The following is a 72,089-nucleotide window of genomic DNA, read 5'->3' on the forward strand; positions in this document are numbered from 1 at the left end:
ACAAAGACATATTATTTAAAAACAAATCACTTTTCTATCAAACTTGGATTAATGAGGGGATTATTTTGGTAAAACAGTTGTTAAATTCTGAAGGGTATTTGCTTTCATACACTGAATTTCTTGAAAATTTCCAATTACCAGTTAAACCAAGAGCATTTGCTGTTGTTCTTGATGCAATTCCAAAGAGTGTTGTTTTTCTGTTAAAAAATTGTAATTCATTGCAAATTACTATGGATGACTTTTGTGGTAGTATATACATCGGTAATGTTAATATTTTGAAACCAAAATGTAGCAATAATATTATAAGAAATACCCTATGTGTCATGATTCTGCCCTCTTGTCCTTGTTTTAGTATTAAGCCCGGAATACACTGCACGATTTTTGCCCTCCTATAAGATCATTACTTTATCACACTGTGCGACATGGGTACGAGAGGCATGTAGACTGTACGATGATGACACGGAAGCTTCGGCGGCAGCGTCACACGTTGCGCAACGTCACCAGCATGCGCTCGTGGTAAACAAATACCGGTGCGCAGGTCGTAGCAGCACACACACTGTGCGTTGATCATGCTGAATTTCTGACACTGTCAGAAAACTATCGTAGGCTATCTTTGGACGCAAGACAGGGAAAACAGCCGTCTTTGAACCTCGCTCACTGTACGACATAGGACCACCGATGAAGAGCCACGATCACCGAAATCGCGAAGATTGTTTCATGATGGCAATCTTTCGTCTGGGACAGCCAATAATCGTACAGTGTATCCCGGGCTTTAGTCATGAGGCAGAATCATGACAGGCCCATGTTTTGTGTGAAAGCACTGGCCTTGTTAATTTCAGCCATGTGCTTTCTGTCTCATCTCCAGACCCCGCCCACTTGTTTCCTCATTAATTATCCCATTATTGTTTGATTCATGTCACCTGTTCCCCTCTTGATTTGCTCCCCTATTTAATGCCCTTGTGTTTGCTGTCTTGTGCTGATTCGTTTTGTTCTAGCCTGTACGTACATGTGTGTTTCAGAAGTCAAGAGTATTTGTCAAAGTTTATGATTCTATTTTACTGTTTATATCCCAGTCTTGTTCCAGTCCTTGTTTGTATAGCCTTGTTTAGTGATGGCCAAATGAAGCGTTTCGAAGCATTATTGCTTTCCGATACAATTGTGCCAAAAATGGTTCATTACTCAAAGCTTCATTCAAGCAGAAAATGCACACCACCATCTGCTGGTGAAGTAAATGTAATGCAACAAAGCTGACAATGCAAGTAGGCTAATGTTCCGCCCCATTTGGGCTGTCAGAGCTTTGACACTGTGTTCATGTTTCAAACCCTCAATAAAACATTGAACCTGAGATGTGTTTGTGTGTGAATATTTAGCTGTAGGATACAGCACTCTACAACTTACTAACTGGACATTTATTTATTTAAAAATGTATTTATAATGTGGCAGAGAGCAACTTGACAGGTCTTGGACAATGTGGAGGAGGGTATTCATTAAATGTTGTGGTTTTTATTCAGAAATATAATTTTATATTAATTATAATATATTTTTATATTTTTTAATAATTTTATAATAAAGCCTAATAGGCTATACATTTGGTGATGTGGGCGATTTCTTTTTTTTTTACAAATTCACCAGCTTTGGAGAATATTCTCTCGCACGAAACGGATGATGCTGGAGTACACAAAAATTGTTTAGAAAGCTTTTCTATGGTTTAGCTTCAGTTGGGTGAAAAATAAAGCTGCCAAGTTTCAAACCTGTCAACGCCGGATTGGGCTATCAAAGCAGTCGTGTGGTTCACTACAGAAATGAACCAGTGTGTTTGCTTCAGATTTCGTATTTCACGTGTCTAGTGACGTAACGATACAAGCTCCGAAACAGTGGTTTATTGCAAGGACTTTTCGAGTCTGAAGCAAGCATTGAAGCTTCGGTGTTAGACGTAACATCACTAGCCTTGTTCAACATTGTCTCAGTCATTGCCTTGTTTTACCCCCTCGTGGGTCTTTTGTTTTGTGTGTCTTGTTTATAATAAAAACTTTTGAGTTCATCTTCGCCTGCGCCTGGGTTCTCTCCCTCTCTCCTTTGGAGAATTCCTCACACTATGTTTTGTTTCCCTTCCTGCAGGAAGATTTTTTTGGTCTTCCTTATTTGATAATATATATACTGGGATAAAACATGGAAAATATTGAACGAGTTTTGTGTCAATAACAAAATGAAGGAGGTGTCTTACAAAGTTCTTCATAGAATTTATCCTGTTAAACATGTTTTGGAGAGATTTAAGCTTAATATTTCATATGCTTGTGAATTTTGTGGTCAGGAAAAAGAAACAATTTTGCATCTGTTTTATCATTGTATCTACTGAAGACTTTTCTGGAAAGATGTGGAAAATTATATTAGTAGAAAATTGGGTCGTGTGGTAGAAATTGGTGTGTTTGTGTTTTTTTTATTTTGAGAGAGATCATTTGGAAAGTAATGAACAATATATTATACAGCTATTTATTGTATTAGGAAAGTATACACAAAACAAAATGGGCCCTTTGTAAACCAAACCTGTCATATTTTATAAATGATTTCAAATTATACAGTACCCCTTTGGAAAAAGTTAAGAACAAAAAAGCTCAGAAAACATATAATATTTTAAAAATACTCAATTTTTTGTAAGTTTTTTTTTTCTTTTTCTATTTTCTTTCCTGATAACTTGTGAACAATGTGTGAGTAATACCTCATGTTCATGTGGCATTGAACAAAATGTGTTTTATACTTGTTGATGATATTCAATAAAAAAAAAAAAAAACGAGGTGTCTACGTCTATGCTTGCAAGTCCGACCTAAAGTACGCAGGTCCGAACTTGGCGTACTTGGTATTGAGAAACGGCTTTGTTATACACATCCTTGTTTTAACAAGTTCAGTCTCTCTACACTCCAACACAATAGGTGGCGGTATGCACCTATGAAGTTGGTTCGCAACCCGCCATAAAACCCTAAAGAAGAAGATGATGAACCGTTTTTTTCATAATGCATAAGAAATGAGGAAATGGAAATACGGAACAGTAGGTGGCGGTATGTGCTTAGTTCACCAGTCCGCCAGAAAACGAAAGAAGAAGAAGAAGAAGATGAACCGACAACAGTGAGCAGAGCAGGGAAATAAATCCACACACATATCGGTAATTATACTTTCACTCTTTATAATCATTTAACAACTGTCAATCAATGTTTTAATGCACATTCACATGAGGTCTGCGTGAGTATTTTAAGTGCCAAACATGAATGTATTTAGTTACTGTTGTTCACTCGGTGAGAAGAAGAGGAGATTAACTCTGTCTATAGTTTAAAACGAGGATGTGTACAAAAAAACCCGCAGCAGATTATCCTCATTTTCTGCTTTCTCATGTATATTTAAGTCTTTATGGACAAACAACTTTTAAGGTTTATTTGATAAACAATGCAGTGATATCTATGAAGTCCTCTGCACAGCTGACTGCATCTTTCATTGAGAAATGCTTTGCAATCTGACACAGACTGTTTGTATGTTTATCTGATATTTAAAACCAGTTTTAGTTATATTATTATGTATTTTTTTGACACAGTGATACCAAAATCATAGAATTTAAAGCATTCCATTAAAAGTTGGACTTTTTAAATGGCATTCACTGTCCTAGACAGTGTGCCTTAGTCACTGATAAATCAATTATAAAATCAGATATTAGTTATTATTTCAAAACGATAACACTTTATAATAGGTTGTATTTGTTGTTAACATGAGTTTAATGCATTAGCTTATGAACTAACAATGAACAATACTTCAACAACAATTATTAATCTTAATCTGTAAAATTATAGCATTTACTAATATTAAAACGAAAAGTTTTAACTGTTAACATAATAATGCACTATGAATGATAAAAAACTATTACTTAATATCAACAAATACAACCTTATGGTACAGTTTTGTCAAACAAAATAACAAACCATATTTAGCTAGCATTTCTGCCTCCACCTAAACTCTGCCCACAAAAAATGTCTCAATGTTTACTAACAGTAAAAGGGTTTATATAGTCTCAGCATCCGATGTCACGCCCATGGACGGTTGGCTGAATGTTTGATGCATATAGGGTATATGTTGAACATCACGTGACCAAAGCAGAACCCTGGGTTAATCATTTAACAGCATGTGCTATTATAGCTTGTTATTGTTGTTTGTAGTATTATTTAGGTATGATGACAACATTTTCAAAAAACCCAAAACTCAAAATGTATCACATGACTAGACAAAGCAGACATTTCCATTTACAAAGATACCTGGATTGTAAAAATTCGTAGAGAATTGAGAAAGTTATGATATTTTTTTATATTAGAAATCGGAGGAAAAGGTTATATTTGGATGTTAATGGAAGGTGTGTGACCGAAAATGCTGCTTATTCACATGGTTTTGCTTGTAACTTTCTAATTTAATCAGATATTTGCATGACATTTTATCAGAAAGTCGAAGTTTGTCAGTTCTTTCAAATGAAACCATTTACTGTTTTAGTTGGATAGGCCATTTAGTTGTAATTAGTTTGTCATATTCAGACTCAGACCCATGTTTTTTAGAACGATGCCTGCAGTTCTGAGGTTCTGACAGGACGTTCGCTAATCTACCACCACAAACCTGACTACCAAATTTCCAGGATTTATTTAAATACCTTCTCCTCAATAGGTTTCGAAGAAATTTCGTCAGTACCAAGATACAAGATATATATTTTGTCACACCAACCTTTCATTAGTGCCCCGGGTCTAGCGGAAGTAGATATTGCATGATAGGGATGGGCACGAGTACTCGATTGCTCGAGTAGTCGGACGTGGCATCGATGATCGATCACGAAAACGATGATCATGTGGGTTTATTTATTTATTTATTGCGGATATGTCAGCATTTGGTTGTCTGGTTAGCGTTACAATCGCCTGTAAGACTGGGTCTGGAGATGCGTGTTTGACGTCGTGTCGAGGCAGACCGGCATATGACATCAGTAACATACCATGCATGATTCAAAAACAAACAGATAATTCCGCGCACCCGCAACCCGCCGATCCGCGCAATTCGCAGCAAAGCGCCGATCCTACGAAGCCGACCACACCCACACCTAAAACAGGGCTTTAAGTCTAAAATACCGAACTTGTCCTTTAATGTTATGAAGCTTGTGCTTTGACTGGACGTGTTTAAGTGCGCACTGTTGATGGTGCACATCCACAACGGGAGATAAACTTTCTGTACATAACTTAGTTGAAAACTTAGTTGAAGTCTTGCATTTTATGCAGATAGATGCATGTTGTATAATCCATTTATGTTGTATAAAGGCTTGATATTATGTAGAGTGCGTCATATAGAAAGCGCTTCGGTTTGTGTTTATTAACCCTTTAGTTTCACTTAATAATAATTTATAATTCCTTACATTTATATAGCGCTTTTCTCAGTACTCAAAGCGCTTTACATATGAACGCGGGAATCTCCTCAACCACCACCAATGTGCAGCATCCACCTGGATGATGCGACGGCAGCCATATTGCGCCAGAACGCTCACCACACACCAGCTTATTAGTGGAGCGGAGACAGAGTGATATAGCCAATTAGTATGAGGGATGATTAGTAGGCCAATGGGCAAGTTTGGCCAGGATGCCGGGGCATACCCCTACTCTTTTTCGAAGGACATCCTGGGATTTTTAATGACCACAGAGAGTCAGGACCTCGGTTTAACGTCTCATCCGAAGGACTTCATCACGCAGCTTTTCCTGTTAGAGGTTTCTGTTAAAAAACATTTAATTAATTAATAATCTAGTATGTGTTCATTGTTCTGTCATAGTTTCTTCAAAATTAGGTTTTATTTAAGTGTTTTTAATAAAAATATTTTCATTTTCACCATGACGCGTATGCCCCGCCCCTTTGATTGCCCCGCCCCCAGTTAATCGAGTACTTGTTCTTCAGACCTATGGATTAATCGAAAGGAAAAAATTAGATAAATGCCCATCCCTATTGCATGACACGCATTTTAAAGTAACACACAGGTTGAAACAGATTTTTTGACAGAATTTTGATGCGTGTGGCCGCTATGTCAGCATTGCTATATTATTATGTTTTTATTTTAATATCTGAATGTTTGTGATAATGCCTTTGTCAAATGCTATAAAGTAAGTAAAGTAATAAGTAAATTTTCTTTTACTTAGGTTTTAGATGTTAACAAGCATATGCGCTGGACATCATCTTTGGTAGCTTTTGAGGGCTTTGTGAATGAAAACAGGGCCATGTCAGCAGCATAGAGCATACAGAACCGGAAGAGATGTACTATGTTCAACAGGAATCTAGAAGTAAGTTGTGCATAAACCCTATTGAACACTTTTCTGTAAACACTTCAGTGGATTTCTAAGTCATCCTCAGATTGGTTTAATTATACAGGATTTGCAGGAGATGTGTGTGTCACGATTTTTAACAGTCCGTCCAGAAAACAACACAAAGCCGTCCAGGGCTCCAGACTTACATCCCGAGCGTCACAGCAGTACACCAAAATTTAGGACAGCAACGTAATTGCTAATGAGTTTGTTTGTTCCCTGGCTGCATTTCGTAGAGGATTGCTTCACAAATAAGGCTCAGTTTGATGCCGGATTTTCCACTTGTTTACAACTGTTGGAGTGGTCAAAACTTAAAAGACCACGTTTAGGAGTCACAACCACAGGAGTAAGTAAATTAAAATCTTGTGTGTTTTGTTTGCAATCGTGCATATGTGCATGTTATGTAAACATAAAAAATAGCGGATAAACAAACAAGGATTAATTACCAGATAGAGACGTCCTTCTGTAATCGTTGCTGCTGTTGTTCCTGTTTGTCTATTACTGACTCAGTATCTGATTCTGGATCATATGTATAATGTAAGGCTGGTTATTTTAAAAAAATTAGGGCCGGGACCTTAACGCATTAATTAAGATTAATTAATTACACAAACAATAATGCGTTAAACATTTTTAAGGCATTTTAATCGCACTTATTTTTGCACCTTGGAACATTTCTCATTGGATGAGTTTCGGCGGACCGATTATACCGGAGCACCAACTAGCGTTCATGACTTCAGACAACAACAAACCACAGTGAACATGAACGAAGAAGCTGATGAGATCGCTTTGGTTGGCCCCGTGGATGGGAAATTCTTTTATAAAAAACAAACGGATGGACTCCGAGTACAACGACTTGGTTGAACAAAAATAAACAATATTTTGTTGCTTAAGCTTATGTATTCAGTCATTATTCATGGTATACTAAAAATCCATGTGAAAAAATAACTTCTCAATGTTCCCAGGTCAAATATTTATATGTGATTAAAATGTGATTAATTTCGATTAATTAATTACAAAGCCTCTAATTAATTAGATTAATTTTTTAATCGAGTCCCGGCCCTAAAAAATGTTTTAAAGTTTGATTTCCATTTATGTCGGCTGTGAATCCAAATGTAGTATCCAAAGCTGCACATACATGTAACTCTTCAGCTCCGCCCACCGCACACCTTCAAGTGTTCGACCTTTTCCGCCAAACATCGGAAAGCCTGTTCTTTCTTTTATAAATCTGACAACACAAAAGACTCTTTGGACATATGAATGATGAAATACTACTTTATAGGAAAGCAAAATTAACATTAGATTTGCAAAAACGTCTTGTTTTTTGTCAGCTTTAAGCAAAAATAATACATTTTCACAAAAAACACAAAAATAACATCTCAAGACCACTTGTTGGTGCTATTACAAATACTTTGCATGCAACCTCAAGTCATTACTGTGATTACAAGTTTCATCACGATACACTTTAGTTTTGGGAAGATACTGCTTTATGACCGTATGGTTTTGTTTAATTAAAACGCCCAAAAGTGTCTTAGGCATTGCCGATCAGCCAGTAAATTTCTCTGTTACTTAAATTTGATGTTAAGCCCAAGTCTGACAGACAGTAAAATGACCAATCATAATTCAATTTTTAACATGACATTTTGTTGTGTCACACACAACACCACACTAGTTAAACACACATATTCAAATAGTACTGTGTAGGGATGCTCATATCAGTTAATTTTCCCGACCGACAACCGTAGCTTCTGAACTGAACATTAACCGTTAACTTATAAGATTTTAATATGAAATTGTCATTGAGTAAAAATACAGTTGACGGTTGTCTGTGAACTAGTAAAAACAAAACATTTAATTTGAACTTGCAAACAGCAGCGACAGATCAACAACAGAACCAGGATTCATACATTATCAGATATTCACGCAACATTACCTTATCAAAGAGCACGCGATCAGTTCAGAGGATTAATATCCAAAAAGGGCAGATTGTCTCTGTTTCATCTACCACAGTGGTCATTTCTAAAACAGGACGCTTTTCAGAAAGTTTTGCTTTTGCATCGTCTTTCTCCGTTTGTGCAAAAAGAGAGATGTTTATGGTCAGGGTCAGAGGCCATCAGCGAACGTTTGTCCGCATGTGCGCGAGACGGAGACGGACCGCGTCATCTTGCGCGGATACGCGCGCGTCTCTGTTCAGCTTCCAAACCCACATACAAATGATTTCTCATACAAATGATTACTTTATCACACCATCAGGGCAGCAATAATTTGTGTCATTTACAGGACATTCACAAATTAAAGATAGATAAGTGGCGAAATGTCTGTCGGCTCATAACGACACGCACCATGCATTAACAATTTTTTTTTTTAAACTGATAACGTTAATCGGTCAAAAATTCTTACCTTCGGTTAACGGTTAAACGGTCAACGTGAACATCCCTAATACTGTGAGAAGTCAGATCCACTTTAATTACGTCTTGTAAATATGTTTTAAGTACTAACCTAACTAAAAACTTATATTTAAAAATGTTATGCATAACAAATGATATGCATGGGTTTGTTTTACCAATTGTCTGTTTGTCTCTTATTCACTTTAATAACATTTGTCTTATATCGGCCTCATATTGGCCAATCGGCCATACAGTTTCTTAATATCGGTATTGGCATCGGCCATAAAAAAACCATATTGGTCGACCACTAGTCATTGGTATACAACGAATTGGTTTATCGAAATTAATTGTTAAACTTGTGACGCTACAATAAAAAAAGTGAAGCGCTATTGCAGAAGAGTAATCTCAAAAGCAAGCACAAATGTTTTATATGCTGATGCTACTTTATCAGCTAACCTGAGCTGGTACAAAAGTTGATTTACTATAAAAGCCAAAATCTACCAGCAATGTTTTGTATGGATTGCCTGAATAAGATAGTATATTATAAGAATGATTGACAAAGATAATAAGTGTACAATTTCACTGTCCTTAGATTGAATCAAGTATGCTATGTACTACAGTATAAAGAGGGATGTATGACTGAAGAAATGTAGTGCCCTTAATGTGAGAGAGTGGTGTTGCGTACTACATGTGTTTTTGAATTATTCTTTCAAGTGAACAATTTCATGTTTTTAATATGCATTACCTCATACTTGTCGTTCACTGAATTCTCTCCTCATTGGCCACAAGTGATTGATGATTGAATAAATTAATACTGTCATTCATAGGCCAGTGTCCCCTGTCTGAATGTTAAAACAATGTAGGGTAAATTCAGGCATTGAGATGAATGTTAGAACATTCTGCTTTCTGACATTAGTTTAACGATTTAGTATTTCTGTTTTTCACCTTTACCATTTATATTGTATTTTTATTTACCCTAAATTAAATTTGATTGATTGTTTTAAAAAATGTTTTTGACAAATTTAATGTTTATTTTAGATAATGATGGAAGTAAAAGAGGAACCTCAGGAACTTGAAGTGGAGAAGATACAAGATGAACCTCATGATGTCATCACTGAAGAAAAATCTTCTGATTGTTTTGAAATATCAACTAAGAAAAGAAAAAACAAAAATTTGGTAATTGTACCTCAGTGTGGAGAGAGTTCAACAAATAAAGGACATCATAGCAATAACAATAAAGAGAGACGTCACACGTGCCAGCAGTGTGGAAGGAGTTTTACATGTACAGGTGCTCTTAATAGACATTTGAGGATTCACTCTGAAGAGAGGCCGTACAAATGCAGTCAGTGTGGAATGAGTTTTATACATTTAAGTCACTTTAAGGGACATTTAAGAACTCACACTGGAGAAAAGCCCTTCATCTGTATTCAATGTGGAAAGAGTTTCAGACAAAAATGGTCCCTTAAGGTTCACGAACGAATTCACACTGGAGAAAAGCCTTACATCTGCGCTCAATGTGGAATGAGTTTTTCAATGAGAAGGTATCTTAATAGTCACATAACATTACACACTGGAGTGAAACCTTACACCTGTCCTGAATGTGGAAAGGGTTTTACGCAGAAAGGAACCCTTAAGTTTCATGAACGAATTCACACTGGAGAGAAGCCGTACACCTGCCCTCAATGTGAAAAGAGTTTTACAATGAGAAGACACCTTAAGAGTCACATAACATTACACACTGGAGTGAAACCTTACACCTGTCCTCAGTGTGGAAAGAGTTTTACACAGAAAGCACATCTTAAGAGTCACATAACGATTCACACCGGTGACAGACCTTTTACTTGTCCTCAGTGTGGAAAGGGTTTCATAAGAAAAGGATTCCTGGAAGATCACTTGAGAATTCATACAGGAGAGAAACCTTTCACGTGTGCTCAGTGTGAAAAGTGTTTCACACATGCATTCAGTCTCAGAGTCCATGAGCGCAGCCATAATGAAGAGAACTTATTTAACTGTAATGATTGTGGGAAAACATTTGTTTCTGCATTGATCCTAAAAAGACACTTGAAAATTCATGTCAATGAAAAGCCCTACACATGTTCTGTTTGTGGAAAGAGTTTTGCACTGATTGAATATTTGAAAAAACACCAGATGAAACATACTGATGAGAAAACTCATGTCTGAGAAACTTTTTTGACTACCGAAGCCTTGAAAAAGCACCAAAGAGTTCATACTGGAGAAAAACCATACATGTGTTAACATTGTGGTAAGAAGTTCTCCTATCCATGTTACTGGAAAAGTCACGAGAGAATTCATACTGGAGAGAAGCCGTATCAATTCCCTCAATGTGGAAAGAGTTTCTACTCATCCGGTGGTCTCTGAAATCATGTTGCTGAAAGTCACCAAACTTATTGTCAATTTCAAAATTCTTAACTAAGCAGCAGTGCTACAGACTGAATTTTGTGGAAGTTTCTCTTTCGTTCTCATTGTAGCTCAGGTGAGCCATAAAATATAAATCATTCTTACTTTACTCGCTCTCAAATCATATATGAATATGAAAAGGGAAATATTTTGACAATATGCCATCCTTACGGGTTATTGAAGGTCTGAAAAACAAATACATTCATTTCAAAAGTAACCCCTTCAGTGGGTTAATAAATGTATGTCTTTTATAATGAAATGAATGGCGAAGGAAACCATTGTAAACTTATTTGGTTTAAGTTCACTGAATGCTCAAAATATCACTCATTTATTTCCCATGCATCTGACGATAAGACATTTATTGAACCAATGGAAAGGTTTGAATGATTTTAAATATGTTAACTTTTTGGAGCTTCAACATGTTGGAATGATGGTGGGTAAAATATAAGTAAACATTAATTTCCTTTATTACTTAAAGGGATAGGTCACCCAAAAATGAAAATTCTGTCATTTACTCACTCTCATGTTGTTACAAACCTGTATAAGTTTCTATATATGTATAAGAACACTATTTAAAGGTGACATAGAATGATTGAATGGGGTATTTATCCTTGTTCTGTGATATGACATGTAGACAAAAAATTTTTTGTTTGGGTCTGTATTGCCTTAGAAGTTTCCTAAAAACCTCTCTCAGATAGCGCTATTAGGGTGGGGGATGTTAAACAAGTGGTTTTGCACCTATTTGGCTCCCCCTACTGGCTTAACTTGCAATCTCATTACTGATTGGCTGACTTTGCTGCCCCTCAAAAGATGTAGCCAATTATTTTAAAGTGGCGGGGAAGTGAGATGCCTGTGATGTAATAAGCATCAGTTTTTCAGATTGACATTTCTAAAAGAGGAATTACTATGAGACTGAGATGTTTAGCATGTATAGCACTTTTTGTATGTTCGTGAATGCGGGTAGACTACCATTATTCAACAAAGACAAGGTAAAAATGTTTTTTCATTCTCTGTCCACTTTAAGATATTTTGAGGAATGTTGGTAATCAAACCATTATTGAGCCCTGTTCACTTCCATAGTATTATTTTTTTCTATGGTACTTTTGCAACTTGTTTTTGTGAAATAGGTGTTTTGATTATTATTCTTAAATAAATGACAAGGAAAACATGTTTATGACCACATTCATGTCAAGCTGATTTTAATTTTCCTTTATAAAAGACAGCAATCAGTCATCTTTAACCATCTTTTTAGATGTGATCTACAATAAGAAAATATTACTCGATGTGAAAGAAGTTCCCTTTCAATTCATCTTCAATTTTAGTTTTGTCTTCAGATTGTAAAGTACAATGTTATGCATGAAAAGTTTGCTTAGTAATTTGTATCTATTTTATTTTTAAAACAATATACAAATATGTTACCCTGTTCCTTTTCTGCATTAATAAATTAACTGCATGTCCATGTGACAAAAATGAAATGCCAAAAACCAATAAAGTTTTTCCCCCACATACTTTCACATATCTTTATCTTCTATACTACACTTTTTTGTGCAGACTCAGCAGATGCAGGACTTTCAGTTAATGTGGACTCTTGCTAATATTGCTGCATTCAGAAATCAGTTATATGAGAATAATGCAATTGAAGTAAACATTTTAGGCACTTGTATTGAACAAATGGCTATCAGAAACAATTGCACTTTATAATCTTTTGATGAAGCATAACATAAACATTCACTTACTGCACATCATACTTCATTTACCACATTCATGGGAAGTGCTGAAAGTGTTGGTGTATTAGCTACAACTGCACAAACGAGGGGAAAACACAATCTTATAATAAACTACAATTCAAAGTTCATTGATCAGTAATAAAAGTAGCTGCCTCCAGAGATAATCTGTACAATCAATCAATTTAGAAACATAACTCTTGCCAGGACATCTCATGAAGATGCAGGACCACCACCTGTTTTTTATTCTGATTTTTTGGTTGCTTTTTTGTATTTTAGGAGCATTACAGTTTGATTACAATCAATAAATCTCAATCTTTTACACAATCTTACTCAGTCGATATCAAAGATATCATGATTATATTTTTACAAAATATTTAACATTACGTAAGGAGATTTTATGTACAGTAGAAAACAAACAGTGAATCACAAAACAGCTTTAGCTGGGTTTATAAATTAGCATCATAAAAAATTCACAATAATCTTCAATCAATAGCTCACACATTGTGTTCTTGTGGTCGTTGGCCATTGTAACAACCAGCCAATCAGAGCGTTGCTGATCAGTGTTTCCCCCCATAAAGCAGCATTGTTGATTAAAAGGATTAACAGAATCACATCAACTGGCCCAAAGAAAAATGGAGCAACAATGTATGGGCTGATGAGTGAAAATGTTTTCTTTTTGGGTCAAGTGGTTATCGGCAGAACTTAAGGCCATTCCCTGGTACTAAATTCAAGCCACAGAACAGTGTAAAGACATTTTAACCATGGTATTGGGATGTTTTTCATAAAACCATGTTAGGCCTATTTATCCTATACAAAGGAAAATTGATCAGTTTGAATACATCAGAATACTTGAAGAGATTATGTTTTAACAAGACAACAACCCCAAACCAGGCCAGCTCAATCCCCTGATGTCTACCCCATTGAAAACGTGTGGGGTGACATAAAATGCAGTTTCTTGAGGCAAAACCTAAAAATTGACAGGAACTGTGGATCCTTGGCTGTTTTCGGTGCCAAAAGTTGATTGACTTGATTTGATTTGACACAGATGTGAAGCAGTTATCAACAACAATGGTTATGCAACTAAATATTAGTTATTTTAATTAAAGTGGAGTTAAATCTTAAGACATTTCTTGAGTTTAAGTGTCTACAGAGAAAAATGTTGACACTGCTATTTGAACAGCATTATATTCATTTTCTTTGAAAAAGATAAGAACAATACAGATTTGTAAACTTTGTTAATGCGTGCGTGTGTAGTGGTTCATGTAGGTTGACGTTGGATGAGTGAATGTGTGAATGTGAGGCAATATGTAAAGCGCTTTGGATGGCCATGGGTCTATGAAAGCACTATAAATGCCGCCCATTTCCATTTACCATTAATAAATTGAAAAATAATTAAAATAAACAATAATAGTAATAAAATCTAATTAATAATGAAAATAATAAACTTAAATTCCTTTTAAAATCAACCTTTTAATTTGTGAATCATTGCCAGTTTGAGGTATGAAAGGAAAGCCTTTCATGTAATAAAAAAAATGGTCCCAAGTCTTGTAAAAGGATTCAAGTGAATCGGAAAGGTGAAAGCAACAACTTTACGATCTCATGCCGTCAAATCAAGCATAGGAGAAACCTAAAACAAGGCTATAAATGGATCTATAAAATGTTTGTAAGCAGTACAAGCCTGTGTGATGTTTGCTGTGACAATTTTTAATAAAAGAGAAAAAATCTTTGACATCTAAAAGCAATAATATATTTATATACACATTATCTGTTGCTTCAGTAATTGAGAGTACTCATATGGTTTGGTGTATTTTTGAGTGTGCAGAAATAGCAAAAAAAATGCACAATGTTATCAAATAAGGTTGTTTGGCAAATGGTTACTTTGGTAAAGAACTTAAATAATATTTTTTCAGTCTTTAATAATTATTTACTAAATAACAATAATAATAATTTGATGCCAACCATCTATGCACCCTCTTCCCCCAGATAATCTCACTTCAAGCTAAACTCAAAAGTTGGCAGCTCTGTGTAGGACTTAAAAAGTTTATTTCAGAAAAAAGTTCACTTATCTCAACATAAGGATTTATCAGACATTGTAATGGCCAACAGCAGCACAGATTTATAAAGATACAGATACAGAGAATTTAGGTTACTTTTCTATCATATTTCTATCCACACTCCAATCCAGTAGGAGGCGTTAATGCACCATTTAAGTTTCCAACCGCCATTAAATACTAGAAGAAGAAGCATGACACTGCCGAGTCACTTGCGCTTCTCTAAACTGAATACAGCAGCGAGCAGAGTAGGAAAATAAATCCACACACGAATTGGTAACTATACTTTTACACTTTATTATCATTTAAATAACTGTCAATGTTTCACTGTACTTACACATGATGCACGCGCTTCTGCGCCAGTTTTTTTTTAATGACAACATTATCATGATGATGATGTCCATATCGATCCTGACTGAAACAATGCATACGAAAAAACAATACACACGGTATGTGCAGATCAGATATAAAGCTCAAGACAAAAATGAATGTATTTGCTGTTGATGTTATAGAGAAAAAGAAGACATTAATTCGTCTTTAGTTTAAAACAACGATGTTTACAACAAAGATTATCTTCTTCATCTGCTTTCTTATTTACATTTCACTCGTTTACACTTCAGATTTGTTTACTGCACTCACTTTCTGCTGCAGACCTATTTTTTAAAACTAGTTTTAATTTTTATTCTCTCTACCTCAAGTCTACAACATTTATGGTTTATTTTGTGAAGCAACAAAAGTTTAGTTAAATAAAGTTTAATTTATAAAATTAGTATATGTAAAAATATATTGGAAGTGTGTTGCTCTCCCCATAGACTCTTTTATAGCCCATGTTAGGGCTGTGCGATTTAGGGAAAAAAATCTAATTGCGCTTTTTCTGCCAGGAATTGCGATTGCGATTCGGTTTGCGATTAAATTTTGTAGCAGATGCAATGTGCATCTGCCTCTTTAGATCGTTAGATCTTACTGATACTGCTTATGGGTCTTGTGATTTAACTGTATTCTTATGTTTTTTTGTGAAAATAAGGAAACAAAAACAAAGAAATTAAGAATATAATTAACACTTCTTATTGTATGAAATGTAAAATGATCTTTAGCTTGGACTAACACTGTAACAGTATTTAAATAAGTGGGTTCATTATAGCTGCAACTTTAACAACAATTTAAAATATTTAAATGGGTGACTGAGTTTTACTGAAAAGATTTGAATGCATGTGTGTTTGTTTTTGTAAACAAAGAACTGTAATACTCAACTTCATAACTATCAAAATATTAAAAAGCTACATTTGGGATTTTTAAAATGAATATAAAATCCAAATGCGTTCAATGTCATGTCATTTCATTCAGGTGACATTAGCAACCCAGTTAAATGGTATTTTAGTTTGTTTTAAATAAGGAGCCAGGCTTGTAAGCATTGCTGGGCATGTGTGTGTGTAAAACGCATCATCCGTTTTGAGAGACGCGGGCGTGAAGTCTTGCGATGCAGACTTGCGGAGACAGGCGTGAGCAGGGGTTAAATTGGGATTTGTTATGTGGGGGGGCTCTGCGGGGAGGGGTACTTCAAGGGGTAACATGTTTAATACTGATGATAGCAAAGCCACTGGTGTGTTTCAATGACATTCTGGACCTCTGATAGGATTTGATAAGTTTCAGCTTTAAAGCTGTGCCAGAGGTTGACCCAAAATATTTTAAAAAGAGCATCTGAATTATAAATGATGCAAATCTATGAGTTTGACACCCTATATCCATTTGTTGTACATGTCATTATGCACAACTGATCAAACTTTAAAGGAAGTTAAAAGAATCAACCTCCTTGAATAATTCTAGGCATAAGATAGGCTACCCCAAAAGACTCAATTAACAAGAAAAGATACAACACACAGTACTGTATCGTCAACATGTCTTATAAATTAGCCATAGAGATTCCCTATGCTGGTCAGCAGCTAAAACAATCATATAGTTAGGTTTGATTTGTGTAATCAAAATACATTATTTTATTAAACTATACAATAGTTATATCCAGTGTTATCCTTAACATAATGTAATTAGATGAGTGACATACATACTTTAATCCTTTACACGTTTCTAGTCTTCTATGAAGTTTTCTCGATGTGGGCACCATTATTACCTCTCTCTCACTCTGTCTCTCTCTCTGTCTCTCTCGTCAAAAAAATGATCCTGCGTGAGAGCGCGTTCTTGAAGTTCTGAGTTTTTTTGCTTGAGTTGCATAACTTGCGCGAAGACGCATTTAAAGGGAAAAGCGCGTGTTTTCGCGGCAATTGCGGCGCCCAATTCGCGTCACTTTCATCGCCCCGTGCGAGGACGCGCCTGGTTGCGTCTTTGCATTGACTTTGTATGTAATCTGCTCGCGCAAATCGTTGAACTTGCATTGGTAAGTATGCCCCATAATGAATGAAAACACATTATTCCCTTCGCGTCAGTGCACACGCACCAGCGCAGCGAGTACACTGGCAAGAGCAGAGCGCGACCTTCAGCCTATGTGCCGGGGCTTAGCCCCGGACGGCCCCGGCCCAATTTAAACCCTGGGTGTGAGTATTAAATAAGCATAGAGACACAGGCTGTGCGTGTGCGTCAAGTTTAAACACCTTGTCTGTTGTGGAAGACGCGCACGAAAAGTCTTGCGAGGCGGACTTGCGGAGACAGGCGGGAGTTTTTAATAAGCATAGAGACACAGGCTGTGCGTGTGCGTTAAGTTTAAACTAGGGGTGCACCGAAATTTCGGTCGCCGAAAATTTCGGCCGAAAATGGCATTATCGGTTTCGGGCCGAAATAAAAAATCCAGCCGAAAATGTAAACCGAAAATGAATGTCAACCGCGCCCCTCCCATCTGTGCGCTAGCGCTTGGGTTTCACTCACGGTGATCAGTCGTCTCCCACCCCTTCCCTTTGTGCTCAAGCAGGTTTCACTCACGGTCGAGCTGTTTGCACGCGTCTGCAAAGATTAAGCATGTCTTGATGTGTAAACTTTAGAGAGAGTCGCGCTAATGTGTCTCATACTGTAATCCATTAACATACATTTGGCGAATAAAGCAATGAAACACAACGTAACGTTTTTATGTGGAGCGACTGTTGCGCTGTTTAGGATTCACCCTCGGTCTCTGTATGTGCATGCGTTTAAGTGCCCTCGGTAGTGCACATACGAGAGAAACGCGTTTAAAAAAAACAAGCAAACATAAAATCTCGCTGTTATTGACAGGGCACATATAAACAAAATTCTCTCCACAGTATTCTTTTTCTAATAAAAACATTTGTTTATGTCTTAAGTGTATGCATTACAGTCAGATTAACCTACTTAAGTCTGTGTCATTAATGTAAATCAAACAACCCATGACAAAGAGACAAATAGCTCTAAAAAAATAATTATATATTTAATTGATTGTGTTATGATTCATTTAATTTGATTTCTGTACCTAATGCTAATTTCAGACATTATTAATGTACAACTTTGTTCTCTTTTATAAATGTTTGCAATTTCTTTATTGTTTATTAGATTTTTCCCTTCGGCTTTTTGCTGATCCGAAAAATAATCTGATCTGTGCCTCAAAAACTGTAATGTGATCCGAACTGTGAGTTTTTTTATCCGTCACAAACCCCTAGTAAAGTTAGTACACAGTGATGGCCATAAATGCAATTGTACTAATAATTGGCATAATAATTTATTTCGGTGTTTCGGTTTCGGTTTTTCGGCCTTGGTTTCCTTTTTTCGGTTTTCGGTTTCGGCCAAGAATTTTCATTTCGGTGCATCACTAGTTTAAACACCTTGTCTGTTGTGGAAGACGCGCACGAAAAGTCTTGCAATAGGGAAACGGGCGCGAGTATTTAACATTGAGAGACACAGGCTGCGCGCATGCTTTAAATTGAAACCCCTCGTCAGTTTAGGAGAAGCGCTGTTTTGGTTGACGTGCCTCTCACGGAGAAAGCACAGCCATACTTGCGCTCGCTCAATTGGTTAGAATGTCACAAAGCCTCTCTGCATATTTCTCACATCGCATCCTTTCGCAATGTGCTAATCGCAACGTTGCACATCGCGATTGCGGTTCGATCTAGCCCATGTGATCAAAGAGTTGCGTGCGCATTCTGGCAATGGAGGTGGTGTTGTTCCCCAGTGGTTCTTACATGTTAGCAACTCAGAAAGTTTATCTAAACGGTTTCACATTAAAATGTCTGGTTGGTTTATTTACGGTTGCACTCATATTTGTATTTTTTTTATTATATATTTTATATTTATATTATATACTTGGCCATGTGGTAACATCTTTTATCCATTTCAATATAGTACACGGATCTGGTAGCCCGAAAATCGTCAGAGCAAACAATACAGTAAGCCTATATAAAAAAAAATGTATGTCCTCGTTGGCAAGTTGAATAGTGTGACTAGAAATGTATCATTCGCAAACTAGTAATGACTTATGTAAACAGATTCATTTAAAAGAAGTCCATCATATCATAAATTATCCAAATTATTGACAAAATGATTAATAAAAAATCTAATTAAATTTTAAACAAATCATGTGAGAATGTTATGAATTGTTTTAAAAAAAAGCTTAATTGTTTGATTTAACATGTGATGTGAGTTGTGAGGTTTCAGGCCTAGTTTTCAGAATTAGGCTACCATTATATTTCTTAACAATGCTTAATTTCTGCATGGGTATTTTAAAAAAGTGAAGTATACCATGTTGAAAAATGTAGTTATAAACGTAGGTTCGGGAGGAGCCTAAACATTCAGGCCTGTCAATCATCATTATGGGCGTATATAAGGCAGTATTCAGCCCTAACAAACGCATAGGTGATTCGCACAAAATTGGAAAAAATTCTAATTTTTAAAAGAAGTAAAACATCAATATATTTATTCAGTTACAGGAAAACATAAAATTATTTTACTCATGTTTGCAAGCGCCTGTACTAAATAACATTCAACACAAAAAACATGCAGTATTCAAAACAGTTTGCAATAATCACTGTTTTGTTACTGAGATGATTTCTAGCATATACAAATGTTTTACTGTGCCCTCAAGGTGACATGCATCTATGATTTTTGGTCAACTGCTGTAGTTTTTTTCCTTCTCATTTTGAGGTTGAGAACAAATTATACACATGATCATCTATTATACTATATAGTGTATAATTTGTAGGCCTATCTAAATATAGGGCCCTATAAAATCCCTTTTATTTTTTCCCAAATTCCGTTTTATTTTTTCCCAAATTCCGTTTTCTCCGATTAAATTTTTGCAAATTCCGTTTTATCCGTTTTAATTTTTGGCAATTATATTTTTTATTCTTTACTGTTATTTTAGTCATATAAAGAGTGTGCCTTTAATGTTAATGATTAAAATGTAAATGATTTGGGGAAAAACTGGATAACAGGATTACTTAATGGCTATAAAAGATGCATTTACACACGCGCGCACACACAACTCAATTCAATGCATTGTTTAGTGTTGTTGCAGGAGGCTATGACAAGGTGTCAAAGCAGTGGTGCCTTCAGAAGTGCTTAAACACATCAATCCAGCGAAACGCGATCCATATTTTATAGACAATCGCTTGAAATGCATATAACTTTAAAAACATACACAGGACAGTGATCTGACTTATGACAGCATGAGCATGCAGCTCTTTGCACGTGCGAGCGAAAGCGAGACAGAGAGCGGCGCCATGATGCAGATGATTATATTTTAAATGTGAGGGATAGTTAGTTTGTCTCAGCTCGCTTGAAATGCATAAAACTGAACAAATACATGAGGATTTGTGTTCCCACTTCGGGCAGATGCGTGAGCGCGTGCACGTGTGAGAGGTGCAGTGAGACAGACGTGGATGAGAGTGCATGTATCTTTGCACTCACCGTGAACAGAGTGTTGACAAAACTTACAACAGTTCTCCGGTCACATACAAGTCATGTGAGACCTGCTCGGAACTAAGTGCTTAGCGTTGAATTTCTTAATTTTTTCGCTGACGAAAGCAGAGTCGTGGAGAGCCGCTTCGCCATGGTTTCAGTGTTTTGGAGGGGGTCTTAAACGACGGGAGGGGGCGTGTCGCCCAGATTAACTTCCCCCGGTTTGCATTTTCCCCAGACATACGTTCGTCTCCCACACAAAAACATAATTTTATTCAAAATATGTAAAATTCCGCGAAATTCCGTGTTAATAATAGATTCCGTGTTAATTAGCCAATTCCGCGATTCCGTCCGTGATTCCGTGATCGCGGAAATTATAGGGCCCTATAAATATAGCTGTAAATTAAGGTAGTAAGGTAAAAATTGGTAAGGTGAAAGCACACAAAGATCTGTTATCATTAAACACTAGAGATGCACCAACTGCAATATTCTTCCGATTTTTAATTCTGTCCCGATTAGGTTAGCTGTGGCAGTTTTTTACCATCACGAGTGTGTGTGTGTGCGCGTGCACTCCCATTGATATATTGGTCTTATATACGTGTTTTTACCGCTCATTTGCACAACATGTCTCTTCTTTGTCACAATGCGCTCAGTCATCTATCGAAGGTCTGCGCAGCCCCGCATGAACTTGAAATCAAACACAGATTCAACCACAAGAAGATGCAGGGTTATTATACATGGCATAGATAGATGAGAGAGCGGGACAACTAGGGCTGCACGATAAATCGCATGTGTTTGTCACGCGCATCTCGTCAGTAATGCCGGTTCCTTGATTAGTAGTAAATCACCATCAGCTGTTTTCAGATGGAGCAGCTTTAACTGCACAGAGCCGTAGTTCACTGACAACCGGGGCAATTTCGCATTAATTATCGCGGACGCATCGCCTGCGATATGGCCCAGCTTGTCAGGAACTACGGCTCAGTGCAGTTAATGTCGCGCCATCTGAAAGCAGCTGTTGGCGATTTAATACTAATCAAGGAACCGGCATTACTGACGTGATGCGCGCGGTATCGCATGCGATTAATCGTGCAGCCCTAGGGACAACTTACAAATTAACACCAACATTACAGATAAAAAGGTATGTTGCTTTCTATTAAAGTTTGATCATTTGTGCATAATGACATATGAGATAAGTCTTTTTAATCAAAGTATTTGTCAGTAATGCAGATATTATGGGGGAAAAGTAAATAATTGCATTCATTGATATAAGGTGTTGTAAGATCAGGTCTCCACACCAGACGAAATAAAATACTTACGATTCATCATTTATGATGAATTCATACTTGTTAGATGAGGTTTGAACATTGAGACATGCAACTGAAATTGTCCATCAATAAAAATTCTGTTCCTATATTATCATCATAAACTTCGTCTCGTGTCCTGCTTGTGTTCTTTAGCTATGATCGATCAACCTCAGTTAAGTGGTTGATCAATCATAGCTAAAGAACACAAGCAGGACACGAGACGAAGTTTATGATGATAATATAGGAACAGTAAAAAATAGTAATTGATTTTCATTTTTGGTGTGTAAAGAACATTTCTGAGACAGAAAGCAGCAGGCTCCTGTCACATTAAGGTCTTAACGTGACAGGAGCCTGCTGCTTTCTGTATCAAGATAGCTTTAAGCCTGGACTGTTTCAATACACTGATAAACAATAGGGATGCACCAAAATGAAAATTCTTGGCCGAAAACCGAAAAAAAAGGAAACCAAGGCCGAAACACTAGTGGTGCACGATATATCGGCCGCCGATATAATATCGGCCGATATGGTCCTTTTTTTTACACATCGGCATCGTTCCGATGTCAAAATAAGGCCGATGTGAACAGGCCGATAATTATTCCAGTGTATTTCACGTGTGTGTAGGAGACGCGAGTGTGGGGCGAGTATGTTTATTTATGCACGAGCGCAAGTTACACATGTGCTGAAGCAGGTTCTGTCGTCTGCCTGGTCGTTCTTCAAAGTGTCTGAAGAAGATCCTCGCTATGCTGTGTGACAGGGGTGTCCAATACGTCGATTGCGATCGCAAAGGCAATGCAGGTAGATCGCATATAAGTTAAATGTGTATCCTCATGCTGCTCCATGCCTCCAAGAGTAATTGTGAAACACGTAAGTCTTTTTGAGTTGCTGTGCCTTTCTTCTCAAATGTGTTTTTATAAATCTTATGCCTGCCCGCTGCAGCTCAGTCGTGTAAACTTCCGAAATTTACCAGAATGCAATCGCATCGCATTCTTGCAGTCACTGATACACGCGCCCAGGGTTTGTGCCCGCGCGCTAGCGAACGAACGAGGGAGAGAGAGCGGCAGCGTTGTGCTGATTTATATGCTTCTAATACTAGTTTGTTTCACTAAACCGTATCTCCGCTATTTTAAATAGTACTCTACATGTATTCCAGGATTATTCTTAAACTCCTCAAAAAAATAGAGTAATGGTGACAGCCCTAAATCCAATGTGGAGATATATGCAGTATAGTCCACGCATTTAAAGTGTTTTTAGCATGTAAAACTTGTCGGCTAAAAGTCTGGACACCACTGTCTTAGAGTAATTGTGAAACGCATAAGTCTTTTTGAGTTGCTGTGCCTTTCTTCTCAAATGTGTTTTTATAAATTTTATGCCTGCCTGCTGCAGCTTAGTCGTGTAAACTTCCGAAATTTACCAGGATGCAATCTCATCCTTGCCTTCATGCAGCTGATGCACGTGCCCGGTGTGTGTGACGTGTGTGTGCGCGCGCGCGCGAAAGAGGGAGAGAGAGAGAGAGAGAGCGCGAGAGAGAGAGAGGCAGCACTGTGCTGATTAATATGCTTCTGATACTATTGTCATTTTCGTTGTACCAACTCTACTAAACCGTATCTCCGCTATTTTAAACAGTACTCGACATGAACTCCGGGATTTTTTTTAACTCCTCAAAAAATAGAGTAATGGTGACAGCCCTAAATCCAATGTAGAGATATATGCAGTGTGGTCCACTCATTTAAAGTGTTTTTTAGCATGTAGATCTTGTCGGCTTTATCATTTTAAAAGTAGATCACCACACAAAAAAAGTCTGGACACCCCTGCTGCTGTATGCAATTAGAGTGTGGGCCGGGTGATGCAAGGGGGAGTTCGGGCTAAATTGTTCAACACAACCAATTTGATCACCCACTTAAAAAATAAGCACCCCAAAGCTTACAAAGAATATGTGAAATCAGCTAATTGATGACATTTTGCACATGGGTAAAGGTGCCCAATCAGTCATTTCTGGAAATAAATTACAAAAGTAAAAAAAGTGTTTTGGAAAATAGCTCTTTATTTGATTATCATTAAAATGTGTTTTCTATACAGAGATACCGGCATCTGCAAATATCGGTATCGGCCATAACAGACAAGGGTCATATCGGTTATCGGTATCGGCCAAAATTTTCACATCCGTGCATCACTAGTCTTTATTGTATAAATTAAATATATTATTATTTTTAGAGCTATTTGTCTCTTTGTCATGAGTTGTTTGATTACCATTAATGACACAGACTTAAGTAGGTTAATCTGACTGTAATCTATACATACACTTAAGACATAAACAAATGTTTTTATTTGAAAAAGAATACTGTGGAGATAATGTTTTTTTATATGTGCCCTGTCAATAACAGAGAGATTTTATGTTTGCTTGGTTTTTTTACATTTGCGTCTCTCTCGTATCTGCACTATTGAGGGCACTTAAACGCGCGCACACACAGAGACAGGGTGAATCCCAAACAGCGCAACAGTCACTCCACATAAAAACTTTACGTTGTTTTTCATTGCTTTATTCGCCAAATGTATGTTAATGGATTACAGTATGAGACACATTAGCACGACTCTCTCTAAAGTTTACACATCAAGAGTTCTGATCTCGATTAACTCTATTCAAAAAATTCCTCGAGGCAAAAATTTAGAGACACATCATGTCTATGCCTGGTATTTAAATTCATCTCTTTTGTCAACTTTTGACTGCTTCTGTCCAGAATACTGCGAGGAGGTGGTCTGTCGAGATTGTAGGCGAGTCTCTCTGCTGTCATTTAAATGCGAGCGGGAGTAATGGCGAGTTTTTATGGACGCGAACTAGGGATCGATCTTCGATTAATTGTTGATAAGATTTAAATCAATTAAACTTAACGATTGTCAAAATAGCAAGCACGTTTGCGCGGCGCCTGCACAAAGCACATACAGCCGGTGAAAACAAGCTGTAGAAGTTAAACTAGCCATGATCACGTTCACAATGATGCTCGATGCCAAACACACACCTGGGCTTTTTAACATCATGCAAGACAAGGCTGGCTGCTAACGCAACGAAATGGCATCCTCAGTGGATCTAATAGGGTCCGATACATGGTATTCAAATACGGTTAGGATACTGAAAGCAAAGACGTTCTTCAGGCAAGCCTCCAAGATTACCATAGCAACGCTGCTATACACAGGGAAGGAGACCAGAAGCCGTTTTTAATTAACAGATTAAACAGTAATCTTAAATTCTGGCAAGAATCTAAAATGTAAACTGTAAATGGCTGTCGTTACACTCTGAACGCCCGCAACATATATAATTGATCATCATTATTGATTGGCTGAGGCGCTACACACTAAACACTGTTGCGGGTTTTCTAATGGAAGGTTGAAATCTTCATAATATAAGCATCTTTGCTGGAAGGCTTATTGCACTAGTATTTCACTGAACGAATATTTGATTGATTGATCGTTAATTTAAACGATAATCGAATATGGGAAATTGCATAAATTGACATCCCTAATGCAAACTAATATTATGTTAGAGTCCGCTGCTTGCGTTGTAAGTAAACATGCTACACGATGTTTTGTACATGTATATGTTAGAGCTTTCTATGAATTGTCAGTGCAATTGATGAAATAGGATGGTGCAACTTTCACACGCTTACAAAATGAAACTGCGGAGATCAGCCGCTTTAGTTTTATCAATGAAAGGCTAAAAATAGTGCTGTACGCCGTGTGTTCACGCCAGAAGTCAGAAAAGACATAAAACATTGTGTTTAGTACCTCAGATTAAATAAATGGACGGGGAGAAGGCAGTCTCCTGTGGCTGTTCGAACACATTCAACTATGAGTTTACACTACAAAAGCAATCCTATCGAAAGGGTTTTTGACTACCTCTGAATGTGGTTGAAAGTGGTCGAAAGTGGACGAGCTCAAAACATTTTTAACACCATTTACACCTGGCATTAACATCGTCCACTTGGGATCCGTTCAACGAAAACGCATGTTAATGCCAAGTGAAAACAGCCTCTTAGATTAGTTCTGTGAGCAAGCCAATAAAACTCATCTTTCCAATGATATAAAATGATCAAGTGATATTTGTTACTACACAAAAAAATAAATGTATCTCTTATCTCTGGTAAATGCATTGATATAATAAAAGAAATTATTATAAATTGCAGAAAGCAATACTTAATTTTGCTCAAAAATGCTCAATATGTGTTTAGTGTCAAGAGAGGTCACACTAAACACCAACAATGCCTAAAGAAGACATTAAGTCCTGAACATTTTATTTAATTTCCTGTATTTTCTGTTTGAACCTTAATAAAATAGATTGATAAATAAATACAGATGGACATTAAAACTTCTAAAACAATCAGTCTGGTTGTGGTGGCCTAAGACTTTTGCACAGTATTGTATGTCATCGTACTATTTTACTGTTTTTGAATTTTTCATTAAAGGCACACCATGGAACTTTTTGGCCACTAGGGGGTGTTAGACATGTATTTTTCACATCTAGCGCCCCCAGCACTGTCGCAAAGGAAAAGAAGACAACTCTTTAGGTCACAAAGTGTGCCTTCCAGCATGTCATATGAATATAATTTCATAGGTTTTATTTTTTTTAGGGCCGGGACTTTAACGCGTTAATTAAGATTAATTAATTACACAAAAAATAACGTGTTAAACATTTTTAAAACATAAAAAACGAACGGATGGAAGCGTCGATAAGAGCATGGTTTATGAGCAGGTCAAATATTTATATGTGATTAATTTCGATTCATTAATTACAAAGCCTCTAATTAATTAGATAAATTTTTTTAATCGAGTCCCGGCTCTAATTTCTTTCAAACGCCAAATGATTGCGTAGCTCACGTTTACAAGACAGTTGTAACGGTGGTCGCTTGGTTAAAGTTTATATTAAAAAAAATTGCCTTAAAGGAGAATCGAACCCAAGTCGCCCGCACCATAAGTCCATGAGGTTACCACGGTGCCACAGTGTCACACGATATAAGTCTCTCTCTACACTCTCCAAGTACCCTCCAGTGTTCGGGCGCCCGACAGGACTTATATGCAAGCAATATAACATTACTTACTAGCATGAAGGCCAAGTCAGCATCGGTCAGGAACCCCTCCTTCTCCTTTAGTTCACGCCAGCGAGCGAACCCTGGCCCAATATTGTTCCTCGTCGTTCTTTTTATTCTGTCAATCTCCCATTTTCTCTTTCTGGTCTCCTCCGACAAATCATTGTTTTTTTTTCTTAGTTGCTGCTTTGGCCATGACAAAAACATCAGGAAAATAAATAGTTGCGCTCTCACGTCCGAATTTGAGGAAGTGACGTAGGCCGTAAAGTAGGGCTGGGCGATTCGTCCCCATAAAAAATCTGAGATTTTTATAAAAAACTCGATTTACGATTCGATTCTATTTTTTTCCCCGACCCCATTTAAAACAAAATAATTGCAAACTGTATATATTTTTATATAAATATTTATTATATTTAATTAAAATGCATCAACAAAAAATTGGGAAGGAATGAAGATTTGGCAAATGCAAAATGTATGTAAGTGTTTCCCACAGATCTGAAATTTACTTGTGGTGGTAGCTGGTAAAAAGAGCAATCATTATAATCCACCGACAAAAAATGGTCTACTATACATGTGACACAGAACTAATAATGTGTGACACAACACAATACTTTGAATTATTGAACATTAATATTAATTTCACATTATAGTTCATTAATCTAACCACCCCAAACTTTCTTTGCCATGAACAAAGCTTACACTGTTTGTCAAAGCACCACAAAAACACTTTCTGTTTTTGCACTGATATAAGAAGCAATTTGATGACCCCTTTTATCAAACTCAATATAATACAATACTATGTACAGTATATTAATAGACAGTGCAGGTCTCTAGATTATAAATGTGACTGATGTTATAATGGTAATAATTTCTAGAGATAGGCACTTTTACTGCTTCTGCTTTCTATTTCTCTTTGCCGATTAAAAAAGCTTAATCCACCCATTATTTCAGATTTAAAAGTCTACTTGCTGTCTTGATGACAGACTTTACATTACAGCTTTGCGTTTTTATATCCTGAGTCAGCTTGAGCTTTGCTCGTTCAGTGCAATGGGCTTGACATTAGCACTGCTTTTTGCTACAATCTCTGTGCAAACTTTTTAGATTTTAGAAAATATATGGTCTATTAATAATAAGATTATAAAAAAATGGGTTAAAGAAAATGCAGCGCGTGGTCGCAACAAGAGCCAGTTGTTATATCACCATAGAAACCGGAAGCACGCTGAAGCTTCACTTGAGCTTTAGGTAGCGCTCACGGCCATTCTCCGGTCGAATCAGGTTTTACACACAATATTAATCATACTTGGGACCCAAAGTAATAAACTAGGACCGACCTGGACCAGACTGACCATTTCAAGTATAAACCCGGAACCGTACGGGTCCTCTCAGGGAAGAAAGACCTCTAATGGTAAAACTCTGCTCAAGTTCAGAAACATGAAAGGATACAATGTGACACTGAGCTTACTTCGCGTCGCACCCAATTCATTGAGAAACAAAGAGAACGTGAACGCACACTCAACAGAAGAGACACGACGTGCTTGCACGCAAAATGAAGCCAACTTGGATACTTTAAACCAGAGGTCCCCAACCACCGGGTCGCGACCCAGTACTGGGTCGTGGACAAGTTGCCACCGGGTCGCAAGAACGTCCCGAAAAAAATGTGTATAATAGCCACGTAATAGCTTAATCGGGTATTTTGTACGGTAAGAGCCGACTTCAAATAACATCAATCATTTCCACTTTTGAACAGAGCCGCGCTCTCTCTCTTTTTCTCCGCCTCTCTCTCTCTACCAGCGCATCAGCAATCACATTGCTGTCATTAGCATACAGTACTTCTAAAACACAATCGATCAAAGAATTGCGGAAGTATGACTTTATGAATCATTTGCAAATGTACGTCGCAATGATGTACATATACAGAGACGTTCAAATGTGTGACAGCCAGGGTTCCCGCGGGGTCTTAAAAAGCCTTAAAAGCATTGAATTTATGAATTTGGAAATAATACCTTAAAAAGACTTAAAAAAGTCTTAAATTTTGATGTCTGGGTCTTAAAAATTGTACTGTATGTAACTTCTCCATATTGTATTTTTCCTTAAAAGTTTCTTTGTCAACCACATTTTTATTAAATCAGGGATGCAAACACATCGCTTTTCGGCGCCTGCGGCTTTTTATTATTAATGGCATTTTGGTTGCGAGCACATCGTGTCTCTCCCGATGAGTCTGCTGTATGTTCACGTGCTCTCTGTTTCTCGATGAATTGGGTGCGACATGAAGCGAGTTCAGCGTCACATGTTTCTGAACTTGAGCAGAGTTGTATGCATAGAGATTTTCACGGAGGACCGGGTCCGATTAACATTATGTGTAAAACCCGAGGCGATTGGAAAATGGCCGTGATCAGAGTCAGTCAGCGCTAATGTTCACGTGCAGTTTCAAGCTGCGTGCCTCTGTTTCTATTGCAATAACAACTGGCTTGGTTTGAAAGTCACGACGACCACGCTTTGCAGTTTCTTTCTCCGTCCCTTTGTTTAATAATGTTATTATTAATGAACCATCTTTTTATATCTAAAAAGTTTGCTCAAAGATCACAGAGATGGTAGCAGAAAAGAAATGTGAATGTCAAGCCCATTGCACGAGCAAAGCTCAAGCTGACTCTAGATATAAAAAACGCAAAGCTCTAATATAAAGTCACCAGTCACTGGGACAGCAAGTAGACTTTTGAATCTAAAATAATAAGTGGATTAAGCTCTTTTAATCTGCAAGAGAGGAATTAAAAGAGGCACTTTTACTGCTTCTGCTCTATCTAAAAAAGGAAAGAAAAATACATAAACCATAACACACCAATTACATTTATAATCTCTAGACCTGCACTTTCTATCATTAATATACTACACATATTATTGTATTCAAAAGAGTTTGATAAAAGGGGTCATCTACACAAGTATTTCTTCATATGTCAGTGCAAAAACAGTAAAGTGTTTTGTGATGCTTTGACAAACATTGTCAGCTTTGTTCATTTATGGTTGGATTTATTAACTATAATGTGAAATTAATAAATGAATGCAGCCAGATCGAAGGCCCTGGATACATAGCAGGAGGTGGCCTGGAAGAAGAGGAAGAAGGAGTAAAGCAAGAAGAAATGCTAGATAGTTCAATAAGAGTTTTGGTTTAACATAAAAAATGAAATTGGATATTCCAAATTAATGTCTCCGTATTTTGATTTTCGAATTTCATTTTACTCTATATACCTAGGTTGGTAGGGATGGCAGGGGTCGGTGGCAATGTAGCCTAAGTATCTGGATATTTGCCTGGGTGTGAGGGCTTAGATTACCTTTCTCTTTTTTGAACATACATGTGTTTGCATCTCTGTTTGTTTAATAACGTAGTATAAATAAAAGAGTGGCGGATCCAATAATTGAGAACGCAACACAGTCCCGGGTCACAGTACAAAATACTGCGAACACGTGATGCCTTCAGTAAATGAAGATCACCACAACCATAGACTGCAACACAACACAGCAACAGGCAAAGGAGAAGCGGGAAAAATCAAAGAAAATCTGAGAAATTCCTTAATAACTTAACATTGTTTGGCAAACTTTCTTGTGGCCTACCGAAAAAAAAATTTCACACCTGCTTGGCTTATCATCTTTTTACCCATTTCACCTCGGAAAAATAAATGAACACAAGTTCAAGGATTTTAGTTTTTCTTTGCTGGTAGGGACGTGAAATGGGTATAAATTTTTTATATAAATGGTCTTAAAAAGGTCTTAAAAAGACTTGAATTTAACTTGAAGAAACCTGTAGGAACCCTGGACAGCGCAAATGACAGAAAAGTAATTATTTTATTCTTCTTTAAAACAACTTTAGAATTATGCATGGATCGTAGCACCATGATCAAAATAAATTATAAGGCTAATAATATTTTAACGGCTACACTTTTAATGTAGGTTTGAAAGGAACCTACTTGTCAATCATCATTAATCAGGCATGTGATTGGCTAAGGACAAAAAAGCAGGAAAATATATTGAGACCCCCCCCAACACACACACACACACACACACACACACACGCCAATCAAACTGGTGGCGGATCTATACGGATAGTAAAGTAGGACCCATAACAACTTATTTGAACAAAAAAACACATTTTAATTCATTTTACAGCTAGATGTGCAACATGCTACTTTTTTGTACAGTATGACACATAACAACTTATTTGGTGGATGTGTAACAGTGGGAATCAAAAGCAAGTGTCTTGTCCACTGCTCCATTACCACCTCTCTCTATATCAACAACCATGATAAAAAAATATGTTTTAACTTATTTTTGTTTTGCATTTTTACCCAACTTTAACAGCTAAATGTGCAACATGCAAATGTTCATGTCAAAAGAAGGCCTATTTTGCCGACATCCAAATAAAATGTAGGCAATGGCTTATAAAGAACTAAAGGCATGGCTACTTTTAATTTTATACTTTAAATAAATTTCCAAGCCTGTACTTTGATACTTTTACTTGAGTAAAGAAGTTAAATCAGTACTTCTATTTTTACCAGAGTATTATTTTAATACAAATATCTGTAAAATGTGCTACACAGGACCATTAGTTATAATAAAGTGTCTTAAAGGTCTCTTTTTCTAATTTTAGACCCCTGTAGATGAGTAACTTTGTTAGCTGTTAAACATGAACAATAGAAGGTTGACACTAATAAATAGAAGTAATTGTACAAAAAAGTGCAGGTGCTATTTATTTTAATCAAACTGGCAACCTTAAAACTTTAAACACACGAAACCTTTGAAACAAACGATGATACAGAGGCCGTTTCTCAATCCTAAGTCTGCAGCCTTCCGGAGGTCGCATTTCTAAGCTGCATACGTCATCAAGACTCATCAAGAGTCACAATATTAACAATAATGAAGTTTACTATTATTCTTAGTTAATCGTAAATTGTTGTAATATGTTTATCAGGGCTTGACACTAACTTTTTGAGGAACTTGTCCTTCGGACAAGTAAATTTGTGTTTCACTTGTCCATGCACAAAAGTCACTTGTCCGGGTAAAGATTTATAATATAATGTATTTTTTGTGTTTTGCTAATCAGTGGCAGAGCAAGGGATTTTTCATAAGGGTGGGGCCAGCAGTAACTCTGGGGTGGCATATAAAATCTCTATCATCCAACCTTAAAATACTTTTAAGTATTATAGTGTGTTAATCAGAATAATGTAACATACAATTGCTACAATAATTTAATTTTTATTAAAATGAATTGAGATTAACATACAATTTATAGTCATAATTCAACCTCCATGTTTTTTAAACTATTTAATCAAATAAAACTTTTGAAATTTACTTTGAAACCAGAATTTACATATCCCATTGCTGAAAAAACTAGAGACCAGAAAAGCATGTGAATTTTGAAGGCTACTTTAATGTATTTTACTAAGATTTGTTTGGCTGCTTCTTGCTACTCTTTCTGAAGAAGGATGCTATATCTGCTGCCTTTCTCTTCATTTTTCCCTCATTTCAATGATTGTCTGACATTAAAACACTAAAGCAAAACATTAAAACATTGCCATGTTTTTAAAAACTTATTAGGGTAAATGTATCTAGATTATCTGTTATATATAAAATCAATCTTAATCCTAGCATTTATGCTGTAATGTCTGTGTGGGATTTTTTAATGTACAGTGACGAACTCTGTCAGATTCAAATCGGCTGTCACGCGGCGCAAACACACGTAGGCGCGCTGAAAGAGAGATTCTCATTATAAAACAGATTCTTAAACAAGATTTTAAGCCATTTATGTGTTTTTACCTAACTATAGAAGAGAAATTTATATTCACGCCGGAGCCTGAAGAAACATCACTCTAGACTCCACTCCGTCCCGCGATTCCCGCCCCTCCGTGTTCGTCGATCAGGTTTCATGCACGAATGTAATGCTCAGTTAGGTTAAACCAGGCTCGATGAGGTAACTTATTTCCTTGCCTTTTTTCGGAACCAATATTGTTGCATTGTCCCTCTCTCAGTCGCCACCAGGATTTTCTGCAATGGCGCTCGTTTTTCCTCTCATTTCTGTGAAAATTGCTGCTCCAAATCCACCAAGTAAACCGACATGTATATGTTTGCCGCTTTGTTTCGCGTCACGCGAGTGACAGCCAAACGTCGCAAATGAGAAGAGAGGAGATAAACGATCGGGTCTGATTGGTGAATACAATCATACTTCGCCATCCGCCATTTGCGAACGGTCAGAAACACGTCCTTGTTGATACTTGGAAAGGAAGGAAAATGCATCTCTTTGTCATCTGCCACCGGTGTGGCCCTGTTGCGCGGGGACGGCGATTGTGGTTCCGTCCCGGGTTACCATGGTGACGGCTGTGAGATACCCCCTCCCCCCTTATTTTTTTTTTTTTTTACATATCTGCATGATTCACGTAGGTCACATTTTCAGGTCGGAAAATCCGGAATTCCGGATTAATCCGGAAAAATCACATCCCTGATTAATCATGGTAAACGTGAGCAGGGCCGCATTAACACTGTAAGGGGCCCCTGGGCTTTGCCCTTTTGTGAGGCCCTTCTTCCACCGGAATTGCAGCCTACATATACACAATCTTTATAATCACTAAGTGCAAGTTGTCAGGCTTTTATTTTGCTGAAATAAATGCAATAACAAAGTATTAAAACCATATCAGAATGCCCACAATATACACACATATCACTGCATAACATATGCACATCGTCCTAGCTAGGGGTGACCCGAATAGTCTAAGATTTGATGCTTTGACAGGAGAAGCCTGATTCGACTACTGCACAGTAGAGCTGTAATCGGGCCTTAAAAGTTAGGCCCGAAATGACCCGAGCCCGACAGAATACAGCCCGAACCCGAAAGTACATTGACAGCTTTTTAAAAACCCATTTACAGAACGACATCATTTAAATGTACACAGCACGCATGCACGCACACAGCTTTTGTCAAGAATGTGTAATTTACACAGGTTTTAACATAATTTATTCATGACTAACTAGGCTACACGCCACTTGGAAGTTGAAACAAAGAAATAAAATAAGTCATCTGTAACATCATAACATCTCATTCTAAATAGGCCTATGCAATACACCATAAATAGGCCAACATGCCAATAAAAAATATTATTTCTTAACGAATTAAATTAAGATAATACATTCTTAATTAATATGGGTATTTGGCAATAACGAAATTAAGAGGCTCCAACCAACCGAGGCTCCGCGGGATTTGCTTCGGCACTCTCTCCATCAATGCCAACATTAGTCTATATCCTCTGTCTAAATTATGTATTAATTATGAGTCAATTAATATTTTGTTATACATTGAAAAACATTTACTCGCCAAGGTTAGGCTACATGTTGTTGTTGAGGAAAATTATTAAATCCACTGTATGGCTTCAGCGCGGTCCTGCACTTGATAGTGCATCCAGCAGCATTGAACTTGACTGCTCATTTTCCTCGCAAAGCCGGAGCTCAAGCCCGGCCCGAGCCCGTGTAAAATGTTAAAAATGAAGCCCGAACCCGTCGGGTCCTGTCCGGTTCGGGCAAACTCTACTGCATAGTCAAATCGTCGCAGATGTGTTATAAAATGAGGATCATTTAAGTTTGGCTTTATAAGAGTGCACATTATCTGATTTCACATATAACAGCTTTCTCCCAATATAAAAAATATACAGCCTATTATGATAATACTAAGTAAATAATATGTGAAATGTAGCTTTCAATAATATTTTCAAAATCTGTGAATAATCCCGTGACAGGGCTACACGTTTATATCCAGAAACCATTGCAAAGTCTCTTTGTTTCTGCAATTAAAAAGACAAAACTGGCAATTCTATACTTTCGTTATTTTAATAATTTCTTTGTTTTTATTTAATTTATAGATTATTCAGTGTTAGATTAAACTATTTGTGGCTTGTGTTTTAATCCCCTGCACATTTAGGCATTTTGCATACATGTTCTGCACCTTGATTCTGACTTCATTTTGTTTTTATTTTTTATTAATTAAAGGTAAATTCTGATCTAATTTAAGCTCTGTAAGTTTTGAATTGCTTTCCGTCGCTGTTGCGCTGTTGCATGCTGTCACATTCAATTTAGCCGAACCCGCTAGGTGCTCTGCGTGATCATATTTAGGCATTCATCAAACTAAACATCAAAAAACAGATTTTTTCGACAAGTATAAGTTTTAAAATGTATTTAGAAAAGGTTGGTTAACTTGTCAAAAGTTGAACTACAAAACAGGTAAGCCGTTTTTTTTTTTGTTTTTTCGGTGATGACTAAAAAATATCTCCACCGAATCTTACATCAATTGTCTCTCTTGTGATTTAATATTATCGGTGTTAACTTTCAAATGATAGAAAAGAGATTCCTGAAACAAATGTTATAAGAATCATCAGGTGTTTCAAGTGAATACAGAGAGATGATCAAAGTAAAAGTAAGCAATCAGATATTTCTGTCCAAAATAATAAAGCATATATAGTGTCTATAAAATCATTAATTTCAGTGTTTTCTGGTTATAAATGAACGTTTAAGGAATTTTATATACAGTTTGTTTTTTTATAATTTACAGTAACAAATTATATGTAATTTCTCGTCTTTTATTTCCTTGCCACGTTAAATCTCAAAATGAAATAAGATCGCTAAACTTAGCCGTGGCTTCCGAGGCAGAATCACATTTGTTATTTATTAGGTTTAGTTATCAAAAATGTTTTGGGTGATATCTTTGTGTGCTGTTCTGTACATCTTGGCTTTGAAATGTTACGAGGAATCATTTAATGAATGTTTATATACACGTTGTCTTTCATATAAAATTAAGATAAAAACGCGTCCTCAGTTTCGTCTTTGTTCATCACTTTAAAGGCACTGTGTGTTGCCTTCAGAAATGCAATAATGGATATTTCAGACAGAAATTTAAAAAAGCTCATTAATGATTGCAGGGTAGCCTACAGTAATTGAGAGATTTTCTTGCGCAGGAACTGCATTCACGCACGGACATTCAAAGCAAAGCGATTAAGCATAATTTTTAAAGGGAGTATCAACTTTTTATAAAATGCGGTTATTTTTTTCCGGCATCTCGGGGCCCCTCCCAGCCCGAGGCCCTGGGCTTAAGCCCAGGTAAGCTCATGCATTAATGCGGCCCTGAACGTGAGTCTCCGTGCCCAGCCTCAATTTTTCTGGCATCTCTCCTCCTTCACTGCATTTTTCTTCTCTTCTGTTACTTGGAATTGGGTCTCGAGCCCGACCAAGATTCGAGCTGCCTTCGAGAACAGCAAGTCAAGTTCGTTTAGGTTCCATTAATTATTAAGACTAAATGGGCAGGCAAACTAGTAAAAACAATGAAAGTAAAAAACAATCCGCCAAAATTTTACACGTCTATAGAAAATATACTATAGCCTAAATAAAGAAATTATGAATTTTCCTCATGCATGGCTGTTATCTTTACTTCCGTTTAAAAGGTAAATTTCGAAAAGGAGGATTTTCAGCACGTTTGAACAGCAACTCAGCCACCCCAACCCCCCCCCCAATCTCACCCCCGGTCCGCGATATTTTTTTAAAGCTGAAACCGGTCCGTGGTGAAAAAAAGGTTGGGGACCCCTGCTTTAAACACATATGCACATATGCGACCATTTTGGTCGCAGTGTAGTTCCTGCTCAGTTACCTCAGTATGTGCTGCAGTTGATCCAGTTTGCCGCGCTGGATGATGAGTTTATGATGCGCTGGATGATGAGTTTATGACGCGTGCATCTTCACAGGCTCTCTCAACAAAACACGGGTCATCCAGTCGAGTTCAGAAAATACGGAAATTTGTAAAGTGATTTTTTTTTCCTGGGCGGAATGCCCAGTAGAGCCTATGTTTGGGAAACACTGTATGTACTGCGCTATACTGCAGAGGGGGAGAAAAAAATCTATTTACTGCGCTATACTGCAGAGGGAGAGAAAAAAATCTAAGAAAATCGTTTTTTTAAAAATATGAATCGATTTGACCTACCAACTCCATTTTAAAATCAAATCGATTTTTTCCCCAGCCCTACCGTAAAGCAGATTTTTGTAGTTCTTTTTTTGTGCTCGGGTTACTAACCGACACCCCAAGTTTTAAAAGTACGAGTAAAGCGATGGTACACATGTCATTCAACTTATTTTAAGTCGATGTACCATCACAAGGGTCTGGAAAATATATAATGAAGTTTAAAAAACTACAAAATGTCACTTTAAGAATAATAATGAACATTTAAAAAAATAATTTTTTTAAAGAAATGAAAATATGTAAATATCTAACTTTACAGACCATTATTCTGTATTTCAGCGCGTATTCTGTCATTTCTAAAAATGTTTTTTTGTGAAGGTGCTTTGCCCATATGCACATTTGATTGATTGTTTTAAATACATTTTTGGCAATTTAATTTTTATTTTAGATAACGATGGAAGTAAAAGAGGAACCTCAGGAACTGAATGAAGTGGAGGAGATACAAGAAGAATCTGACTCCAATCAACATGGAAAGAGTTCACAAAAAGGACAACATAGTGATGACAGTAAAGAGAAAAGTCACACATTCCAGGAGTCTGGAGAAGGTTTTAAATATGCTAAAAACCTTAAGAAACATTTGGGAACTCACACTGGAGAGACATCGTACAAATGCCCTCATTGCAAAAAGGGTTTTACACGTGCAGATAACTTTTATATACATTTAAGAACTCATCCTGAAGAGATGCTGTACAAATGCCCTCAATGCGAAAAGGGTTTTACACGTGCAGATAACTTTTATATACATTTGAGAACTCACCCTCAAGAGACTCTGTACAAATGTGATCAGTGTGAAAAATGTTTTACACAGCCAAATAGCTATAAGAGACATTTGATTACTCACACTGAAGAGAAACCGTACACCTGTCTTCAGTGTGGGAAGAGTTTTACACGGAAACAGAACTTTAACATTCATGAACTAATTCACAAAGGAGTAAAACCTTACACCTGTCCTCAATGTGGAAGGAGTTTTACACAGAAATTAAGTCTTAAGAATCACATAACATTACACACTGGAGTGAAGCCTTACACCTGTCCTCAGTGTGGAAATGGTTTTACACAAAAATTAAGTCTGGAAAATCACTTGAGAATTCATACAGGAGAGAAACTTTTCACGTGTTCTTTGTGTAAAAAGAGTTTCAAAACGGCATCATATCTCAAAGTCCACCAGCAGAGTCAATGTGAAGAAAAATCATTTAACTGTGATGTGTGTGGGAAAACATTTGGCTTAGCAAATCTTCTGAAACGACACCAGAGACTTCATGTCAGAGAAAAGCCCTACATATGTCCTGTCTGTGCAAAGAGTTTTGCAGTGTTGGATTATTTGAGAAAACACCAGAAAGTACATACTGATGAGAAAACTCATGTGTGCTCTGAATGTGGGAAAACTTTTTTGACAGCCAGTGCCTTGACAAAGCACCAAGGATTCCATACTGGAACAAACATGTTTACAGGGTGAAAAGGGATTCACAGATATAGCTTAACATTTGTAAATGTATTTAAGCACCACAGTTTTAAATTAAGTGATTTTAGTCGTTGAAAAACACACAACATTGCTACAGGATATGCACGCATTGTTTCTGTTTGAGAGGAGCGTGCAAGCCGCGCATCCGCTTTTTATTGAGCTTGTGAGTATTTTTGCCGCTGTATTAGCCTTCAATACACACATGCGTCAAAATTCCTGGCTTTTGCAAGTATCCTCATAAACACGACAATTTAGGTCTTAAGAGAAAGTAAACGGCTATAAGAGAAAATCAATGTGTAACGGTATATTAGATCTGGTCTTTGGTCTTAAAGGAAAAGTTACCTAATTTAGCTCCTGTCTGTCACTTGTGTTTATCAAACAACATTGAGAGAAAATCTCTCTCTCCTCTTAACTAAATCACTTTCTACCTTTAATAAGATTTGTATGTCGAATTCTACACAAGTTTGATTCAAGTTGCTCGTTCAGGGTTCATATACTGTATTAGCTATGACTGTGAAAAACAAACTCTGAATTATTTGTTCATGTGTACTACATAATATGAAATACAAATTTCTGTAACACTTTATGAAAATGTTGTATTTGTTCACATTAGTAAATGCATTGCATTATGAACAAAAAATGAACAATATATTGTATATAAACATTTTGTCATTACAGTAATTGATGTTAGTTTGAGGTACATTAACAGTTTCAAATTTGATTTAAAAACTAATAAAATACAAATTATAATTGATATATAAACTGTGATGTAATATCTATAATATATATGATGAGTTTTGTTGCAAGTTTTTTTTTCAGAAATCTCATTTTTTGGTTGTGCATTCCAATTAATATCAATTCAACTGCAGTTAGTTTGTTTTGATTTAAACCTTCATAACTTAAAAAAATACAGCACCATAAAACAAAATAATAACATGATAACATCGTTTTTAACATTTTTCTCAAAACATGTCTATTATTGAGTTATCTCGATTTGCAACGAAACTTCATATATTGCATGTGTCTGTGTCACCCCTGATGGTTTTGCAACCCTGGGCTAAGAGCTATGGTTAACTCAAGGGCTAGGGTGAAGATAAGGACAACTGAAACTCAACTCGACACTATAAAAAAAATTGACAATGACAATACGTTATGATCACAATTACACATCAGTGTATCTAATATGTATGATGGGTGTGACAGTGTCACACTTATACCTTACAGTAAGTGGTGCTTTGCATACCGTTCCCACACCCCCCAAAAAAGGGCTGCTGCTTGATGTCGTGTTGGTAGTAAAAAATATTGTAGAGGTGGTAAAAAAGGTAGTACATTCATATACCCTGAAAATCATGTTACTAAAAAGTAGTCACCAAACTTATCCTCAGATTTATAATTCTTAAGTAAATAGTAGTGCTTCAGGATGCATTTTGCAACTACTTTTTAAATTGCCTCAAACAAATTCATTCTTACTTTTCTCTCGCTATTGATATCACACGTATATGATTTCATTTTTTGCTAAAGGAGAGCAAAGGTTTTTTTAACAATATGCAATTCTGGTAATTATACTCTTAAAACCAAATACAATACCATACAATGTTTTTATATAGCTCATTTAAAACAACCGAAGTTTACCAAAGTGCTGCACAGAGAATGCAAAACATACAAGTCATCAAGGCAAATAAAACACAAGCTGTTAAATGGATAAAGTTAATTAAAATAAATAGTCATTGCACAGCAAGTCATAAAATATTAAATGCCAGAGAGAAAAATTATTTTTAAGAGTTTTAAGAGTAGACATAAAAATAGATAATGTTAAGGAAGTTCTGATATGAATTGGAATACTATTCCACAACTTGGGGCCAAAAACAAAAAAGCATGATCACCTCTGTTATTAAAACACACCCTGGCAACTTGCAATTAATCAGAATCAGCGGATCTGAGTTATTTTGTCTGAATGTATGGCTGTTATATATCATACTGTATCTCTCCATAACCAGTCTCCACAGTACCTATGAGTTGCAGTAATGCAATTATGATGTTACAAAAGCATGCATAACCATTTCAAAATTCTTCAGAGACCAAAATGGTTTCACTTTCATTAGAAGACGAAGCTGATAAAAACCGCACTTATCTGTTTATAAAATTTAAGATATCAAACCAAACACCTAAGGTTCTTGCTGTAGTTCTATTTGGAGTAAGAAGTCCAGATTCAAAATCAGATAAGAAAAGGTCTGATAAGAACACTTACATTCACAGAAGAGGGTCACCTAATCTGATAAAGCTAAATTACAGGTTACCAAAATCTGTTACCCTCCTATTTTTCATGCAGAGTGGACTTAATTTTCTCCAAATTCACTCTATTGATGTTTAACCTCCTCTATTTTGTATCTTAAACAGCATCTTGGTCTGATGTGAACACTTACAGTCATAGAGTAGGGTCACCTAATCTGACAAAGCTAAATTACCAAAATCTGTTACCCTCCTATTTTCATGCAGAATGGGTTTAATGTTTTTCAAATTCACCTGCCACTTACTTATTAATTTAGCTGACGCTTTTATCCAAAGCGACTTACAATTGCTATATATGTCAGAGGTTGCATGCCTCTGGCCTCTCGCATGCAACCCGGGTCTCTCACACCAAAAGTTAGTGTCTTATCACCACAATAGTACTTCACCATAGTACTGCTATTATTTTCTTACAATAATTCTGTAAGTAAATAATTTTGAATACCTCCATGGACTCAATGTAAGATTCAAAGAAATAGTATGGAATTGAAGTATTACTGCACTTTTCTATTACAAACAAAATTGAATGCCTAAATGTTCCCTAACTTAGACTATGTTCATAATATAGTCAGGAATATACTCCATGCAACAATAAATAGTCTGTCCTCAACTATATTTAAAAACTGCCATGCTTTTGCTTTTTTGTTCTTTGCTTGTTTTTTTATGTAAAGCTGCTTTGAAACAATTAACAATTGTGAAAATCACTATATAAATAAAATTTACTTGATTTATCTGTCCCATAGCTGCCAACTCTCACGCATTCACCGTGAGACACCCGCAATTGACCCCATTCTCACGCTCTCACGCCACATATCCATTTTCTCACGCAGGCTCGTGCCCACCATTGACATTCCCATTGAGTTTAATAAAAGTCATGAAATAATTGCCTAATATACCTAATTGTACATACTGTAAAACGCCTAGCTATCTCTATCTGGCCTGCCTCAATCAACATAAACGCTCATCAAAGTCAAAATGATGCGAAAGCCAATCAAATCAAAGAAGGTGGAGTTATTGTTTACAGATGCCGGAGCGCCAGCTACAAACTACAGAGCGAGTGCGCGGCTGCGCGATGGTGAAAGAGCAACGCATGATGTAAGTAGCTAAACCAGTGCTCGCAGTACTGACACTTTTAGATTTTAGCGTACCTTCACTGTCTTTTGCGTGCCACCACTTCTCATGTTGCTGGTACTTAGCTGCAAAAAGTCAAAGAGCATTTTACTTTATGTGGCGCTGCACAGGAAGTTCGGCAGTGAGGACATCAGAGTACCGCGAGAGCAATTCGAAATGTTACAAAAGGGTCCGCCTTTACCTTTGCTCTCGCGTTACTCTGATGTCATAAGCCGATCAGTCAGCGCCGCACCAGTCGAACACACAAAGCGTCAAGGTCTGGATGAGAAGCAGAGACCTGCCCGGGTGTGCATGTCTGTAATCAGTACAAGCCTGTGTCATGTTTGCTGTGACAGTTTTTAATAAAAGAGAAAAAAGTCAATTGATATTTGACATCTATAAACAATAATATATACGAAATATAATTATATGGTCTTGACATGCACATTATCTGTTGCTTTAGTTTAATATAAATTGGTTTATTTGATTGTGACAGTCCCTCTATCACCAATCAATCACAAATCATCACGTTATGCTTCTCTTTCTAAGTGGATAAACTGAATCAAAGCTGCTGTTATCTGCAGTTATACATTTTACAGAGACCAGTAGCCTATTCATTAGATTTTAAGAACTTTTTTGGCACTTTTATCAGAAGGAAAGCATAATAGAAGGGTATGAAATAATAATAAAGACTGTAATTTCAGTCATTTAAACTCAGTAAAAGCTTTTATTTCAATTTAATTTGTAAAATATGATAAGATTTGTATAGTAATCCGCAGTTTTTCCAACTATTTTATACAGAAAAAGCTAAAATCCACACTATTATCAATTGGTTAAGGACTTAAAAATTATTACCACAACCCCCCCCCCCAAAAAAAAATAAAAATCTCACTCCAAGCTGAACTCAGAAGTTGGCAGCTCTGCTGTCCTCAACTGTGGCCCAAAAAATCAAATATTTATTTTTCCACAAATGTTAACCAATCAGTTTACTACCATTGTAGCACTGGGTCACAACTGTAACATAAAGAGAATGTAACACTAAAAAGATAAGCAGCAAACAAAATCATTTATTAAACAAAATTAAATTTGAATATTCAAACAATTTCTGACATCCTTAATAAACTGTTCTTTATTTTGTCAAGCATTTCAATCTTGTTAAACTGGGCACAATATTGGCCATTTAATTTGTTAGGTTTCATTTTATGTCTATGCTACAAATTGTTAAATCGCAGATGACAATTTTGCTTCAACTAAAGCTATACTATCAAAAATACCTGAAAACATGCAATAAGAACAAGTTTAAAATTGGCATGCTGCACAGCTGAAGGGCTTGCTTGGGTCTGGCATGTGAGCACATGACATATGAAACCATCGTTCACACATATCACACTGGATCTGTAACATTAAAAATAAAAATACAGCAACATTTTTAAGGTAAAAAACTAAGATATAGTACACCATACAGATGTAATACATGTCAAACATGAAAGACATGCCATGTACAAATAGATTTTTACCCATGTAGACGATTTTGGTCGCCCATGTTTTTTCTTTCTTTTTTTCTGTCCATCGTCCTTCTCGCCACAAAGATGGCAAAGGTCACTTAGATCATCTGGTCAACATTAAAAACAAAATGACTTGTGAGTTATTGGTTCTTAATCTGTTAATCAGTAAAATAATGCATTAAAAAAATTGATCACAGAAGTAAAACATACCACTCTCATTTAGAAGTGTCAAGGCAATCTGCCTTCTGTACTCATTTACTGATGAGTGCTCATTAGGAAACTGTGGAGACTCGCCCGCCAGTATTTTCTCTGCATACTAATATTGTTATGTAAGAAAGTTTAGAAAAGAAAAGGTAAGATTAAAAAGCTGTATCAGAGTCTGTTGATTCAATTCAGCAAAATACATACCACAGGCTTCAAACCAGGGGTCCCATTTTATATTAACTGTACTTAATACCTAACTTACATGGCTAGATGTGTACATATGTAACCACAATGTAAGTATACTTTAGTGCATAGTATCTACTATACTATAGTATCTACAGCCCTTACATATTATATGTGTAACTACACACATGTAACAACCCACTAAGTGCTATATGTAAGTAACAAGACATTGGTAACAACACTTTTTTCACTACAGTTACCAGCTTGGAATTCACTGAAACTATGGAAATCATAATAATTCCTATGTAAATATCATGTGTGTAAGACTGGCAGGACTAATGTTAAATTATAACTAAAGTTTCTCCTTGTGATATCACTGTATATACTGTACATGGAAACACACATGGAAAACAAATACTATAGGGCAGTGTTCTTCACATCCAACCCTGGAGAACCGGTGCCCTGCAGAGTTTAGCTCCAACCTTAATCAAACACACCTATCTGTGATTTTCTAGTGATCATGAAGACATTGATTAGCTTGCTCAGGTGTGTTTGATTAAGGTTGTTGTAGCTAAACTCTACAAGGCACCGGTTCTCCAGGGTTGGATGTGAAGAACACTGCTATAGGGGGTCAATGGTTACTGTCAACTGTGTGTTACATGTAATTAGTTTAGTAATAAAAGTTACCTATAATTACATGCAACTAACCCTTATCCTAACCCTATAGTAAGTAGGCTAATGTTGGTAATTATATGTAGGCTACTCTGTACCTTATTTCACTGGTAAATGCAATACTGTGAATTGCATATGGAAGTGCAATAACTTATGATTATATTTTTTTTTTCATATTTCATGTGTACTTACTGAAGTGAAAAAGTATAGCTACCAATTTCATGTTTTACATCTGTACTTGCACATACCCTTCAGTGCTTTGTTACTAGTTGACATAACATATTAATATTATAACTTATTTTTTCAGTGCATAGCACATAAGTTACTGTTGATACTGTTTAGAGAAACCAAAAACATTTTGATATTGAAACATTGTTTTGATTTATATGTATAACAAAGCAGACACAGAATGACAGACAATATAAACTTACTTTTAGGACAAATACCCCACATGAGGTGCCATCTTTTTGTAGACTGTGTGGTTGTGTACAGCTTTCCCACTTGGATACTCGGCAGCCGCGTTTTTTGATGAAGTCTCTAAAATGTATAAAAATGGAAATATATCCAATATTGGCAGTAAATTCCACTTAAAAGCCTTAAAGTTGAAATGAAGCAGTCAGACAAGTTAATAATTGTAGTAAATGGACTTTTTCTCCATTAAAAAATCTATAACGAATGCTATAAATGTAACCATTTAATAGGAAAAATATAAAAACAACTCTATATTTCAATAAATACAAACCTTTAACATTGTACCTATTGAGCTCAGACAGGACAACTTACCCTGGTGACATTACAGGCTGCAAAATTGTAAAACTGCAGCGCCTTTGCATTAAACACTGTAATAAACCTTATTTTTTTATTAAATGGTTACATTTATTGCATTTGTTACTTTTTTAATACAGAGTACAAGTCTATTTACTGATAAATGTTAAAAACTTGTCTGACTGCCTCATTTCCTGTTTAAAAGATAATAAACACAATTCCTGTGCTTACTTTCATTCTTGAGTCTCTGCCCTCCCATATATGTGTCATTTCGAATGAATCGATGTGAAATGCCTTTTCATCTTGCACCTGGTTTTGTTTTTTAATTATGTAAGCAATGTATGCATTGATCACCTAAGAGACAAGAAAAAAATCAGTATATGCATGAGTATATACTGTATGTAAACTAAAAGTTCAAAATAGTATGAATTTTGATTAAATTTAGATATAAGTTTGTCTGAGTGTTAGTATATGGAGAGGGTTACAGGATATAATACAGTTTGTGTAGTAAAAATAATTATGTCTAAGGAAAGCCCCATAATGTAGAGGAGACTTATGTGTTTGTGTGTTTATGTTGTCGTACAGTTTGGTTTCCGCTACTGGGCCAACGGATGGATATTTTTCCCCTTACACATCATGCCTATGTTTTTTCCAACAATAGGAATAATAAATATGACAAAAATATTATTGATGCCTTCCATTAGCAAGCTTCACTAATAAGTTTAAGAGAAACAACAGTGTTTGCTTTCTCAATCCAACATATTTACTAATTATATATTTCTTGCCATGTATACCATGCTTTCTTCTGCGAAACACAAAATAAACATGGTTTGAGGAATGTTTTTGTGTCCATACAATGTAAGTTAATGAGGCTCAATGTTTTGTCATAAAAAAGCTTATATGCTACCCAAGTAAAAAATATGTCTCATCTCATTACAGATAATGAGGTAACTGGAGAAATACGTTACTTCTTCTCCTTCTCATACAGTTTACACCGAATGACAATATCTGTTTTCAATCTCACTTACATCATTTAAAAGGAGACATTCCAAGCATTATGTAGACATTTATCTTTTGTTTCTATAACAAGTATTCGTTAAGTTACAGTTAATTTTTCTGACGCGTTTCTAAAAGGACTTCACTGAGGGAGAGAGAACAAAACTCGCATCATGTTTATTTTCTTAATTTTGCGAAAAGCACAACATTATGTTTTTATTGGGAGTGGACAGAAAAAAACTAGACACTTTAATGTTTTAAATGATGTATAAATCATATCTGTATGTCAAAAATCAGCAGAGTAATTTAAGTCTCTTTGCTGAGTGATTGAAAAATAAAGAGTTTGCGGCGCCTGCGCCGCCGTCGACCCCAGAGTGTTAACTGAGCATTACATTCGCAAGTCATACGCATATTACATCAATTTACTATTAACTAAGAATAATTGTCAGCTTTATAATTGTTAATATTTGAAATAAGACTGTCTTAATGACTTATACCGCCTACACATGCAACCTATGGAGGCTTCAGCTAGCGGCCAGCGTGAGTCTATTCTGAAAGCGGTAAAGGCGGAGCTTGAATTTCAGGAATGTCCCTCGTCGGCGAATGTATTTCAAAGATGGAGGCACAACATGGATTCAGCCAGTCGAGCGACTCGACCGTATGTATTTGAAAATAACAGATTATACACTTAGGAGAATATTTGATTAGTGGGTGGAAGTAATTACATATGAATGAGCAAATACTTTTGAAAGAACAGATGGGTTTTTGCTAAGAATTAACTCAAAAAAGTACACAGTGGACCTTGAAGGTGAAGATCCCAATTGTACATTTTAAAGGAATGAAGGAGATGAGACAAGCTAATAGGTGATCATGTCCCTGAAATGTATTTGTCACACCTGCAAAGGCAATACAGTTCCCAAGTTTAAAAACAAAAAACATACCTTAATACATTAATGAATTTTTTAATTCAGATTTACAAATAGCCTACATAGATCTAATATATTGCGGGAAAGAAAGCAGGGGTGCACAGATAATCATACCGCTTGTCAGGCTTGTTTAACGTCAATCAGCAACTTTTAAGCCACTGCATTAACATCTGTCATAAGAAGGCTGGGGGAACGGGTTTCGACAGCTGTATCGCTCAGCATCAGACTCTGTTTCCCCATGCTTTTTTATAAGAAGGCTCTGATATTGAACAAGTTGACTTCATACTGAAGCTTCATCCCCAAACAGGATAGAATCAGCGACTTTTAAGCCACTGCATTAATATTTGTCATAATAGGGCTGGGGGAACGGGTTTCGACAGCTGTATTGCTCAGCATCAGAATCTGTTTCCCCATGCTTCTCTTATAAGAAGGCTCTGATTTTTAAACATCAGCTATTTCTAGAAGTTAAATTCATATTGCTTTACCTGCATGGTGAAAAAAGTATGATTTTCAATGCAATAAAAAAGTTGTATTGTTCTTTAATTTATTAATTTGTAACAAAACAATTGTAACAAAAAAGTAAAAATGTGAAAGCCTACTCATAATGTACATTCTTATTTTGGAAAGAACAAAGAACAGAAACAATTGCTAATGCAAGTAAAAATGAAAAATGTAAAATAAAACTACCTGTAATTTTAATATTTTAATACAATTTTAACCATAGTGCCATGGCATTAAAAACTAATTAAACCACACACCAACAAAAGAAATTAGGTAGCAAGAAAATTTTTTCCTCTTCCATTTTATGTGGAGCATGCTGCACACTTGAATGGCTGTTCCACTACAGGTTTCCCCACACAATCATGGTGGAACCACCTTTGGCAGGCATCACATGAAATCTGTATGTGAAAGAACAGCAATTACATAACATAAACTATAAATGAACGATATTTCTACAGAATGTATTAATCTTGGTTCATGTTCATTTCGGAATTTACTAATACATTTAAAAAATCAAGTGTTGCCACTATTAACATTAAATAATGCACTATGAACTAAAATGAATAACTGTATTAACATTAATTAACATTAACACAAATTAAGACATACAACTATATTCATTGTTTGTTCAAGTTAGTTAATGCATTTACTAATGTTTACTAATACAACCTTATGGCAAAGTGTAACCATTTATAGTTATTATTAGGGCCCGAGCACCGAGGAGCAGGCCAGAATGGCCTGCACCGAATGGTGCGAAGCCCTATTGTTTTTGCTCGGATTATTATTATTTTTTTATTAGGGCTCGAGCACCGAGGAGCAGGCCAGAATGGCCTGCACCGTAGGTGCGAAGCCCTATTGTTTTTGCTCGGATTTATTAGGGCTCGAGCACCGAGGAGCAGGCCAGAATGGCCTGCACCGAAAGGTGCGAAGCCCTATTGTTTTTGCTCGGATTATTAGGGCTCGAGCACCGAGGAGCAGGCCAGAATGGCCTGCACCGTAGGTGCGAAGCCCTATTGTTTTTGCTCGGATTTATTATTAGGGCCCGAGCACCGAGGAGCAGGCCAGAATGGCCTGCACCGAAAGGTGCGAAGCCCTATTGTTTTTGCTCGGATTTATTGTTTTTTTTTGTGTTTTTTCTTGTGTTTTTTTTTTTACGTTTCGGGGCAATTTGGGGGCCTTAACATACTCAAAAACTCTTGAAAATTGGCAGAGATGTCAGAGTCGTCGGCCATTAGGACCCGGCAAAGGCTGGAATTCGGGCGTGGTAAGGGAGCTCTGTAGCGCCCCCTGTAATGCAAAAACAAACATTGGGGCACAGATCGGGCAAAAATTTACGCACATGTACGAGAGTTGGTACGCATATAGATCTCATCGACCCGAACAACTTTCACCCTCTAACATTTAAGCTCCGCCCAACAGGAAGTCGGCTATTTTGGATTGTTTAAAAAATGCATGCATTGAACTTTTAAATACTCCTCCTAGAGGATGCATGCCATTGACACCAAACGTGGTAAACATGATGCTGAGACATTGTACTTGCTAAATTGCGAAGGGATTTTTGATATCTCGAACGGTTCTGCCATGGCGAGGCAACGAATTTATGGCGAATTCAGAGAAACAGGAAGTGTCTAATATCTAAGGCAAAAAATATATTATTGTGATGCCATGCAGGGTGTTTGTTCGTCTGAAGATTCCGATCGCATCGATATGCCTATTGTGACTCCCGGGTATAGCGCCACCACCAGGCGCCAGGAAGTGTGTCAGTCACATAGGTGAATTTTTTTGACAGTTCCATGCGATGTTCTTTTAAATACTCCTCCTAGGATTTTCATGCGATTGACATGAGAAGTGGTCAACATGATGCCGAGACATTGTAGATGATAAATTGCGAAGGGATTTTTGATATCTCAAACGCTGTTCCCATGGCAACGTGTCAAACTTTACTTTCATTTTTAAGGCATATTTACACCTTACAGCTGCATGCGGAAAACTTTTAAATACTCCTCCTGAGGAAATAATGTGATTGACTCCAGAAGTGGTCAACATGATGCCGAGACATTGTAGATGATAAATTGCGAAGGGATTTTTGATATCTCAAACGCTGTTCCCATGGCAACGCGTCAGACTTCACTTTCAATTTAAAGGCATATTTAAGCCTTTCAGTTGACAACGATGTTCTTTTAAATACTCCTTCTAGAATATTCATGCGATTGACTTCAGAAGTGGTGTACATGATGCCGAGACATTGTAGATGATAAATTGCGAAGGGATTTTTGATATCTTAAACGCTGTTCCCATGGCAACGCGTCAAACTTTACTTTCATTTTGAAGGCATATTTAAGCCTTACAGTTGTATGCAGTTAACTTTTAAATACTCCTTCTAGAATATTCATGCGATTGACTTCAGAAGTGGTCAACATGATGCTGAGACATTGTAGATGATAAATTGCGAAGGGATTTTTGATATCTCAAACGCTGTTCCCATGGCAATGCGTCAAAGTTTATTTTCATTTTAAAGGCATATTTAAGCCTCTCAGTTGACGCCGATGTTCCTTTAAATACTCCTTCTAGAATAATCATGCAATTGACACCAGAAGTGGTCAACATGATGTCGAGACATTGTAGATGATAAATTGCGAAGGGATTTTTGATATCTCGAACGCTGTTCCCATGGCAACGCGTCAAACTTTACTTTCATTTTAAAGGCTTATTTAAGCCTTTAAGTTGACGCCGATGCTCTTTTAAATACTCCTTCTAGAATATTCATGTGATTGACACCAAAAGTGGTCAACATGAAGCCGAGAGATTGTAGATGATAAATTGCGAAGGGATTTTTGATATCTCAAACGCTGTTCCGATGGCAACGCGTCAAACTTTACTTTCATTTTAAAGGCATATTTAAGCCTTTTAGTTGACGCCGATGTTCTTTTAAATACTCCTTCTAGAATATTCATGCGATTGACTCCAGAAGTGGTCTACATGATGCCGAGACATTGTAGATGATAAATTGCGAAGGGATTTTTGATATGTCAAACGCTATTCTCATGGCAACGCGTCAAACTTTTTACTTTCATTTTAAAGGCTTATTTTAGCCTGACAGTCGCATGCAATGTTCTTTTAAATACTCCTTCTAGGGAAATAATGCTATTCACACCAGAAGTTGTCAACATGATGCTGAGACATTGTAGATGATAAATTGCGAAGGGATTTTTGATATCTCGAACGCTGTTCCCATGGCAACCTGTCAAACTTTACTTTCATTTTAAAGGCATATTTAAACCTTACATCTGCATGCAGTAAACTTTTAAATACTCCTCCTGAGGAAATAATGTGATTCACACCAGAAGTTGTCAACATGATGCTGAGACATTGTAGATGATAAATTGCAAAGGGATTTTTGATATCTCAAACGCTGTTCCCATGGCAACGCGTCAGATTTTACTTTCATTTTAAAGGCATATTTAAGCCTTTCAGTTGACGCCGATGTTCTTTTAAATACTCCTTCTAGAATATTCATGAGATTGAAACCAAAAGCGGTCAACATGATGCCGAGACATTGTAGATGATAAATTGCGAAGGGATTTTTGATATCTCAAACGCTGTTCCCATGGCAACGCGTCAAACTTTACTTTCATTTTAAAGGCATATTTAAGCCTTTCTGTTGCATGCAGGAAACTTTTAAATACTCCTTCTAGGATTTTCATGAGATTGACACCAGAAGTGGTCAACATGATGCCAAGACATTGTAGATGATAAATTGCGAAGGGATTTTTGATATCTCAAACGCTGTTCCCATGGCAACGCGTCAAACTTTACTTTCATTTTAAAGGCTTATTTAAGCCTTTAAGTTGACGCCGATGTTCTTTTAAATACTCCTTCTAGAATATTCATGAGATTGACACCAGAAGTGGTCAACATGATGCCGAGACATTGTAGATGATAAATTGCGAAGGGATTTTTGATATCTCAAACGCTGTTCCCATGGCAACGCGCCAAACTTTACTTTCATTTTAAAGGCTTATTTAAGCCTTTCAGTTGACGCCGATATTCTTTTAAATACTCCTTCTAGAATATTAATGAGATTGACACCAAAAGCGGTCAACATGATGCCGAGACATAGTAGATGATAAATTGCGAAGGGATTTTTGATATCTCGAACGCTGTTCCCATGGCAACGCCCCAAACTTTACATTTATTTCAGGCATATTTAGGACTCTTGGCGTGCTTAGATTAACCTAAAAGTCGGCACAAACATCAGAGTTGTCGGCTGTTCAGAGTGGACAAATAGGTCAGACAAAGGCGTGTCTCTTTAGTGGCTCACTAGCGCCCCCGTTTGTCTAAAATGTGGGGTTTTTCTTTTACCTACATTCCCCAAATGGCTCAGTAACAACATTAAATAGCCCACTGATGTTTACCCACTTGATGCCCTTGCCCGCCGTGCATCGTTTTCTCGGACGCATCTTGTAGCGGTAAAAAAACGTGCGAGGGCCCGCCATTGCTGCTTGCAGCTATATTTTTAGGGCTCGAGCACCGAGGAGCAGGCCAGAATGGCCTGCACCGAATGGTGCGAAGCCCTATTGGTTTTGTTAGAATTTATTATTATTATTTTTTTTTTTTTTTTTTTTAACACTTTTGGACTTTTTGGGGGCCTTAACATACTCGAAAACTCTTGAAAATTGGCACAGACGTCAGAGTCGTCCGTCATCGCAGAAATCCAAAGGCTGGAACACGGGCGTGGCACAGGGGCTCTGTAGCGCCCCCTGTAATGCAAAAAAAAACATTGATGCACAGATCGGGCAAAAATGTACGCACATGTACGAGACTTGGTACGCTTATAGATCTCATCGACCCGAACAACTTTCGCCCTCTAACATTTAAGCTCCGCCCAACAGGAAGTCGGCTATTTTGGACTGTTTAAAAAATGCATGCGTTGAACTTTTAAATACTCCTCCTAGGGGATTCGTGCGAATGACACCAAATGTGGTGATCATGATGTCGAGACATTGTACTTGCTAAATTGCGAAGGGATTTTTGATATCTCGAACGGTTCTGCCATGGCGAGGCGACAAAGTTGTGGCGAAATCAGAGAAACAGGAAGTGTTTAATATCTAAGGTAAAAAATGTCTTATTGTGATGCCATGCGGGGTGTTTGTTCGTCTGAAGATTCCGATCGCATCGATGTGCCTATTGTGACTCCCGGGTATAGCGCCACCACCAGGCGCCAGGAAGTGTGTCAGTCATGAACTTTTAAATACTTCTCCTAGGGAATTCATACGATTGACACCAAACGTGGTGAACATGATGCTGAGACATTGGACTTGCTAAATTGCGAAGGGATTTTTGATATCTCAAACGGTGTTGCCATGACGAGGCGACAAATTTATGGCGAATTCAATGAAACAGGAAGTGTCTAATATCTAAAGCAAAAAATGTCTTATTGGGATGAAACGCAGTTTGTATGTTCGGCCAAGGATTCCGATCGCATAGATGTGCCTATTTTGAGTCTCGGGTATAGCGCCACCAACAGGCACCAGGAAGTGTGGCAGTCACAAAAGGTGGATTTCATGACAGTTGCATATGGTGAACTTTTAAATACTCCTCCTAGGATTTTCATGCGATTGACACCAAAAGCGGTCAACACGATGCAGAGACATTGTAGATGATAAATTGCGAAGGGATTTTTGATATCTCGAACGCTGTTCCCATGGCAACACGTCAAACTTTACTTTCTTTTTCAGGCATATTTAAGCTCTTGGCGTGCACTTTGGGTGCCTTAACATGCTCGAAAACAACGGAAATTTGGCACAGATGTCAAAGTCACGTGCCACTAGGCTCATGCAAAGGCTGGAATATGGGCGTGGCAAGGGAGCTCTGTAGCGCCCCCTGTAATGCAAAAAAATAACATTGATGCACAGATCGGGCAAAAATGTACGCACATGTACGGGAGTTGGTACGCATATAGATCTCATCGACCCGAACAACTTTCCCACTTTAAGATTTAAGCTCCGCCCAACAGGAAGTCGGCTATTTTGGATTGTTTAAAAAATGAATGCGTTGAACTTTTAAATACTCCTCCTAGTGGATTCATGGGATTGACACCAAACGTGGTGAACATGATGTCGAGACATTGGACTTGCTAAATTGCGAAGGGATTTTTTATATCTCGAACGGTTCTGCCATGGCGAGCCGACAAATTTATGGCGACATCAGAGAAACAGGAAGTGTCTAATATCTAAGGCAAAAAATATCTTATTGTGATGCCATGCGGGGTGTTTGTTCGTCTGAAGATTCCGATCGCATCGATGTGCCTATTGTGACTCCCGGGTATAGCGCCACCACCAGGCGCCAGGAAGTGTGTCAGTCACAAAGCTGGATTTTTTTGACAGTTCCATGCGATGTTCTTTTAAATACTCCTTCTAGGACTTTCATGCGATTGACACAAGAAGTGGTCAACATGATGCCAAGACATTGTAGGTGATAAATTGCGAAGGGATTTTTGATATCTCGAACGCTGTTTCCATGGCAACCTGTCAAACTTTACTTTCATTTTAAAGGCATATTTAAGCCTTACAGTTCCATGCGATGCTCTTTTATATACTCCTTCTAGGATTTTCATGCGATTGACTCCAGAAGTTGTCAACATGATGCTGAGACATTGTAGATGATAAATTGTGAAGGGATATTTGATATCTCAAACGTTGTTCCCATGGCAACGAGTCAAACTTTGCTTTCATTTTCCAGCATATTTAAGGCTGACATTTACATGCTGTGAACTTTTGAATACTCCTCGTATGGGATTCATGCGATTGACACCAGAAGTGGTCAACATGATGCTGAGACATTGAAGATGTTAAATTGCAAAGGAATTTTTGACACATCGAACGCTGTTCCCATGGCAACGCGTCAAACTTACTTTTATTTCAGGCATATTTCAGGCTCTTGGCAGCGTAGATTAAGTTTAAATTTGGCACACACATCTGATTTGTCGGCTGTTAAGTGTTGACAAAAACGTCAGATAAAGGCGTGTCTATTTAGTGACTGACTAGCGCCCCCGTTTGTCTAAAATATGGGGTTTCTTTTACCTACTGTACCTAAATGGGTCAGTAGCAACATGAAAGAGTACACTGATATATACCCACTTGATGCACATGCCCACCGTGCATCGTTTTCTCGGAGGCACCGTGTAGCGGTAAACAAACGTGCGAGGGCCCGCCATCGCTGCTTGCAGCTATATTTAGGGCTCGAGCACCGAGGAGCAGGCCAGAATGGCCTGCACCGTAGGTGCGAAGCCCTATTGTTTTTGCTCGGATTATTATTTTTATTTTTTTATTTTTTTTTTTTTTATTTTTTTTAACACTTTTGGACTTTTTGGGGGCCTTAACATACTCGAAAACTCTTGAAAATTGGCACAGATGTCAGAGTCGTCCGTCATCGCAGAAATCCAAAGGCTGGAACACGGGCGTGGCACGGGGGCTCTATAGCGCCCCCTGTAATGCAAAAAAAAACATTGATGCACAGATCGGGCAAAAATTTACGCACATGTACGAGAGTTGGTACGCATATAGATCTCATCGACCCGAACAACTTTCGCCCTCTAACATTTAAGCTCCGCCCAACAGGAAGTCGGCTATTTTGGATTGTTTAAAAAATGCATGCGTTGAACTTTTAAATACTCCTCCTAGTGGATTCATGGGATTGACACCAAACGTGGTGATCATGATGCCGAGACATTGTACTTGCTAAATTGCGAAGGGATTTTTGATATCTCGAACGGTTCTGCCATGGCGAGGCGACGAATTTATGGCGAATTCAGAGAAACAGGAAGTGTCTAATATCTAAGGCAAAAAATATCTTATTGTGATGCCATGCGGGGTGTTTGTTCGTCTGAAGATTCCGATCGCATCGATGTGCCTATTGTGACTCCCGGGTATAGCGCCACCACCAGGCGCCAGGAAGTGCGTCACTAACAAAGCTGGATTTTTTTTGACAGTTCCATGCTATGTTCTTTTAAATACTCCTTCTAGAAAAATCATGCAATTGACACCAAAAGTGGTCAACATGAAGCCGAGAGATTGTAGATGATAAATTGCGAAGGGATTTTTGATATCTCAAACGCTGTTCCCATGGCAACGCGTAAAATTTTACTTTCATTTTAAAGGCATATTTAAGCCTTTCAGTTGACGCCGATGTTCCTTTAAATACTCCTTCTAGGATATTCATGCGATTGACACCAAAAGTGGTCAACATGATGCTGAGGCATAGTAGATGATAAATTGCTAATGGATTTTTGATATCTCGAACGCTGTTCCCATGGCAACGTGTCAAACTTTACTTTCATTTTTAAGGCATATTTAAGCCTTTCAGTTGACGCCGATGTTCCTTTAAATACTCCTTCTAGGATATTCATGCGATTGACACCAAAAGTGGTCAACATGATGCCGAGGCATAGTAGATGATAAATTGCGAAGGGATTTTTTATATCTCGAACGCTGTTCCCATGGCAACGTGTCAAACTTTACTTTCATTTTTAAGGCATATTTAAGCCTTTCAGTTGACGCCGATGTTCCTTTAAATACTCCTTCTAGGATATTCATGCGATTGACACCAAAAGTGGTCTACATGATGCCGAGACATTGTAGATGATAAATTGTGAAGGGATTTTTGATATCTCAAACGCTGTTCCCATGGCAACCTGTCAAACTTTACTTTCATTTTTAAGGCATATTTAAGCCTTTCAGTTGACGCCGATGTTCTTTTAAATACTCCTTCTAGAATAATCATGCAATTGACACCAAAAGTGGTCAACATGAAGCCGAGATATTGTAGATGATAAATTGTGAAGGGATTTTTGATATCTCAAACGCTGTTCCCATGGCAATGCGTCAAAGTTTACTTTCATTTTAAAGGCATATTTAAGCCTTTCAGTTGACGCCGATGTTCCTTTAAATACTCCTTCTAGGATATTCATGCGATTAACACCAGAAGTGGTCAACATGATGCTGAGACATTGTAGATGATAAATTGCGAAGGGATTTTTGATATCTCGAACGTTGTTCCCATGGCAACGCCACAAACTTTCCTTTTATTTCAGGCATATATAAGGCTCTTGGCGTGAGTAGATTAACCTTAAAGTTGGCACACACATCAGAGTTGTCGGCTGTTAAGTGTGCACAAAAATGTCAGACATAGGCGTGTCTCTTAAGTGGCTCACTAGCGCCCCCGTTTGTCTAAAATGTGGGGTTTCTTTTACCTACAGTCCCCAAATGGCTCTGTAACAACATTAAATAGCCCACTGATATTTACCCACTTGATGCGCTTGCCCACCGTGCATCGTTTTCTCGGACGCACCGTGTAGCGGTAAAAAAACGTGCGAGGGCCCGCCATTGCTGCTTGCAGCTATATTTTATTATTATTATTTTTTTTTTTTTTTTTTTTTTTTTTTAACACTTTTGGACTTTTTGGGGGCCTTAACATACTCGAAAACTCTTGAAAATTGGCACAGACGTCAGAGTCGTCCGTCATCGCAGAAATCCAAAGGCTGGAACACGGGCGTGGCACAGGGGCTCTGTAGCGCCCCCTGTAATGCAAAAAAAAACATTGATGCACAGATCGGGCAAAAATGTACGCACATGTACGAGACTTGGTACGCTTATAGATCTCATCGACCCGAACAACTTTCGCCCTCTAACATTTAAGCTCCGCCCAACAGGAAGTCGGCTATTTTGGATTGTTTAAAAAATGCATGCGTTGAACTTTTATATACTCCTCCCAGGGGATTCATGCGATTGACACCAAACGTGGTGAACATGATGTCGAGACATTGGACTTGCTAAATTGCGAAGGGATTTTTGATATCTCGAACGGTTCTGCCATGGCGAGGCGACAAAGTTGTGGCGAAATCAGAGAAACAGGAAGTGTCTAATATCTAAGGCAAAAAATGTCTTATTGTGATGGCACACGGGGTGTTTGTTCGTCTGAAGATTCTGATCGCATCGATGTGCCTATTGTGACTCCCGGGTATAGCGCCACCACCAGGCGCCAGGAAGTGTGTCAGTCACAAAGCTGGATTTTTTTGACAGTTCCATGCAATGTTCTTTTAAATACTCCTTCTAGGATTTTCATGAGATTGACACCAGAAGTGGTCAACATGATGCCGAGACATTGTAGATGATAAATTGCGAAGGGATTTTTGATATCTCAAACGCTGTTCCCATGGCAACGCGTCAAACTTTACTTTCATTTTAAAGGCATATTTAAGCCTTTCTGTTGCATGAAGGAAACTTTTAAATACTCCTTCTAGGATTTTCATGAGATTGACACCAGAAGTGGTCAACATGATGCCAAGACATTGTAGATGATAAATTGCGAAGGGATTTTTGATATCTGGAACGCTGTTCCCATGGCAACGCGTCAAACTTTACTTTCATTTTAAAGGCATATTTAAGCCTTTCAGTTGACGCCGATGTTCTTTTAAATACTCCTTCTAGGATATTCATGCGATTGACACCAAAAGTGGTCAACATGATGCTGAGGCATAGTAGATGATAATCTGTGAAGGGATTTTTGATATCTCGAACGCTGTTCCCATGGCAACCTGTCAAACTTTACTTTCATTTTAAAGGCATATTTAAACCTTACAGCTGCATGCGGTAAACTTTTAAATACTCCTCCTGGGGAAATAATGTGATTGACTCCAGAAGTGGTCAACATAATGCTGAGACATTGTAGATGATAAATTGCGAAGGGATTTTTGATATCTCAAACGCTGTTCCCATGGCATCGCGTCAGATTTTACTTTCATTTTAAAGGCTTATTTAAGCCTTTAAGTTGACGCCGATGTTCTTTTAAATACTCCTTCTAGAATAATCATGCAATTGACACCAAAAGTGGTCACCATGATGCCGAGACATAGTAGATGATAAATTGCAAAGGGATTTTTGATATCTCGAACGCTGTTCCCATGGCAACGCCACAAACTTTACTTTTATTTCAGGCATATTTAAGGCTCTTGACGTGCTTAGATTAACCTAAAAGTCGGCACACACATCAGAGTTGTCGGCTGTTAAGTGTGCACAAAAAGGTCAGACATAGGCGTGTCTCTTAAGTGGCTCACTAGTGCCCCCGTTTGTCTAAAATGTGGGGTTTCTTTTACCTACAGTCCCCAAATGGGTCAGTAACAACATTAAATAGCCCACTGATATTTACCCACTTGATGCCCTTGCCCACCGTGCATCGTTTTCTCGGACGCACCGTGTAGCGGTAAAAAAACGTGCGAGGGCCCGCCATTGCTGCTTGCAGCTATATTTAGGGCCCGAGCACCGAGGAGCAGGCCAGAATGGCCTGCACCGAATGGTGTGAAGCCCTATTGTTTTTGCTCGGATTATTTTTTTATTTATTTATTTTTTTTTTTTTAACAGTTTTGGGCACTTTGGGTGCCTTAACATACTCGAAAACTCTTGAAATTTGGCACAGACGTCAGAGTCGTCTGTCATTGCGAACGGGCAAAGGCTGGAACATGGGCGTGGCAAAGGGGCTCTGTAGCGCCCCCTGTAAGGCAAAAAAAAAAACATTGGTGCACAGATCGGACAAACATGTACCCACATGTACGGGAGTTGGTACGCATATAGATCTCATCGACCCGAACAACTTTCACCCTCTAACATTTAAGCTCCGCCCAACAGGAAGTCTGCTATTTTGGATTGTTTAAAAAATGCATGCGGTGAACTTTTAAATACTCCTCCTAGGGGATTCATGCGAATGACACCAAATGTGGTGATCATGATGTCGAGACATTGTACTTGCTAAATTGCGAAGGGATTTTTGATATCTCGAACGGTTCTGCCATGGCGAGGCGACAAAGTTTTGGCGAAATCAGAGAAACAGGAAGTGTCTAATATCTAAGGTAAAAAATGTCTTATTGTGATGCCATGCGGGGTGTTTGTTCGTCTGAAGATTCCGATCGCATCGATTTGCCTATTTTGACTACCGGGTATAGCGCCACCACCAGGCGCCAGGAAGTGTGTCAGTCATGAACTTTTAAATACTTCTCCTAGGGAATTTATACGATTGGCACCAAACGTGGTGAACATGATGCTGAGACATTGAACTTGCTAAATTGCGAAGGGATTTTTGATATCTCAAACGGTGTTGCCATGACGAGGCGACAAATTTATGGCGAATTCAATGAAACAGGAAGTGTCTAATATCTAAAGCAAAAAATGTCTTATTGGGATGAAACGCAGTGTGTATGTTCGGCCAAGGATTCCGATCGCATCGATGTGCCTATTTTGAGTCTCGGGTATAGCGCCACCAACAGGCACCAGGAAGTGTGGCAGTCACAAAAGGTGGATTTCTTGACCGTTGCATATGGTGAACTTTTAAATACTCCTCCTAGGATTTTCATGCGATTGACACCAAAAGCGGTCAACACGATGCTGAGACATTGTAGATGATGAATTGCGAAGGGATTTTTGATATCTCGAACGCTGTTCCCATGGCAACACGTCAAACTTTACTTTCATTTTCAGGCATATTTAAGCTCTTGGCGTGCACTTTGGGTGCCTTAACATGCTCGAAAACAACGGAAATTTGGCACAGATGTCAAAGCCACGTTCCACTAGGCTCATGCAAAGGCTGGAATATGGGCGTGGCAAGGGAGCTCTGTAGCGCCCCCTGTAATGCAAAAACAAACATTGGGGCACAGATCGAGCAAACATGTACGCACATGTACGAGAGTTGGTACGCATATAGATCTCATCGACCCAAACAACTTTCGCACTCAAACATTTTAGCTCCGCCCAACAGGAAGTCGGCTATTTTGTATTGTTTCAAAAATGCATTTGGTGAACTTTTAAATACTCCTCCTAGAGGATTCATGGGATTGACACCAAACGTGGTGAACGTGATGTCGAGACATTGTACTTGCTAAATTGCCAAGGGATTTTTGATATCTCGAACGGTGCTGCCGTGGCGAGTCGACAAAGTTGTGGCGAATTCAGAGAAACAGGAAGTGTCTAATATCTAAGGCAAAAAAAATCTTATTGTGATGCCAAGCGGGGTGTTTGTTCGCCTGAAGATTCCAATCGCAACGATGTGCCTATTGTGAGTCTCGGGTATAGTGCCACCACCAGGCGCCAGGAAGTGTGTCAGTCACAAAGGTGGATTTTTTTGACAGTTCCATCCGATGTTCTTTTAAATACTCCTCCTAGGATTTTCATGCAATTGACACGAGAAGTGGTCAACATGATGCCAAGACATTGTAGATGATAAATTGCGAAGGGATTTTTGATATCTCAAACGCTGTTCCCATGGCAACCTGTCAAACTTTACTTTCATTTTTAAGGCATATTTAAACCTTACAGCTGCATTGGGTAAACTTTTAAATACTCCTCATGAGTAAATAATTTGATTGACTCCAGAAGTGGTCAAGATAATGCTGAGACATTGTAGATGATAAATTGCAAAGGGATTTTTGATATCTCAAACGCTGTTCCCATGGCATTGCATCAGACTTTACTTTCATTTTAAAGGCATATTTAAGCCTTTCAGTTGACGCCGATGTTCTTTTAAATACTCCTTCTAAAATATTCATGCAATTGACACCAAAAGTGGTCAACATAATGCCGAGACATAGTAGATGATAAATTGCGAAGGGATTTTTGATATCTCGAACGCTGTTCCCATGGCAATGCGTCAAACTTTACTTTCATTTTAAAGGCATATTCAAGCGTTTCAGTTGACGCCGAAGTTCTTTTAAATACTCCTTCTAGATTATTCATGGTATTGACACTAGAAGTGGTCAACATGATGCCGAGACATTGTAGCTGATAAATTGCGTAGGGATTTTTGATATCTCGAACGCTGTTCCCATGGCAATGCCGCAAACTTTACTTTTATTTCAGGCATATTTAAGGCTCTTGGCAAGATTAGATTAACCTTAAAGTTGGCACACACATCAGAGTTGTCGGCTGTTAAGTGTGCACAAACAGGTCAAACATAGGCGTGTCTCTTAAGTGGCTCACTAGTGCCCCCGTTTGTCTAAAATGTGGGGTTTCTTTTACCTACAGTCCCCAAATGGGTCAGTAACAACTTTACATAGCCCATTGATATTTACCCACTTGATGCCCTTGCCCACCATGCATCGTTTTCTCGGACGCACCGTGTAGCGGTAAAAAAAACGTGCGAGGGCCCGCCATTGCTGCTTGCAGCTATATTTATTAGGGCTCGAGCACCGAGGAGCAGGCCAGAATGGCCTGCACCGAAAGGTGCGAAGCCCTATTGGTTTTGCTAGAATTATTATTTTTATTTTTTTATTTTTTTATTTTTTTTCAACACTTTTGGACATTTTGGGTGCCTTAACATTCTCGAAAACTCTTGAAATTTGGCACAGACGTCAGAGTCATCCGTGATCGCAGAAAACCAAAGACTGGAACACGGGCGTGGCAAGGGGGCTCTGTAGCGCCCCCTGTAATGCAAAAACAAACAGGAGTGCGCAGATCGGGCAAACATGTACGCACATGTACGAGAGTTGGTACGCATATAGATCTCATCGACCCGAACAACTTTCGCCCTCTAACATTTTAGCTCCGCCCAACAGGAAGTCGGCCATTTTGGATTGTTTAAAAAATGCATGCGGTGAACTTTTTAATACTCCTCCTAGAGGATTCATGCGATTGACACCAAACTTGGTGAACATGATGTCGAGACATTGTACTTGCTAAATTGCGAAGGGATTTTTGATATCTCGAACGGTTCTGACATGGTGAGGCGACAAAGTTGTGGCGAAATCAGAGAAACAGGAAGTGTCTAATATCTAAGGTAAAAAATGTCTTATTGTAATGCCATGCGGGGCGTTTGTTCGTCTGAAGATTCCGATCGCATCAATGTGCCTATTGTGACTCCCGGGTATAGCGCCACCACCAGGCGCCAGGAAGTGTGTCAGTCATGAACTTTTAAATACTTCTCCTAGGGAATTCATACGATTGACACCAAACGTGGTGAACATGATGCTGAGACATTGGACTTGCTAAATTGCGAAGGGATTTTTGATATCTCAAACGGTGTTGGCATGACGAGGCGACAAATTTATGGCAAATTCAATGAAACAGGAAGTGTCTAATATCTAAAGCAAAAAATGTCTTATTGGGATGAAGCGCAGTGTGTATGTTCGGCCAAGGATTCCGATCGCATCGATGTGCCTATTTTGAGTCTCGGGTATAGCGCCACCAACAGGCACCAGGAAGTGTGGCAGTCACAAAAGGTGGATTTCTTGACAGTTGCATATGGTGAACTTTTAAATATTCCTCCTAGGATTTTCATGCGATTGACACCAAAAGCGGTCAACACGATGCTGAGACATTGTAGATGATAAATTGCGAAGGGATTTTTGATATCTCGAACGCTGTTCCCATGGCAACACGTCAAACTTTACTTTCATTTTCAGGCATATTTAAGCTCTTGGCGTGCGCTTTGGGTGCCTTAACATGCTCGAAAACAACGGAAATTTGGCACAGATGTCAAAGTCACGTGCCACTAGGCTCATGCAAAGGCTGGAATATGGGCGTGGCAAGGGAGCTCTGTAGCGCCCCCTGTAATGCAAAAAAATAACATTGATGCACAGATCGGGCAAAAATGTACGCACATGTACGGGAGTTGGTATGCATATAGATCTCATCGACCCGAACAACTTTCGCACTCAAACATTTTAGCTCCGCCCAACAGGAAGTCGTCTATTTTGGATTGTTTAAAAAATGAATGTGTTGAACTTTTAAATACTCCTCCTAGTGGATTCATGGGATTGACACCAAACGTGGTGAACATGATGTCGAGACATTGGACTTGCTAAATTGCGAAGGGATTTTTGATATCTCGAACGGTTCTGCCATGGCGATGCAACAAATTTGTGGCGAAATCAGAGAAACAGGAAGTGTCTAATATCTAAGGCAAAAAAATTCTTATTGTGATGCCAAGCGGGGTGTTTGTTCGCCTGAAGATTCCGATCGCAACGATGTGCCTTTTGTGAGTCTCGGGTATAGCGCCACCACCAGGCGCCAGGAAGTCTGTCAGTCACAAAGGTGGATTTTTTTGACAGTTCCATCCGATTTTCTTTTAAATACTCCTTCTAGAATATTCATGAGATTGACACCAGAAGTGGTCATCATGATGCCGAGACATAGTAGATGATAAATTGCGAAGGGATTTTTGATATCTCGAACGCTGTTCCCATGGCAACGCGTCAAACTTTACTTTCATTTTAAAGGCTTATTTAAGCCTTTAAGTTGACGCCAATTCTTTTAAATACTCCTTCTAGAATATTCATGAGATTGACACCAGAAGTGGTCAACATAATGTCGAGACATTGTAGATGAGAAATTGTGAAGGGATTTTTTATATCTTGAACGCTGTTCCCATGGCAACGCCCCAAACTTTACTTTTATTTCAGGCATATTTAGGACTCTTGGCGTGCGTAGATTAACCTAAACGTTGGCACACACATCAGAGTTGTCGGCTGTTCAGAGTGGACAAATAGGTCAGACAAAGGCGTGTCTCTTTAGTGGCTCACTAGCGCCCCCGTTTGTCTAAAATGTGAGGTTTTTCTTTTACCTACAGTCCCCAAATGGCTCAGTAACAACATTAAATAGCCCACTGATGTTTACCCAATTGATGCCCTTGCCCACCGTGCATCGTTTTCTCGGACGCATCGTGTAGCGGTAAAAAAACGTGCGAGGGCCCGCCATTGCTGCTTGCAGCTATATTTAGGGCTCGAGCACCGAGGAGCAGGCCAGAATGGCCTGCACCGAATGGTGCGAAGCCCTATTGGTTTTGTTAGAATTTATTAGGGCCCGAGCACCGAGGAGCAGGCCAGAATGGCCTGCACCGAATGGTGCGAAGCCCTATTGTTTTTGCTCGGATTTATTATTATTTTTTTTTTATTTTTTTATTTTTTATTTTTTTTTTACATTTTGGGGTATTTTGGGTGCCTTAACATACTCGAAAACTCTTGGAATTTGGCACAGACGTCAGAGTCGTCGGCCATTAGGACCTGGCAAAGGCTGGAACTCGGGCGTGGCAGGGGGGCTCTGTAGCGCCCCCTGTAATGCAAAAACAAACATTGTTGCACAGATCGGACAAACATGTACGCACATGTACGAGAGTTGGTACGCATTTAGTTCTCATCAACCCGAACAACTTTCGCACTCTAACATTTAAGCTCCGCCCAACAGGAAGTCGGCTATTTTGGATTGTTTAAAAAATGCATGCGGTGTACTTTTAAATACTCCTCCTAGGGGATTCATGCAAATGACACCAAACGTGGTGATCATGATGCCGAGACATTGTACTTGCTAAATTGCGAAGGGATTTTTGATATCTCGAACGGTTCTGCCATGGCGAGCCGACAAATTTATGGTGAAATCAGAGAAACCTGTCAAACTTTACTTTCATTTTAAAGGCATATTTAAGCCTTACAGTTCCATGCGATGCTCTTTTAAATACTCCTTCTAGGATTTTCATGCAATTGACTCCAGAAGTTGTCAACATGATGCTGAGACATTGTAGATGATAAATTGCGAAGGGATTTTTGATATCTCAAACGTTGTTCCCATGGCAACGCGTCAAACTTTGCTTTCATTTTCCAGCATATTTAAGGCTGACAGTTACATGCTGTGAACTTTTGAATACTCCTCGTATGGGATTCATGCGATTGACACCAGAAGTGGTCAACATGATGCTGAGACATTGAAGATGTTAAATCGCAAAGGAATTTTTGACATATCGAACGCTGTTCCCATGGCAACGCGTCAAACTTACTTTTATTTCAGGCATATTTCAGGCTCTTGGCAGCGTAGATTAAGTTTAATTTGGCACACACATCTGATTTGTCGGCTGTTAAGTGTTGACAAAAACGTCAGATAAAGGCGTGTCTATTTAGTGACTGACTAGCGCCCCCGTTTGTCTAAAATATGGGGTTTCTTTTACCTACTGTACCTAAATGGGTCAGTAGCAACATGAAAGAGTACACTGATATATACCCACTTGATGCACATGCCCACCGTGCATCGTTTTCTCGGAGGCACCGGGTAGCGGTAAACAAACGTGCGAGGGCCCGCCATCGCTGCTTGCAGCTATATTTATTAGGGCTCGAGCACCGAGGAGCAGGCCAGAATGGCCTGCACCGTAGGTGCGAAGCCCTATTGTTTTTGCTCGGATTTATTATTAGGGCCCGAGCACCGAGGAGCAGGCCAGAATGGCCTGCACCGTAGGTGCGAAGCCCTATTGTTTTTGCTCGGATTATTATTTTTATTATTATTTTTTTTTTTTTTTTTTTTTTTTAACACTTTTGGACTTTTTGGGGGCCTTAACATACTCGAAAACTCTTGAAAATTGGCACAGATGTCAGAGTCGTCCGTCATCGCAGAAATCCAAAGGCTGGAACACGGGCGTGGCACGGGGGCTCTATAGCGCCCCCTGTAATGCAAAAAAAAACATTGATGCACAGATCGGGCAAAAATTTACGCACATGTACGAGAGTTGGTACGCATATAGATCTCATCGACCCGAACAACTTTCGCCCTCTAACATTTAAGCTCCGCCCAACAGGAAGTCGGCTATTTTGGATTGTTTCAAAAATGCATTCGTTGAACTTTTAAATACTCCTCCTAGTGGATTCATGGGATTGACACCAAACGTGGTGATCATGATGTCCAGACATTGTACTTGCTAAATTGCGAAGGGATTTTTGATATCTCGAACGGTTCTGCCATGGCGAGGCGATGAATTTATGGCGAATTTAGAGAAACAGGAAGTGTCTAATTTCTAAGGCAAAAAATATCTTATTGTGATGCCATGCAGGGTGTTTGTTCGTCTGAAGATTCCGATCGCATCGATGTGCCTATTGTGACTCCCGGGTATAGCGCCACCACCAGGCGCCAGGAAGTGTGTCAGTCGCAAAGCTGGATTTTTTTGACAATTCCATGCTATGTTCTTTTAAATACTCCTTCTAGAAAATTCATGCAATTGACACCAAAAGTGGTGAACATGAAGCCGAGAGATTGTAGATGATAAATTGCGAAGGGATTTTTGATATCTCAAACGCTGTTCCCATGGCAACGCGTCAAAGTTTACTTTCATTTTAAAGGCATATTTAAGCCTTTCGGTTGACGCCGATGTTCCTTTAAATACTCCTTCTAGGATATTCATGCAATTGACACCAAAAGTGGTCAACATGATGCCGAGACATTGTAGATGATAAATTGCGAAGGGATTTTTGATATCTTAAACGCTGTTCCCATGGCAACGCGTCAAACTTTACTTTCATTTTAAAGGCATATTTAAGCCTTTTAGTTGACGCCGATGTTCCTTTAATATACTCCTTCTAGGATATTCATGCGATTAACACCAGAAGTGGACAACATGATGGCGAGACATTGTAGATGATAAATTGCGAAGGGATTTTTGATATCTCAAACGCTGTTCCCATGGCAACGTGTCAAACTTTACTTTCATTTTCCAGCATATTTAAGCCTTACAGTTGCATGCAGTGAACTTTTATATACTCCTTCTAGAATAATCATGCAATTGACACCAAAAGTGGTCAACATGAAGCCGAGATATTGTAGATGATAAATTGCGAAGGGATTCTTGATATTTCAAACGCTGTTCCCATGACAACCTGTCAAACTTTACTTTCATTTTTAAGGCATATTTAAACCTTACAGCTGCATGCGGTAAATTTTTAAATACTCCTCCTGAGGAAATAATGTGATTGACTCCAGAAGTGGTCAACATGATGCCGAGACATTGTAGATGATAATTTGTGAAGGGATTTTTGATATCTCGTACGCTGTTCCCATGGCAACGCCCCAAACTTTACTTTTATTTCAGGCATATTTAGGAATTCTTGGCGTGCTTAGATTAACCTAAACATTGGCACACACATCAGAGTTGTCGGCTGTTCAGAGTGGACAAATAGGTCAGACAAAGGCGTGTCTCTTTAGTGGCTCACTAGCGCCCCCGTTTGTCTAAAATGTGGGGTTTGTCTTTTACCTACAGTCCCCAAATGGCTCAGTAACAACATTAAATAGCCCACTGATGTTTACCCACTTGATGCCCTTGCCCACCGTGCATCGTTTTCTCGGACGCATCGTGTAGCGGTAAAAAAACGTGCGAGGGCCCGCCATTGCTGCTTGCAGCTATATTTTTTATTATTATTTATTTTTATTTTTTTTTTTATTTTTTTTTTAACACTTTTGGACTTTTTGGGGGCCTTAACATACTCGAAAACTCTTGAAAATTGGCACAGACGTCAGAGTCGTCCGTCATCGCAGAAATCCAAAGGCTGGAACACGGGCGTGGCACAGGGGCTCTGTAGCGCCCCCTGTAATGCAAAAAAAAACATTGATGCACAGATCGGGCAAAAATGTACGCACATGTACGAGACTTGGTACGCTTATAGATCTCATCGACCCGAACAACTTTCGCCCTCTAACATTTAAGCTCCGCCCAACAGGAAGTCGGCTATTTTGGATTGTTTAAAAAATGCATGCGTTGAACTTTTATATACTCCTCCCAGGGGATTCATGCGATTGACACCAAACGTGGTGAACATGATGTCGAGACATTGGACTTGCTAAATTGCGAAGGGATTTTTGATATCTCGAACGGTTCTGCCATGGCGAGGCGACAAAGTTGTGGCGAAATCAGAGAAACAGGAAGTGTCTAATATCTAGGGCAAAAAATGTCTTATTGTGATGACACACGGGGTGTTTGTTCGTCTGAAGATTCCGATCGCATCGATGTGCCTATTGTGACTACCGGGTATAGCGCCACCACCAGGCGCCAGGAAGTCTGTCAGTCACAAAGGTGGATTTTTTTTGACAGTTCCATGCGATGTTCTTTTAAATACTCCTCCTAGAATGTTTATGCGATTCACACCAAAAGTGGTCAACATGATGCCAAGACATTGTAGATGATAAATTGCGAAGGGATTTTTGATATCTCTAACGCTGTTCCCATGGCAACCTGTCAAACTTTACTTTCATTTTTAAGGCATATTTAAACCTTACAGCTGCATGCGGTAAACTTTTAAATACTTCTCCTGAGGAAATAATGTGATTGACTCCAGAAGTGGTCAACATAATGCTGAGACATTGTAGATGATAAATTGCGAAGGGATTTTTGATATCTCAAACGCTGTTCCCATGGCAACGCGTCAAACTTTACTTTCATTTTAAAGGCTTATTTAAGCCTTTAAGTTGACGCCAATGTTCTTTTAAATACTCCTTCTAGAATATTCATGAGATTGACACCAGAAGTGGTCAACATGATGCCGAGACATTGTAGATGATAAATTGCGAAGGGATTTTTGATATCTCAAACGCTGTTCCCATGGCAACACGTCAAACTTTACTTTCATTTTAAGGCTTATTTAAGCCTTTAAGTTGACGCCGATGTTCTTTTAAATACTCCTTCTAGAATATTCATGAGATTGACACCAGAAGTGGTCAACATGATGCCGAGACATTGTAGATGATAAATTGCGAAGGGATTTTTGATATCTCAAACGCTGTTCCCATGGCAACACGTCAAACTTTACTTTCATTTTAAAGGCTTATTTAAGCCTTTAAGTTGACGCCAATGTTCTTTTAAATACTCCTTCTAGAATATTCATGAGATTGACACCAGAAGTGGTCAACATGATGCCGAGACATTGTAGATGATAAATTGCGAAGGGATTTTTGATATCTCAAACGCTGTTCCCATGGCAACACGTCAAACTTTACTTTCATTTTAAGGCTTATTTAAGCCTTTAAGTTGACGCCGATGTTCTTTTAAATACTCCTTCTAGAATATTCATGAGATTGACACCAGAAGTGGTCAACATGATGCCGAGACATAGTAGATGATAAATTGCGAAGGGATTTTTGATATCTCGAACGCTGTTCCCATGGCAACGCCCCAAACTTACATTTATTTCAGGCATATTTAGGACTCTTGGCGTGCTTAGATTAACCTAAAAGTCGGCACACACATCAGAGTTGTCGGCTGTTAAGTGTGCACAAACAGGTCACACATAGGCGTGTCTCTTAAGTGGCTCACTAGCGCCCCCGTTTGTCTAAAATGTGGGGTTTCTTTTACCTACAGTCCCCAAATGGCTCAGTAACAACATTAAATAGCCCACTGATATTTACCCACTTGATGCCCTTGCCCACCGTGCATCGTTTTCTCGGACGCACCGTGTAGCGGTAAAAAAAACGTGCGAGGGCCCGCCATTGCTGCTTGCAGCTATATTTATTATTATTATTATTATTTTTTTTTTTTTTTTTTTTAACACTTTTGGACTTTTTGGGGGCCTTAACATACTCGAAAACTCTTGAAAATTGGCACAGACGTCAGAGTCGTCCGTCATCGCAGAAATCCAAAGGCTGGAACACGGGCGTGGCACGGGGGCTCTACAGCGCCCCCTGTAATGCAAAAAAAACCTTTGATGCACAGATCGGACAAAAATGAGCGCACATGTACGAGAATTGGTACGCATATAGATCCCATCGACCCGAACAACTTTCGCCCTCTAACATTTAAGCTCCGCCCAACAGGAAGTCGGCTATTTTGGATTGTTTAAACAATGCATGCGTTGAACTTTTAAATACTCCTCCTAGTGGATTCATGGGATTGACACCAAACGTGGTGATCATGATGCCGGGACATTGTTCTGTCTAAATTGCGAAGGGATTTTTGATATCTCGAACGGTTCTGCCATGGCGAGGCGACGAATTTATGGCGAATTCAGAGAAACAGGAAGTGTCTAATATCTAAGGCAAAAAATATCTTATTGTGATGCCATGCGGGGTGTTTGTTCGTCTGAAGATTCCGATCGCATTGATGTGCCTATTGTGACTCCCGGGTATAGCGCCACCACCAGGCGCCAAAAAGTGCGTCAGTCACAAAGCTGGATTTTTTTTGACAGTTCCATGCTATGTTCTTTTAAATACTCCTTCTAGAAAAATCATGCAATTGACACCAAAAGTGGTCAACATGAAGCCGAGATATTGTAGATGATAAATTGTGAAGGGATTTTTGATATCTCAAACGCTGTTCCCATGGCAACGCGTCAAAGTTTACTTTCATTTTAAAGGCATATTTAAGCCTTTCAGTTGATGCCGATGTTCCTTTAAATACTCCTTCTAGGATTTTCATGAGATTGACACCAGAAGTGGTCAACATGATGCCGAGACATTGTAGATGATAAATTGCGAAGGGATTTTTGATATCTCAAACGCTGTTCCCATGGCAACGCGTCAAACTTTACTTTCATTTTAAAGGCATATTTAAGCCTTTCTGTTGCATGCAGGAAACTTTTAAATACTCCTTCTAGGATTTTCATGAGATTGACACCAGAAGTGGTCAACATGATGCCAAGACATTGTAGATGATAAAATGCGAAGGGATTTTTGATATCTCAAACGCTGTTCCCATGGCAACGCGTTAAACTTTACTTTCATTTTAAAGGCATATTTAAGCCTTTCTGTTGCATGCAGGAAACTTTAAAATACTTCTTCTAGGATTTTCATGAGATTGACACCAAAAGCGGTCAACATGATGCCGAGACATAGTAGATGATAAATTGCGAAGGGATTTTTGTAACTCGAACGCTGTTCCCATGGCAACGCCCCAAACTTTACATTTATTTCAGGCATATTTAGGACTCTTGGCGTGCTTAGATTAACCCAAACGTTGGCACACACATCAGAGTTGTCGGCTGTTCAGAGTGGACAAATAGGTCAGGCAAAGGCGTGTCTCTTAAGTGGCTCACTAGCGCCCCCGTTTGTCTAAAATGTGGGTTTTTTCTTTTAGCTACAGTCCCCAAATGGCTCAGTAACAACATTAAATAGCCCACTGATGTTTACCCACTTGATGCCCTTGCCCGCCGTGCATCGTTTTCTCGGACGCATCGTGTAGCGGTAAAAAAACGTGCGAGGGCCCGCCATTGCTGCTTGCAGCTATATTTTATTTATTTATTTATTTTTTTTACACTTTTGGACGTTTTGGGTGCCTTAACATACTCGAAAACTCTTGTAATTTGGCACAGACGTCAGAGTCGTCCGTCATCGCAGAAATCCAAAGGCTGGAACACGGGCGTGGCACGGGGGCTCTATAGCGCCCCCTGTAATGCAAAAAAAACATTGATGCACAGATCAGGCAAAAATGTACGCACATGTACGAGAATTGGTACGCTTATAGATCTCATCGACCCGAACAACTTTCGCCCTCTAACATTTAAGCTCCGC

General features: G+C 38.2%; 2 protein-coding genes and 1 long non-coding RNA gene across 3 annotated transcripts; all 3 read left to right on the forward strand.

Moving 5' to 3' along the window:
• The first annotated feature begins 3,095 nt into the window (after positions 1-3,095).
• Positions 3,096-12,652, forward strand: LOC135718205 (uncharacterized). The gene is made up of 3 exons (XM_065240477.2): positions 3,096-3,157; positions 6,192-6,332; positions 9,776-12,652. Exons 2-3 carry the CDS (start codon positions 6,312-6,314, stop codon positions 10,916-10,918), a joined length of 1,164 nt encoding a protein of 387 aa, XP_065096549.1. The 5' UTR covers positions 3,096-3,157; positions 6,192-6,311; the 3' UTR covers positions 10,919-12,652.
• A 2,484-nt stretch (positions 12,653-15,136) lies between these two features.
• Positions 15,137-21,543, forward strand: LOC135753574 (uncharacterized). The gene is made up of 3 exons (XR_010533737.2): positions 15,137-15,209; positions 15,297-15,382; positions 21,434-21,543. It is a non-coding gene; the product is annotated as an uncharacterized lncRNA (long non-coding RNA).
• Positions 21,544-21,882: 339 nt separating this feature from the next.
• LOC135718206 (uncharacterized) lies at positions 21,883-39,249 on the forward strand. The gene is made up of 2 exons (XM_065240478.1): positions 21,883-21,918; positions 37,584-39,249. Exon 2 carries the CDS (start codon positions 37,590-37,592, stop codon positions 38,649-38,651), a length of 1,062 nt encoding a protein of 353 aa, XP_065096550.1. The 5' UTR covers positions 21,883-21,918; positions 37,584-37,589; the 3' UTR covers positions 38,652-39,249.
• The last annotated feature ends 32,840 nt before the right edge of the window (positions 39,250-72,089 follow it).

Source organism: Paramisgurnus dabryanus, chromosome 10, assembly GCF_030506205.2.
Source record: "Paramisgurnus dabryanus chromosome 10, PD_genome_1.1, whole genome shotgun sequence".
Lineage (NCBI taxonomy): Eukaryota > Metazoa > Chordata > Actinopteri > Cypriniformes > Cobitidae > Paramisgurnus > Paramisgurnus dabryanus.

What these genes read in the sequence shown, in the direction of transcription:
- LOC135718206 (XM_065240478.1), top strand. Translation starts at nt 37,590, where the DNA reads ATGGAAGTAAAAGAGGAACCTCAGGAACTGAATGAAGTGGAGGAGATA.
- LOC135718205 (XM_065240477.2), top strand. Translation starts at nt 6,312, where the DNA reads ATGTTCAACAGGAATCTAGAA. An exon ending in TGTTCAACAGGAATCTAGAA is followed by an intron (nt 6,333 to 9,775) that starts GTAAGTTGTGCA and finishes TGTTTATTTTAG; the next exon opens with ATAATGATGGAAGTAAAAGA.